Source organism: Cebidichthys violaceus, unplaced genomic scaffold (genome assembly GCF_023349555.1).
Source record: "Cebidichthys violaceus isolate CVI_PGR_0920_01 unplaced genomic scaffold, fCebVio1.0.p SCAF_21, whole genome shotgun sequence".
Lineage (NCBI taxonomy): Eukaryota > Metazoa > Chordata > Actinopteri > Perciformes > Stichaeidae > Cebidichthys > Cebidichthys violaceus.
In genome coordinates, this window is record NW_027176384.1 from 3951988 (window position 1) to 4018080 (window position 66093).

The 66093-nt window shown below is 41.3% G+C and overlaps 1 protein-coding gene across 3 annotated transcripts; it reads left to right on the forward strand.

Moving 5' to 3' along the window:
* The first annotated feature begins 25510 nt into the window (after positions 1 to 25510).
* On the forward strand, positions 25511 to 59424 carry slc38a4 (solute carrier family 38 member 4). Of its 3 annotated transcripts, none has more exons than XM_068716963.1 (16): positions 25511 to 25666; positions 41002 to 41258; positions 41843 to 41939; positions 42369 to 42484; positions 44257 to 44330; positions 45082 to 45174; positions 45275 to 45356; positions 45453 to 45535; positions 46229 to 46287; positions 47614 to 47862; positions 48763 to 48842; positions 48987 to 49087; positions 49198 to 49322; positions 54720 to 54864; positions 55448 to 55545; positions 55744 to 59424. In XM_068716963.1, the coding sequence occupies exons 2-16, from the start codon at positions 41134 to 41136 to the stop codon at positions 55846 to 55848; spliced, it is 1632 nt and encodes a 543-aa protein (XP_068573064.1). In that variant the 5' UTR covers positions 25511 to 25666; positions 41002 to 41133; the 3' UTR covers positions 55849 to 59424. The 3 variants fall into 3 exon arrangements, with proteins under 3 accessions (XP_068573064.1, XP_068573063.1, XP_068573062.1); XM_068716962.1 differs by lacking the exon at positions 25511 to 25666 and adding an exon at positions 37028 to 37369; XM_068716961.1 differs by lacking the exon at positions 25511 to 25666 and adding an exon at positions 37028 to 37365.
* The last annotated feature ends 6669 nt before the right edge of the window (positions 59425 to 66093 follow it).

Below are 66093 nucleotides of genomic sequence, written 5' to 3' on the forward strand. Positions count from 1 at the left end.
TAATTGATTCATGCTTTAAATTTTGTATTATACCAATCATTATGCCAATTATGATGCCAATCACTCTGCGGTTGCAGCATCTTTAATTAATGTGAAGACTTTTGAAGAGGTCACGTTTGGGCTCTGGAAAAATCTCCATGGGCATTTTTCTGACTATTCGATTAATCAAGAAAATAATTGGCAAATTAAAAACAACTGAATAACTAAAAGTCATAGACCACAAAAGAGAAGAATGTAGGAAAGTGGTTGTGTATGACAAATTAACTATTTTATATTACTGGCAGCCCACTCTGTCCTTTCCTGCTCTGAGTATTCCCACACAGAATCTGGCTCAGAAGGGACGATAACAACCAGGAATGGATGACTTCTGTGGCGACAAAACAAAAGGAATAAACCACGACCGACAGCTCACCTTTTGTGCCCATCCAAATCATCCTCTCGTCCGCCTTCATATATCCGCACGAGCTCTCCTGGACGCGATGCGGGACCGCGTTCCGTATGTGAATCCTTAAACCTACAGGCAACTTCGCTCCATCCGCAAACGATCCGCCCGGAGTGTGCGGAAGGACGCAGGGGAAACGGCTGAACTGTTCACCTGCAGGTCGGGTTGCATGCTGCTGCGGGAGGGGTCCCCGAGAGTAGCAGCACACCAGTACGAGAGAATGGGGGGGGGGGGTGAGAAGCTGCAGCATCAGCACCACTAACTTAAGCATTAGTGAGTCATGACATTTTGGTCATATAAAGGTGAAAGGTGTTTGTGGCACTTTGATATATATATATATATATATATATATATATATATATATATATATATATATATATATATATATATATATAGAGAGAGAGAGAGAGAGAGAGAGAGAGAGAGAGAGAGAGGAGAGAGAGAGAGAGAGAGAGAGAGAGAGAGAGATGTAAATTGCCTGCAAAATCAACCAGATAGCAAATTAAAGCTGCACAAATCAATAATGTTATATCAACATTGGCTCAAATGACTATACCTTAAGTAAAAGGGGACGTTTGTAGTAACAAGCCCATATAAAATGTTTACCCAACAAAACTAGTGACGACAGCTCAGAAAAAAGTAAACTCAGAAGAGTGACTCTGAACTCATAATAGACAATGTTTAATCCAGGTCTCTTTAAATCCTCTTTGTCTGGAGCAGTTTTCAAGCTCTTTAGTTTGGATATAGAAGTCCTCATTAGAGCTAAAGATCTGTCTGATTCTGGGGTATTGTTTGACCCATTTAAGTGGCCCTGGTGTGTATGCATACAGTCTATGTCAATTTAAAAAGGTGCAGATATTAATTTTGCAAGCTGAAGGCTCATAACCCCTGTGGAGATTGGCAAACTCGTCCAGTTCGCTACGGCATTCCACTGTTAATGGCAACTCGGAAAGGACAATTTGGCTTAATTAGAGATAACATCATTGTAATTCCACATCTGTGACCTTAAACATGTCTTTTTTGTTTCTCTGTAACAGAGTCTCCAGCGCTGCAGGGTTTGCACTGTGCTGTTAAAAGTTGAGACAAGACTAAATCTTCGAGCCAGAAACTAAATAAGTAAACAAACACACGGGAGTAAAAGAAGAGCATTTGTAGGATTTGCTTGTTGAGGCAGAATATTGCAGACGGCGTTCAGCTGTGCAAAGGGTTTACATAATCCCCCTCATTTTTCAACATAATGTTTACCCGCATAGTGTTGGAGTACGAGATTTAGCCTGCCGCCTTATTTAGTCACCTAATGTGGCCACATTTGGTCCTAAGTGTTCCCCATTGCTGTGACATGAAGCTTTATTTTACTAAAACGCTTTTTATCTGTGTTTTTCCGCTGTGCGTTTCCAGATGGTGTCTTTCATACCACATGAAAGTGTTCTTCCACCGAATCAGTTCGTCAAGGTTGCAAGCTGTGAGCTTAAAGCTCCGTAGGCAGGTTTTTTTTCCCTTTTTTATTTTTATTCAATCTCATTGATCCTCACACACACGGCCAATTTGATACCTGAGAAGAAGAAAGGTAAAGAAATCAATTGAATTCTCAGTTTTGGAAGATGAGTCAAGTCCATTAGCTGACAGAGGAGAGAATAAAAGACCTGTTGTCTTTTAATCCAGACTTCGGTGTAATCACAATGCACTCGTAATTATGAGCTTTCCACCAGTGGCCAACGTGGCAGACAAATTATCGAATGTTTCCATGACACCGACCATCGAAGGGGAAGTCCTCCTGGGATTTAGCCAGCGTGTCCGTCATGCTCCAGGATCTCACAGTCATGTCGTTGATTTGCAAGGGATGGGTGGACCATTACTTTTCTTCATTTCAGATTCTGTTCTTGATAACAGGAAGGTAGTACATTACACAACTTTTCTTTCCTTCAAGAAAACACGGTGCCTGTTAAAAATACACCAGTGAAAATTACTGAACCAAAGAAATAGATGAAAGAGTAGTTAAGTGGTGGGACAAAGACTTACAGGGTCCCCCCCCCCATGTTGGCGTAATGGACGCCTGTGCAGAATATGAAGCATGCTCTCTATAAATACACTTCAGTTCCTCACCTTTAATCAGATGGCTCGTAGATTTAACTTCTACAACTCAGCATATGCTGGCGCCTGCCGGTCTTACGTGGCAGTTAGGTGGAATTGCATCCTTTCCGCACCCCAGGTGTAAAATAGTCACTGATTACATGGTTAAAAGGAACGAATGCCAGCAGGGTCCTGAGTGCTGGCTGAGGACAAGGGTTGTAGAGGTACTGGTCTGGATGGCTTTTAGTTGAGTTCAACAACCCCCTCCTATCCGTACATCTGCTGGCTCCAACCACCTATTACTTTTCAGGTTGATGAGGACACCATCCTATCTTCCCAGCATGCATTGAGCAAAAGTCACGGCAACATCCTGAACTGTAGAGAGTAGCCTAGGTTTACAGTTTCAGAGGTTTTGGAAGTTATACGCAGTGTCATGAAAACTGAAATTACAATTCTCTTAAAGTAGTTTTTTTCCATTTCAAAAAACGTTTTTATCAAATAAAGTGTATTTTTGCAATTCAAAGGAATGTTCAATGCTTTGGGAAATGTAGTTATTTGATTTTGCAACAAGAGTTAAATGAGAAGAGCCATATGAAGCTGCAGCCAGAGGATGATTAGCTTCGCTAGCTTGGCTCTGTCCAAAAGTAATGGAATTGACTGTACCTACCAATAGCTCTTCACTGCACCCAGCCAATAAATAGTGAAGCCCATAACTCCCCATGAAACTGCAACTTCTTGTTTGTACACTTTGATTTTTGTACTGATTGAAAAGTAGGCTAGCTATTTGCCCACTTCCAGTCTTTATGCTAATGGACTAACTGGCCGTAGCTTCATTTTTACCATGCCAATATGAGAGTAAGATCAATCTTACTCTAAGGTAGGACTTTTTTTTAAATAATGCGTGTCTTTATGGTATTGCTATGTTTCAAGACACTGATACTTAGTAATTCAAGCTTGCAAGGTTCTGATTATTATTTTGCCTGTGCCTCGCACATCATTTCACACCAAATGGAATGCGGATTAGATCCATTCCATCTATAAACCTTGATTGTAAGGCTGATAGAAGCACCAATTTTGTTTTCTCTTTAACTAATTCAGCTCTTTCAGGTTTCCCGTCGCATATGATATAGTGTTCACTGCAGAGGTCAAGCTAAGCACTCGAAAAAGACAGCCAAATGAATGGTACAACTTTGTACAAACATTTTTTTCCATTCTTATCAACACAGGCAGTATTTGAGAACATGGAAGTATTGCATTTAGAGCAGTTGCTGTAAAAAAAAAAAGTCAAATCAAATCAAACTGTTGACTGCAACAGATCACAGCCATGAAGTGTGCATGACCATGCATTAACTGTCTCCATTTGCAGCACTTGAACTTGAACCGGGTATCCAAAACTGAACTGCGTTTTTTTAAACACCAGGTGAGAATGACGGAGAGGGAAATCCATCTATCCATCGTTTGAGTGCAAACACTAGCAAACCATTAAGTAGATTGTTTGTGTCATATCGCAACATTTTCCTTTGAAAGCAGACATTCATTTGTACAAGAGAGACATAATCCATGCCTTCAATAACTTGTATCAAAGGAATACTGCCTTTCTGTTTTGTCTCAGAATTTGAAAAGCAACAATCTTGGTCCCAATCGTGCAGCACAGACACAGATCATCATGGGAGAGGGAAAGAAGAAGAAGAAGAAAAAAAAGTTGCACTGCATACTCTGCTGTAAGTGGCGACCCCGTCCACTCAGTGCTTCATCTTAACGCTTCTCCATCCGGCAGCTGCAGTTAATGAAGACACTTCAAACACTGGAGGCTGTGACGAGGCTTAGGAGCACCAAGAGTGGTTTTAATGGAAGAAACTGAATCCCGCACTTCCTTTTGTGCAGTAGTACAGCGTTTTTCATTAAAAGCTCCATCCCGGTAAATGCCCATGTCTTTCGTATTTCGCGTAATGTACATTTCTAGTCTTGAAGTCCGAGCCGCATTTTGAATCATTTTCTTGAACAAGCGCCTGCAGAGCAAAATAACACATTACACAACTGTTTCAAACACACATGGATTCATGTGAAATCGAGTGGCAAGTCAGGTGATGCGCATCCTTTTCTTGTTGTTGGCTGAAGGCACTCAGTGCATGTTGTGGCCTTTGTAGTAGCTGTTGCAGCCTTGAGGCTTAGTGGTTATTTAAACCCTGAGAGCAAACAACAAAACCTGCCCTCCCTGTCCCTTATTCCTCATAAAGCTCCGGTTAAACACGCATCAAGAAGCAGCAATGTTGCACTGGCTGAAATGTTCCTTTAAAACTAATGCTGCTGGAAATACTCGTTAACGCATTAAAAATGTCTATTCATCCACAGCTGAAAATAGTCCCCAACAAATACACCATTTATGTCTGTTAAGTATGTCTGAGTAACATTTGATAAAAGCCACAGTGCCCACAGTGCCAAGTACATTATGGAGCTTTTTTTCTTTTTAAATTAAAGTTTATATTTGCAACCTGTTCTTAAAGATTTATATCTTCAATAGGAACCAATGGGTTTGGGTCTGAGTGCCACAAGCAGGCTGGAGAAGTTGGAAAATATTAAAAGATGGACAAACACACTTGGTTTTAGTCTTTTCATGGTATTTGTTGGCAATAACAAAAGAAAAAAATGAGTGGCCAACCTTATCCTATAACCAGGGCTGAAAACTTTATTCATCGATTTAGCATTGCACTCCTATAAACATTGTCGGACTCACAATGAACTGATAAAAAAATCCAGAAGGACCAGAGATATTCTCTTTTTTAGCCACACATTTTTCTTAATTCTTCCTCGGCTCCTATATTACCCGAAATGCAACTCGACCTCGGGCAGTGTGAGGATTCGTGTGTCTTATGCTAGCCGCGGCTAATGTAGCTTCAAGGAAACTCAGTTTGGTGAGCTCAATTCTACACTTGCAGATTTTTTATTTTTTTATTTTCCAACTAAGCATTAAAATAATCTTGTCTGCTGAACCGGTGAGGTCAGCCTCAGCAGATAGAAGGTCAAGCAGCTGAGTATTTGTTCGTTACTTGAGTTAGTGTTGGATTTAGAGGCAGCTTAAAGGTTAGGTCACAGTTAACGAATGGTGTCGCCTGTCATGGGCCCCGGTAGATTTACGACCGCACAGATCACCTAGTGGACAAAACATCATTAAACATAAATACTGGACTAATCATCACCCAACGTTTGGCTCATTTTACTGTGTATTGATAAAAGTATCAGAGAGGTGTAATGATTAAAAACAAATAAAATTAGGGTTTGAGTAAATGAACAGATGTGGATCTTAAGTAAATACATTAAATCAGTTTCTGGAGTGATGTTTTCATTCATCTTAAACCATTCTTCTTCCCAGATTCTCTTCAGAATTATTATTCATTTACACCAGTTAAAGGTGCCAGCCAGCCAACACATCGACCACCTTGTATGATGTAACACCCCTTGCATGTTTCAAACTCTTTGTTTGCTGCAGTGCCTATAGAGACCCTCTATGTTGTGTCTGTGTTTGGCGTTAGAAACACGGGTGCTATGACCTCCACACATTTCTCCCTGTTCAAAGAGCTGCCTGCCACCTCCTCTCCTCTGTGGATGTGTGGAAGACAATGTGTGGGTTTAAATAATGTAGCATGTAGCACCTTGCACGATCCTTGTGACATTAAAAACTACTTTGTAGTATCTGTAGTGTCCAAACCCATATTTTTACTGTGTAAAGAAACAATGTCACCGCAACACTGAGGTTCTTTTAGTAGGGATTATATGATTTAGTCATCCAATTTGATTGTGACATTAAACACACCACATTGCACTCCGCAAAATCCTGACAATCATTAATCGCAAAAACCACAGCGGCATGGCAACCACTAGCAAGTTGGTTTTTAATGGGACCTTTGGCCCCTTTTTAGGTTCAAGAGGATGCATCATCTGAGCGTAACCTAAAACCAGTGCGTTAAAAATTCAACCCAACACCCACCCGCGGTTACCTACTGACTGTTGACAGCAAACACAGACACGGGAAAGCACTGAGTCACATTCTGCTGAACATATCAATACATTCTCACCTTCATCTCTGGTTTCCTATGAGATCGCAGCTAGATTTCATACTCTAACGGAAAGCAATAGAAGACAGGTCATGATGTGTTGAATAGTAAGAACTCTCACCTGGATGATGTGTCGGCTGCTAAAAATACCAGATAGCAGCTTTAAGCAGCAGTAAAAATAACAATCATTAGGTGTCAGGTGTCAATCCCCATACTATGTCACAAACCGGGCCGAACGGCCATGACAAAAAAGGGAGATGCATTCAATGAAGCAGTTTAACAGTTATTTATTAGGTTTAAAGAAACATAAAAGACAAACAAACAGTGACATGTGAAGTCAGTAATTTCAGCAGTATAAGTGAGTGGGTGCGTGGAAAGTGTATATACAGTGTTGCATAGTGTCGAAACCAACCATAACCTGAACCAAAATCAAAATGGGTGTCTCGGGTAGGAGAGAGAGAGCCAACTGAGGACCCAGAGGGTTTTTATAAAGGGTGCACTGGCACACAGGTCCAGTGTCGTTAATGGCCTCAGGTGTCTCCACTCTGCCTGACGATCCTCTGCCACACCCACCTCCACACCTGCAAGGAAGGCAGCCAAACAGGCCGACAGGGTCGTCACAACTACAACATTTCAATCAGGAGAGACAAGTCAGATGAAGAAAAGATATTTGTGTATTATTCATGATATGTGATGATAAAGTCTTGACAGAGTCGTTGGCGGTTGGACTCTACAGGGAGATTTTTAATGGAAGGGCTTCTGCCCTGAGCAGCAGCAAGATAAATCCCTCTGTGGAGTCCAGACACTGGTGATGGTGGTGGCTGATGAGGCTGATAGAATGATGAGTTGATGAAGTTGATGAAGTTGATGAAGCTGATGAATCTGCGAAGACTGGGGAGGTGGAGGGGTGCGTAACTGCAGCAAGAACACACTGAAGGTAGAGAGACAATTGAGACAGCAGCAAGATGATAGGCTATCAATGTAATTGTTTCATTATTGGATAGAAGAGACCAGCTGATCTAAACAGCTGATATCGTGATTGACATCCCCGAACAATGACAGCAAGGAAACAATGAGTGAGCATGCGTGAGGAGTGAATGGCAGATCTATGAGAAATAAACTACGGGCTTAGGCATGCAAGAGTATAGTATCCACTGGCTCCCCGTCCCACAATGGATCGATTACAAAGTCCTTCTCCTCACTCACGAAGCCCTCCATAATCAGGCCCTCTCCTACCTCACCGACCTGCTTCACCACCACACTCCATCCCGTCGGCTCCGCTCCTCTGATGCCAACCTCCTGTCCCTTCCACTCAGGACCAAGCACCGGACATGGGGTGACAGAGCCTTCTCCATAGCTGCCCCCTCCCTCTGGAACTCTCTCCCTAAACACATCCGAAACTGCACTGACCTTTCCATATTCAAATCCCAAATCAAAACCCACCTTTTCAAAACTGCTTTTAATGTGTGACCATTATTGTATGTTTTTTAGTGTATAACTTTTATATATGATGATTTTAATGTAAAGTGCCTTTGAGTAAGCTCTTCATAAATAAAATGTATTATTATTATTATTATTATAGTCTTCCTGACTGAACTTACGCCAGAGCATTATATTCACTAGGGGCTTAATTGTGTTGACAGTGCACCCTGTTAGTGGTTTTCCACAATGTACTGTCACATGAAATGATGCGAGTCTGGCATTGCTGTCTCTTTAGCTAGTGTTTCAAATCATAAAATGTCTCGAATAGCAAGCGATGAGTTGTAACAACAGTATCTATCGACACCACGCTGAAAATCAAGGACTTTTTATTTCAACGAGGCTCTGACTTGTTTCCTCTAGTTTGGGTCAAGCTTTGAAAACACTGGATCCTGCACATCCCAAAATGCACAATGGCAATTTTTGTTTTAGCATGGCTCCGTGGGTGGCAGTGTCCGTCTGTCAGGAGGTCCACTACTTTGGTTCAAGTTGGAATATCTCAACACCCATTAGATGGATTGACTTGAAATTTGGTTCACTCAGAAAGAATTGTGGCTGGCTTTTCCTTTAGTGCCATCATCTGTTACTTTCTTTTAATGTGTTCAATTGCATTTTTCTTTTAATATGTATCTATTGATTTGTTTTAATTGTTTCATCTATTGTTCTTACAGTACAATAGATGAAACAATTAAAACAAGGCAATATAACAATTAAAACAAATCAATACAATTTCAGTTTCAGTTTTTTTTTACAGTTTCATCAGTTTGACATTTACCATGACATGACATTATCGTGGTTTGTCTGCGTCTTGTGTTTGTTGGGCCTCAGTTTTTGTGTGTCTAGCATGCAAGTAGTATATCATTTTGCATTTTTGTTTCATCGTGGGTTCCGCTTTGTTTGGGATAAGCAGAAGAGGAGCTGGGCAGATTCAAATAAGCATTGATACAACCACTGAACAAAGAGTTACTTCAGAAAGTGATCCTCAACTGAGCACCTGACAGCACCACCCACAATGTTTGATTTACAGGTGCTCTCTGGAATATTCAGTGCGGAAACAGCAAACGTGTTTTGTAAGGTCACAGTGACCTCAGAATCAGTTCAACCTTGAGTGCAAGTGGACGTTTGTTCCAAATTTGAATGAATTCCCTCCAGGCGGTCCCGAGATATCGCGTTCAGGAGAATGGATGGAGGGACGGACAACCCAAAAACATAATGTAGCATAACATGAATCCTGTAGATTATGTTTCACATTGTTGCTACTCAGCTTTATTTTCACCCAGAGTGATTTTCTGGTTCTAATATAAAATGTCCACATCATCAGAATACTGTAATGAAAATCATTTTTAAAAATCCTCTTATTATTGAAGCTAATGAAGTGTAAGAAAAGCAATTGTAAGAACACAATGAGTAAAAAAAGGCTTGTCTTTCCATTAGTGCTGCTCATGTCTTTGGATAAAAGTATCTCCCTGCTGCTGCTGCTGCTGCTGCTGCTGCTGCTGTACGTCAATACCTTTGACAGATTCAGGTCTTTGTGATGGCAGCTAACAATGTAGATTTTCCATTTGATTTGCAAATTATTTCCCAGGGAATAAAGTACAGCTCTGATCCTCCAGTCGGCCGCCAATTAGATAAGAAGACACACACATTTTTTTTTTTTTTTATCTTGAGCCATTTGTCTAATTTAAAACTTAGAACTATTTTTATTCAGGAGCTAAAAAAGGATTTGAAATCGTTTCCAATCACTCACTGGATGCATGTTTATTTCTAGATTTACACATCCTCTAATTAGAGTGAAACCATTAAAAGCCCCATAACATGCAACATACAACTCTTTAAACAGTGTGGATTATTTTACTCAAAATCAATATATTCTTCTTTTTTTGTCTTTAGAAGTTAAACCTCTACAGATTGTGGGACAAGTAAGAGGGCGATATCTACTCAACTAAACAACTACTCTTGCAATTGTAGAGAAACAGCACCCTCAGGTGGACACATGAGGTATTCCTACTCTCTCACTGCTCATTTCAGCATGTGTACAAACCGGGAAGACATCCTCATGTTTGGTGTCTTCCACTCAAGGACTGTACTTGAGTACTTCTTTAGTTGAGTGTTTCCATTTTATGCAGTTTTATACTTGTACTCCAATACACTTGTCTGACAGCTTTAGCTACTTTTCACACCACCATATTTCATACCCTTCTAGTGAAAACCATGGATAAACTGTATGACGTTTTCCTTTATGGGTTGAGAAACTTCTTAAGTTAAATAAACCATTTTAAAAAAGCTTCTTGGTTCAGATAGAAAAAATGCGTTGTCACAAGGTTAAAAAACACACAAAATCTTTTATCAATTAACTATTCTTTGGATAAGATAACAATATACAAATTCCAAATGACAACAGATGTTTGAAATCAGTTGAAGCACCATAAAACAGAAATGTTGTAATATTCACGCCACTTGTCCAAGTCTAACTGCTGTTATCAAAAGCAACGAGGCTCTGAGTTGTTTCCTCTAGTTTGGGTCAAGCTTTGAAAACACTGGATCCTACATATCCCAAAATGCAGCATGGCTCTGTGGGTGGCAGTGTCCGTCTGTCGGGAGGTCCACTACTTTTTTGTTTCAAGTTGAAATATCTCAACACCCATTAGATGGATTGAAATTTGGTTCACGCATTCATGTCTTACTCAGAAATAATTGTTTTCACGCAATATTCACACAGCTTGTTCATCAAGTGTAACTGCTGTTGTGGAAAAATGGGAGTCCCCAAATTGTGTTTTTTGACAGCGTGTCCTCTTAATCTTTTACTTTTTTTCAGCATCCCCAAGAACGTGTATGTGATCATCAACTGAATCAGTAGAGCTGTCTGACAGACAGACAGAAGCCATGAATATTTATCTGACCGCACAAAGGCTCAGTACAATGGTGCATTTTTATCACTGTGGTGTTTGTGGTCTCCGCTCTCATAACTTCAAATAAACTTAACAATGAAGTCTTGTGAGCTAGCAAGGTGGCAACCTCCGGGTCTGATGGGTGATTATACTTGCGTTTTTCTAATGGCCATCCAGGGGCGACTCCTCTGGTTACAAAAAGAATAAAGAAGATTGTATAGAAGTCTACGAGAAAATAACTCAACTTCTCTCTTGATTTATTACCTCAGTAAACATTGTAAATATGAGTTTATGGTTACATTAAGCAGAGTATGCTTTACGGCGGGGCTACCTAGGTCGCTACAGTGTTGTCGTGTTCCTGTTCACAGTGGACTTTTTGTTCATGACATTTGGTTTGTAAAAATGTCTTATTCAGCAGTCGGTTGTATTTCGCTTCACCATCTCGTGTCACTTCTGTGTCAAAAACCAAGATGGCTCGAGGCACTTGACCAATCCCTTGATGATATGATAAGAGGTAACCCACTTGTCATGCTAAATAGTATTTATTTTAACATAACTGACTTGTCTCAGAAGTTTATTTGAAGAGTAATTGACCATTCCATGTAAGACTGTGGACTGGGGTCAGCAGCTAACCGGAGAAATATACTTAAAAACAGCAGCATGACAAACCTGGACTTGTTATAATCATATTTCTACTCACAATCATATTACAGCAGCTCTACATCGCCCAGGAGGCAAACACCATTGTGTGTAAGTCAATTAGAAAAAAAACACAAAAGCACTTTTCAGGTTGTTGATCTGCTTATCAGTGCCTCCTTTGACTCTTTTAATTTAGTTTCAAAAATTTTATATTTTCAGAAAGAAAAAAAAAGTTTAAACCTACAGCTAAAATATGTTTTTCCTGCAAGACACACGTTCCCATTGTATTTGTGTAGCTGTATGTTCTGTATGTATAGGTGTGTATTTTGAGCCTGTTTATCAAGATGCGTGTGTGGTTGTGTGGTTGTGTGTGTGTGTGTGTGTGTGTGTGTGTGTGTGTGTGTGTGTGTGTGCATGCGTGCGTGCGTGTGTGGCCCTTCCCGTCGGGGAACATTTTCGTTTGCCGCCATGTTGACACACGTGCGCTTGCAGTGACAACTGTGGGAGGTGAAAGGGGCCATGCACGTCATACATCATGCTATCATCACTGTAAGAATGTAAAGACAACGCGCCTCAACACACGCACACACATGCAGCAGCCCCTGAGGAAAGGTGTAGCTTAGTGGAGGTTGGTGAGTTCACATTCCAGGTTGGGAACATGAGGTTCGTCCTTGAGACAATTTCAGTTGTTTCACCAGCCTTGAGTTGGCATTTTTTATGAACTTCTATTGACTTTTATTAACATTCTGCTGTCCAACCTGCAAAACTATTCCTTTTTTTAGAGCCGCTGATATATTTTTTTCATACCAATTTCTTGCTTAGTTACCCCAAACTTGTTGTCAGTTTATACGGTCAGAGGGTCAAATCTAAAAATATAATGTTGGCAGGAAGGTGGCGGGGCCCATGCAGGTGGCAGGCATTCAGACAAAGCGTTGGCCCCCCAGCTCAGCAGTCCGTCCCTCGTGCGCAAAGAAGAGTGTCATCTGAGGCTCCAGAAACAATGACATTCTCTAAAGAGGGACTTCTTTTGCCCCCCCCCCCCCCTTCAACCGCCCCAGACAGAAGCCCAGGGAGAAGGGGGGGGGGGGGGGGGGGGGGCGTCCTTGAAACTTCCAGGGGCTCTTTAGATTTGCTCAGCAGCCTGATGGAAAAGTACAGGGCTTTGGCCTGTCAACCACCCACTCGCTTATATGGTAGCATCTCATCGTCCTGAGCTGTAGCTATGTTTGCAGAATTAGCGCAACTCAATTTGTGAAAACAACTGGCGCATGACGTTCCGTCGGACAAATCCCTGTTTGTGCAAACGGTCTCACGAGGGACAACTTCTCGTCATGAGTGGTGAGACAGCAGAAAGACGAGGGAGGAAACTGAGATATCACAGCAAAAAAGGTAGCCCTAACTACCTTCTTTCCTCAAGCACCTTTTTACTGTTAGCGAAGGGATGACACACAACTTCCTGCCAAAGATAGAACAGTTTGGGATATTTCACAGAGATTTCTGTATTTGTGTTTTTGCGGTCTTCTTATTGATTTAAAATTAAACAAAAAAAAAGATTTTGACGTACTTATTATTTTTACATTTTTTATTTTATACACTATATTCATCCCAGAAGGGGAAATTTTTCTCTGCGGTGAAACTCTTACAAAAAAATTGTTTTTCTTTCACTGGACTTTCATTGTTGCCTATTCAATCATACATATTTAATGTTAAAGAGAAGAACTTGGGATTTAAAACCAAGTTTCAGGGGCTTTAAAAGACAACACAAAACTACACTCAGGGGCAAATTCACTAAAAGACAAATAAGACAAAAAGAAATTCTCAAAGCACCCGCAAAGAGTGAAATGCACCCTTAACTACACTACAGAGCAAATAGTGTCTCGGTGCTCCTGTGCTATTTGCATGTATTTGAATGAGGTAATGTGCACACATTGTCTCCTTTCTATGCAGATGAGCCTCAGTGCAAAAATAGTAGACGTTCCGGTGTGTCCGGGATTGTCCCGGTTTCAAGCTGGGTGTCCCGAGTCCCGACAAATATCTGTAAATATCAGTTCACAACGATCACCGCTAATAGCTACACGTAGCTACAATATAATAATTAGCGTTTTCAAAGAGTTGATGGTCACTGAAGCACATTTAAAAGGTTGTGTCCGCTCAAACTTATTTATTTTGGGATGCAGTGACTGAATTAATATAGGTTATTATATAAAGAATACAAAATAATTTTCTCTCTCTCTGCAAAAAAAGGGCAATTTGCGCTCAGCTGCAAAATGTTATGCCACTGTTTTATCATTCAGCTATACCTTTTGAGAATCGGACTTTGAAACGGAGCGGATAGCCGTGCAAGTGATGCGCAATTCATGGTGCCATCAGCGGCCGCAATCCATTTTTTGTAAATTCAACTGTAAGTGTACTAGCATTATTTTTTCTTCGTCTGTGTGCTCTTTTAACCAGCATTTGAGGCACAAATGGTCTAATTATCATACATACTCAAATAACAAGCACTGTTGTAAAGCTGCTGTAACATATATATATATAAATATATATATAATAATATATATATATATATATAATTATATATATATTATTATATAAGCTAGTCAAGGCACTCTCAGATCAGGCTAACAGCTGTGTTTGCTTTGGAGGTTTTTGAAATGTCATTGAGCAAGACATTATTCCCCTACAGGAGAACAGGAGACACTAAAAGGGACAAATATGATTAGCTCATGTAACCAGTGAAGGTAACTAACCTTGTCGGTCACGTGGGGACAAAGATAGCTGATGGCTATTTTGGGGTTTGAAAGAGAGAGGTCTGCTTGTTGGGTCTTGTAACAGGCTTATTGCAAGGGCTAAGTGCACAGATAGTATTTATTGAGATATAAGAATGGTTATGTTTAGATGTTATATAACAGACAGGCCCCTTGCAGATGGCTATTCTTAGGCTAAATGTTGGAAACTAAGGGTTGAGTGTTAGTATTGAGAAAGTGGAAAACTCTGCTGTTAAATTTCCCATTTAAAGTTTTGGTAAATTAGTTCTGAGGCTCTCCCCCAGCTGCACTGACCTCTAAAGGAAAGGAGAAAACAATAAAAACACACATTAGGCAGCATATTATCTCCTGGAAAAAGAGGCCCAACTGACCCAAGGATCAGGATTAGGAAAAAATATACACACCTTAACCACATTAGCTTATTTGTTTTGTTTTTATGGCTCACAAATGTAGCCACCAAAATAAGTTAACTTATAGAGTAGTGTTAGCTTGTGAAGACGGTTACATCTGGCTAATGTAAAGACTCATGTTAGTTGGTTAGCTAGACCTTAGCTAATGTTAGTTTGCATTAACGGTAAGCAGACGTTCCGGTGTGTCCGGGATTGTCCCGGTTTCAAGCTGGGTGTCCAGAGTCCCGACAAATATCTGTAAATATCAATTTTCACCATAATTAAATTTGAAATAATCATAGTATACTTCTTTTCAGCGCTTACGTTGACGTTACTCATGTTCTGTCCCATTCATTATGACCTAACCCAAAATGAAATACATAAACATGTACCGTGAATCCAAATTTAACACTGATTTGTCTGTATATATTGTCAAGGCTGTTGCAATGACTCTTGCGACTCTTTCCAACATCACTTGTCAGTACAGTTAGATGTCATACCGGAGAGAAAGTCCCACTGCGTTCCAAATTGCATACTTTTTACTTTCAGTACTTTAGCTGCCCTTACAAAGTATATACTGCACACAATCCGGACATACTACCTCGTCATAACATCGCGCCTTGAACTTTGACCCTGTTGCTCATATATCCGTTGCGCAGAGAGATTGTCAATCAGCGATCACAAAAGCATGCTGGCTCATATACTGCTAAACACAACTGGATGCAATAGGATATCTTGGGTTTTTGGCATACAGCATTTGACATTCTATGTATTAGGACATACTAAATCTTTTTCTGGGATATATAATTATATGGTAGTATTTGTATTGTCAGGTATCTGACAATCAATCATTATATTACACCTACGCAATCCTTGTGTGTTGTGTTTGCAAGTGGTATTATACCGTTTTCGAATAAACTCCCATATTTTGACAAATTTTGGAAGACAAAACATAATTTTCCGTCTACTGAGGTGCTGTCCAAGGTGTTGAAAGGTGTGCTCGGTAGGTGTGCTAAGACCTTAAATAATTGCCCCCCGTCCTGAGGAAAAAGCCTATTGTGTGTGCATAAGTGCATACATGTACTGCATGAACATGCAGTACACTTACGGGTCCTGGTTTGGGGGTTTGCAAATGTAGTGACCCTAAGCTACAAGTTAATGCTAGCTGAAGATCTAGCTAAAGACCCAGATATTTGCAGACCAAAAGTAGAAAGAATATTCAATGTAGTCAGGTGGGTAGAAACAAGACTCAAGATTTTCCATGTTGCTCCATTTCGTTTGATGTATAAATATGACGTACAAATATATATTTTGCTAACAGCTTTGTCGGGTTCCACTAGCTGCACTGCCCCAATTTGCCAAACAAAAATAAACAATGCAAGTTAAAAATGACTGTCACATGTATCTTTCTATTTAGATTCTGTTCATCCAGCAGAAATGTTGTGTTTCCACAGATTATGATGACAGTGGTCGAGAACTTTTATTCCAACTAATGAATTAAAGTGAATTAAAGGACTTCCATTTTACTTTTGGATCTTTTGGAGCAGATGTTTATTTGTTTTAACAGTTGCCTTCATCTTAAAACAACAGATACCTCAGTCCAAAACAGCCCAGATCAGAAATATGTCACACCAGATGGCCTGTAAACCGTTCTTTTCTCTGCTGTGTTTAAAAAACCTCACAACAAAGCAGAACATATTGACGATCAGGATGACCCAAGCTGTGCAGTAATTGACAAACTGCACGTGCGCCCTGTTTTCCCCAAACCTTTTGGGACACGTGTGCGTGGCGCCGGTGGTCCCTCCAACCCAGCATACTGTTGGCCTGTCTGGGCTCGCTGGGGCTGGACTCGGACAGCAGGGGGGGAGCAGGGGGGCTCCTTTCATGAATGTGCATGAGAATGTCAACAGCAGCCTCAGCCACCAACAACCTGCCCCCAGACCCATTAGCGGGCAGGGGGCAGAAAAATAGACGTCGGAAAAACACATTGTGTAAGACCTTATGTAACACGCCTCACAAATTAATAGCTGAAGCAGAGGAGCGGAAGAATCGGGAAATTATGCCGAGGCCTTGAACTATTGTGTTGTCGTCCTGGCGTGAGGGGTACACGACAGGGCTCAGAGGACTCCCGAACACGAACCCTGACTGCTTTTAACTGCACTTTAAAAGAAAAAAATTATGTTTTGTAGATAAAGGGATCTAGATAACACTTTAAACATCAACATTCCTTTCACATCAGCAATCATTTTGTCAGTTCTAGGTTCTGTTGGCCAAAAGACTTTGCTCAATTTACAGAAAATAGTTTTCAGCATTTGATTTAATCCAGCGTGAGTGACAGAATGGTGGACTTTCACATGTTGGGACAGTTCAGAAAACAAAGAACTGAATTGTTTCCTGTTAAACTACACCTATCTAGAGGTGTATCTGGGGCGACATTTGCATAACTCTGTGTATTGGATACCTAAAATGAGATTAGACGGATCCTGTCAGTCTCCCCCTTTTGGTTTTCACAGCACGAAAGGGTGATGGCATTTCTCACACACAAAGGAAGTGATCATTCCTGATAATAAAGCTGCAGGTTTATTTGCCTGTCGTGCAGCACGTGCTTTTTTCTCTCCTTATTTCATCTCCTGGAAGTATGGATGCTGCCTTAGCAAGCAAAAAAATTTAAATAAGTGGGGAATAGTCAATGTCAACACAATGATTTCAATTAAAAACCTATTTATTTCCTTTATCTGAAAGTCACATTTGAAAGATTGGACTGCCAGACCACCAAAGAAGTTGAGCAACTCATGAATTTCAGCTTTGTAAGTTTGGTAGAGCATGACTTGCAAGAGCACTGTTGTATACATTTTCAGTCAGAATAAGATTGAAACATTTCGAAACATGAAATAGACACAAGAAGCAACTCTTTAACAAGCGTGTCATGAAGAAGATCATGCTCTCGGTGACCCACCTGGCGTTAACCAATTGCTGTGCCTAATGTGTTGTCAGGGAACATTTTGCCTAAACGCTCTCTGCAGAAAACTGCAATTCTTGAGAGTTTTTAATTTAACTCACTTTTTGGTGGCTGGAATCATTAGCCAGAAATGTGGCTGTACTGAGAAACGGGAAAGAAAGGAGAAAGGGAGTTTACTGTGCCTTGCAATTGTACATTTCAAAATAAATCTGCCCCATCACTTTTCAACATAACTGAAATGACCAACATGCACATTTGATAGTCTCATTATTAAAGTATGATATTCATGCACAGCAAGGTCTCCTCTTATGGAGTCAGAGAAGCTAGCTGGGAGATCTTTGACTCTTTTGACTCCCCATCCTCTCTTATAAATTGACTTTGAATTTTGTTGTGGTGACATGTTGTTTTTCCTAAGCTTTCTCATTGAGAGGCTTCAACTTTTTAAGTTCAGTTAAAATGTAATGCTGCATTTCCACTGCATGGCACGGTTCTACTCTACTAGCTCTTTTTTGGTTTGCTATTAGCAAAGGTTGTGGACGGTACTTGGCATTGTCTTTGGTACCACCTCGGCCAAGTTTCCAAGCCAGCTGAGCTGACACTAGAAGGTGGAGTTAAAACACTGCAGACCATTCATTTGTCAGAAAGAATGACTGCACAGTGCTCATACAGCTGAATACACTTGCACACTCATATTCTACTATCATTCCAAATAAGACAATATTACAAATTGATATGGTTTATGAAAACTTCATATTCGGTTTTGATATGTTGAAATAGATATGCTCCAAATGGAGCATTTTACAATTAAGAAGGGTAGGATATGTCGATATTATTCAGGTTTTAGAAGCATTCTTTGGACATGTATACAGCGCATTCAACGCAAGAAGGTGGTTGAAGGAATAAAAGAGGGAGGTGGGACACTTTGAAAAAACATATTATAAGGCAAAGAAGCAAAATGGAACAAGCGGCTCTTGCCGTTCCACTCTTTCATATTTTGACGTGATAAACGTCATGTTAGGGCATTGACCCCTTGTGGAATAACCGGAATATTTGGTGCGTTCATGTAGTCATTGTTCTCCCTGTTGCGGGACGGTGTTGTCGCAGAAGCGCAACACCCAACCGTTGGTTCAACCCAGGTGAAAACGATTCGCTCTGTTAGCATTGTTGCAGCTGGTAGCACTGTTCCCACTCTTGACACCATTTTTTTCAAGATCTGGACCAGGCCGCAACCTTCGGTTCTGCCGAGTGAAGCCGATGCGGAAGTGTCATTAAAACTTGCATTATCTCTTCTGACCATCAGGGGGCAACTCCTCCATTTGCAAAAAGTCAGATTGTATAGAAGTCTATGAGAAAAAGGCCCTACTTGTCACTCGAATTATTACCTCAGTAAACATTGTAAACATGAGTTTATGGTCTCATAAGTTTAAGTTTAAGTCTTCTTCAATACAACATGATGTTCTTATCTCATCTCATCTTCAACCACTTATCCGGGATCGTGTCGCGGGAGCAACAGCTCCAGCAGGGGACCCCAAACTTCCCTTTCCCGAGCCACATCAGCATGTTCATTTAGTAAATTAAAGTAAAATAGACCACAAAGCGGAGTATGCTTTAGGGCGGACTTACTGTGATTAACAGGTCGTCGCCGCTACCAGAGCCGCATTCCACATATGGTCCCTTTATCGGTTGCAAAAAAGCCAAGATGGCCGTACTCCGAGATGGGGATGGCCAAATTGCCGATCTCGAGGCTTTAAAACGGCGGTCCACAAACCAATGGGTGACGTCACGATGACTACATCCACTTTTTGTATACAGTCTATGATATCGTTTGACTGGAGACGGTTTGACACTACTTGGTACTGCATTATTTCGGTCAAACGCCACTTCCCAGCCCTAACTCTCATGGTCAAAATAACAACCATCTGGATAAACATCCACTTGTAAGAGGTGAAGGGTCTTCGTCAGGGCCCTTGCGCTTTCCCTCCAACAGATGAAAGCTTCTTTTTACTCTGAATCAGGCAGACAGATGTTGGAATTCAACAAAAACACACAGGTTTGAGCATTCACCCTCCTGTGCCGTTTGTCCGTCAGACTTTCAACCACAGCAAAAACACAGATGTGGGTATTATCTGGTAAACAGCCAGTGATTGCGCCACGCATTTCTCTGTGACTGTGAGCAAGACACTGCCAGGGTGAGAGGTTAAATTTTTCCAACTCAGTAAATTCAAGTTCTCCCAGTGATAACTCAAACGAGGGTAGATGTTTGTTCAGTGCGTTTGTGTCATTTGTAAGCCAGTTACATAACTTTTGCTTTTGTTTGACGGGTTTGCCCAATGGGTGTTTGCCGGCAGTAACAGGTGTGTTCCGGTCTGAAGGTTATGTAAGCTCTGTTTGTCAGAATCCAGTTCAAGCCACCAAGTTCGACAGTGTTTGACCAGGGTGGGCAGGACGGCAGTCGTGGGTTTAGTCGCGAGGTGTTTATCAAATTTAACTCTCAACTGGGGCCACACCGTTTGCTGCTGGGAAGGGTTACAGTCGTCACGAACTTGTGTAGAAAGTTCATAGCACAAAGGTTCACTATCAACATGGCTGGAAGCTCCCCCATTGCTTCTTTCATCATGTAGGTCAAATGCAATTTCAGTAAAGGGCTAATGTGAGTTCACTGATTCTATTATCTTTGTTGAGGGTAACGGGGCTAAAGAAGCTCACGTTCATGCATGTGAGGACTTCCCAGGTTACTACCGTACTGCCTTTAGGTCATTCCAGTGTTTGAAGGCAAACAGTAAAATACACTCAGTACAGAACAAATACAGATGTAAAATGTAAGCATGGCCCCATTCCACTATGGTCACGTCAGTTCCAGATTGTGTACTGTATTTTACATGCAGGCTCTATGTAATGGATTACACCAAATGATTGTTGATGATGATCAGCCTCTAACTTTGTTATTCAGCGTACAATCAATTTAATAGAGCTGCTTTGGGAAAAGAGGTTGATAAGAGTCATGAGCATGAACTATAAAGTACATTTGTTGCCTGTAAAATTGTGGTAAAAATAGGCTAAAAAGCTCTGTAAGTTCAATGTTGCAAGTTGTTTAAGTTACACATTTGATTGTTAATTATAAAAGGATTGATTAGCAGAGCTTTGAAGTCGCCATGTCACGGTCATTCAAAATGTCCTGTATTTCCATACACACAAATGGTCACAGAATATCTGGGTGGCCATCTTTGACGTGAGATCATCCAAACATTTATGGCCAAACTTTATTTCAACTCATTTGCTTCAATTTTTCTATTACACTTATTCGCAAATGATCAGGAACCGCTTTACTCTGTTGATACAGTATACCGTATCTGACAATCAAAGATCAGTGAAGACGAACAACACGTGATGGTGTTTTACCATCACCATCGCCAAGTAGTTTTTAGTGATAGATCCTCCTTCTGGTGAACTTAGATGCTCTCAGGTCCTTCTTGCAACAGTGTTGGGGGGTATTTAATTTAATGATTATCAGATGAAGGACTCTCATGTGAGATGCTTTACTGAGTTTTTGTGTTGTGATTCAGAACATGAGACAACTCATGAGACGTAGTGCCAAAGAAGCAGCGCAGTGAGAATCCCTCCAGCATCCGACATGGGTATTTGTATACTGGAGACTCATCAAAAGGGTGATAATGGGGCTGCAACTCAGTGGCAGCTTTGATAGGTTCAGGCATATCTTTTCTTCTGCTTCTGTTGTCAGCGTTAGGAACCCTGGCTCCAGGGAAGCAACTTAAAGGAAGAAATGAAGATGGATAAACCAGTTTATAAGGTTATTAAGTAAATAAAAGAGAACAAAGAGGAGACAAAGTGGTGTTGAGGGACTATTCAGCTCCTGCAGACTGGGACAGGGGGGTGGAGTAGGGGCCTTTTGTAGGTGGATCAGGTGCCACTGATTGGACAAGTGGAGTTGGTTAATCAAGAGCTTCCTGGAACAAAGAATAACAGCCAGGTACACAGACCACTAAATTGGTCATAACCATCGGGAAATATCATCTTTAGAATGATCTTCAGAATGATCACGCTTAATGTGCAGTGAAACGAACTGATCTGAAGACACAGTTTATCGTTGGTTCTTTCCCAGCTGGTCAAGCTGAAACCAAAAACAGAAACAAAACTCTGTCCTCATGTATCGCCGAGGTCGCAAAACACAGAAACCAGCTGTGTGTGTAGGAGAACATGTGCCATACAGTACACAGCTGGCTCCTTCTCTACTGCATGTGTGCGAGCAGGGACTTAGACGCTTCATTGATATTATTGATATTATATTGTGGTTTGGCTCAGCAGGAGAAAAGTTCCCTCTGAGTCTCCAGCTGCTGCTATAAAACACACCTGGTTTGCGACTCACATTTGTGTGGCCTACTTAGATTAAAATTCTGACACTGAATCTCAGATAACTCCATCAGATCTAAATCATAAGTTTTCATTTTTGAAATGCAGACTTTTAATTTCTTGGTCAGTGAATTGGGTGGATGCATTTTGCAAATTAAAGTATTCCCATATCTGATTATGCTATGTGGGAGATGCCCCCCAGTCAGTTTTGTAACACAAATTAATTTGAATTTCAATCTATATAAACATTTGCAGCCAGGAAAAAAACGTGTCTGCTCCGTCAAACATCACATTGAAATTCAACATACAGAAAGCAAAAAAAAATCTTTAAAAATGGAGCTGACTTCAAATAGTTGGACATTTTCAAAATTATACAGGTTCGCCTATCTGCAATCTGCCTCCAGGCCATGTCTTGTGACTCAGTGTTGTGTTATTGATTTGATTCTGACAGTCAGACACATTAGGCGATAACATCATCTGATCCAACCCAATCATTTTCGTACTGTCCATTAGGAAAGTGAATGGATAGGAACGGTTTAAATTGAACCACACACACAAAAACAGTCTCACAGTAGTGAGGTTTAGTGAACATGAATGTGGTTGTAAAATGTGGTTGTATGTCCATAGAGCACACATGTTTATGTAGGCCAACCCTTCTTGACGAAAAGCCAATGGGATTTTTCTATTGGATTTTGAATTATTGCAGAAAATAATATCTGTGGCAAAAACACGTTGAACGATACTTGCACGTTTTGCTCAGCAAGATAATCTTCACAAATGAACACCACTTTTATGATTTTTGAAGTGTGAACGCAATCGGCAAAAGTAAAAAGCAAACGGTGGGCTATGAAGGAACTACACCGCCACTAAAATAAAGGTGGACTGTTGTTCGGCGTCGTGACATTTTGTAGTTTCATTTAGCCATTTGTTAAAATCCACCTTAAGAAATTACGTAAAAGCTTCAAAATACACTGGAGGCGTATTTACTGACGTATTTTATGGCGTAGAACAAAATGTTAAAATCTCTTGAGCTTGCATTAAACACAGACCTTATGCCGGACACCTAACCAAAAACTCATTGACTTCGAGAGGAGGGATCAGATGCAAAAATGCTGACTCATTTCTGGGTTTTAGGTCTAAACCCTGCAGCAGTTTATATTCCTTGTGATAGACTGGTGTCCTCTCCAGGGTGTAGCTCTTGCCCAGTGCATGCTGGGATAGGCTTCAAAGGATAATTGGGTTTAAATAATGTATGACTAGTTAGAAATTAGGCTAAGTGTGTTGAGGGTCCAGCGAGCTGCATTTAAATCCAAGAATATGTAGGTAGGGAAGGAAGGAGAGAGCTGCCAATCATCTGATTGTACATCCTGCAGGAAGTGATGTCTGTCACAGTAACACGCCTGTTGGCATTGAAGGAGGTGAAGACTGCGGGCGGATGTTGCCAAGCAGACATCAGCTTCCTCTTTCCACCCTGTGTATAGAGGAGGAGGAAGTATCAGAGAACATTACATAGTCAAAGATCCAGGCAGGAAGAAGAAAGGTGTGCCATCAATGTTCCGTCTCAAGGATCTAGAAAAGGATTTACATTTTGTTTCCTATTTTTTGCTAGAAAACACCCAAGACTTTTCTTTTCATTACATGAAAGGAAAACTGATTTTTTTTAAATTGAAGATGCACAGAGACTGGGACTTGTATCATCTGCTTTCTTTCTTCATCTGTGACATGTACTTTTTATATATAAAATTACTCATATTACTTAAAGGGGATACATTATTGGGTCTTTTTTGTTTTGTAGTAAGGTATATATATATACATACATTTTAGATTTGATGTTTGATATACAGTGTTTCTAAAACCATGTGAAAGGGGCCAAATGTTTGGCATGACGCAGAAATAAAAACTAACTCTATAAATACCTGTTTTCCACATGAAGTCTGGTTGTTCTGTCTTTGGAAAAAGAAAATCCTCTAGCACAGAAAAAGTGACGTGTTTTATACTTGCCCTTTTTCTGGAGTAAACAGAAGGAAACTGGGTTTCAAAGAAATTAAAGAAAAATTCACAGGAACACACACTGCCTGATCCACAGATGAACTCTGGTCCAGGGGGGAAAAGGGCACAAAGGAGACAAAAAGAAACATTGTTTCGATATCTGGCAGATTAAGAGTTATGGTGCTGATAATCACCTGTTTTTGATTCAGGAATTTAAACAACAAACCTATTATCATCAAGTACTCAGATAAGTAGTAAGAGTATTTCTACTTGTAAACTTGTACTCAAGTAAAAGATCTGAGTAGTACTTCACTGCACTGCAAAAACGCAAAGTCTTAGTATATTTGTCTAAGTACTAGTCAAAATATTTTATAACAATTTGTATCAGACAGAATCACCATACAAGTACCATTTCAGGGAGGTATAGGGATTTGTTTTTAGACAGCGTGTCTTGAATATCTTGTTAAGTGAAAAAAAATACTTCTTTTGAGCATTACAGGCTTATTACGACACACTTTCTTATACTAGTAGAATATAGCTCTTTTTATACTGTGCAACATAAATAATCTGTGCAATATTAACCATTCAGTCCGATTATATCAAATATATTTTTTGTTGTTTTTTGCGTGTTTCACTTATTTATTATACTTACTGTGTGATTACTTCTTTATTATACTTGTTTTGATCTTGTTCTACTACTTATGTCGCTTGTTTGTTTGTTTAAATTCCCCCGCTGTGGGACTAATAAAGTATTATCAATTATTTTATCTCATAAAGCCTAAATATAACATCTTATTTCAAGACGTACGAGCGAATTTTCACTTGTTCCATAAGCACCACTAATATATATAATATAATATATTTGAAGCGGTATTATTCCAGCAGGAGAAGTAGGTCCACCACGAAACGGAAATAAAGCACACGCTCCTCAAAAGTGAACTTTAGTACGACACTTGAGCTTTTGTCCACAACGCACGCGGTTTATAAAACAAATCCCACCTCTTGCATCCGTCCAGTGTTTTTTCCCCCCTCACTATACTTCCCCTTTAACAGCACGTTAGAGCGGTTTGAGTCGGGAGTGCACGGCGGACAACGTGGCCGGGCGGAATGTAAACAAAGGATTCCCAGTCAGTAGACGGGCACACTCCATAAGCAACCCACTCTTTTTTCTTTTTTTCATCTGGAACGTCATGTACTCCCCCCCCCCCCTCAATTAAGGCCTCTGTGCACGTGCGCGACGACTATTATATCTCAAGATATGTGTGTGAGATTAACCCGGATGAATCCATTCAAACATCGACATTTTGAAGTCAATAAGACGTTTTCCCCGACATAAGTAAGTGTATTGTATTGCCAAATGGGTACTACCTGGGGAGGGAGGGGAGGTACATGAGAGAATAAGGACCCCCCCCACACACACACACACACACACACACACACACACACCCGTCAGTGTTTGGCGGTGTAACACGACGCTTCAGGAGTTGCCATCATCACATGGCAGATGGAAATTTCCACTCAGTCTCTTCGCTTGTTAAATGGGAAGGGTCTCCAACTCTTGTCTCCACTAGTCCGCCGCCTCCTCTCCTCCGCCCGCTACAGCTGTCCGCCGCACCGAGACGTTAGGTAAGCCCCCTCATCCTTCCCCCCCCCCCCCCCACCCCCCCCCCCCCCCCCCCAGCATTTAAACAGCTAATCCTTTACTTTTTATTTATTTACATCCTAACCCTGCAGATCTGCTGGTTCATTGTGACCAACACCAAGCTCGCTGGCTGGTGGTTTAGTTCTGATGATTGATCTGACGGGGTTAGAGCACTAGAAAAATGACAGATTTGTTTTTGAAGTCTCATGTGTAATGCTTTTGTTTGAAATACTCTTTTTCATGTTTTGCTTATTGTTTGCATGTTTAGAGAGACAGCAGCGCCGTGTGGGGCGCTTCTTGCAGGGTGTTGCCTGAAGTCTCTATAAAGCTGCGCTTGCTCGCTAAACACGCGTCTTCGTTTACGGTGCGTGATATCGCGCGGTGGCCATTTAGTGTCCGATTACGCTGAAAAGCACGCTCTCCCCGATTGGGTCCACCGGTTGAATCGTGCATTTGCGGGGTGAAACTCCGCTGTGCGTGCTGTGTTGTGCACGCTTGCTGCGCTGCTGTCCGCCTTTTTTTCTGACAGAAATCACACAAAGGCGGACTGTGATCGTTGCCACTTTGTATCATTTCTGCCGCTGCTTTGTGCTTCCGGCGTGTTTGCAACTCACAAATTTCACAGATACGAAGTTCCCCCACCCCGAAGGGATCAACACGGGACAGGGGGTTGGGGGGTGGGGGGTATGAATAACGGTAGCTTATGATATAGGTCGTGGCTTTATGTAACGGCAGTATAGTGTGGCCTGCAGCGCTCACTGAAGGCTAATACATGTGTCATGACTCCAAACAGCCTCAAACTGCTGCAGTATCCGGTTGGAAATATTGTTTTAAGTTGATTTCATCTCCAAAAAAAACACATCCCATGAGCTGTTTAGCTTTCTTTTATGTTATAACTTATCTCACTCGTCATTTCTTCTGCTGCTTGGTAATAACTCGGAGGAAGAATTGGGTTAGACAGGCATTTAGGTCTTTTAAGGAGGATTTGTTGTTGTTGTCACATTCTCTGCTGTGATACTTTATGTTCATTCTCCTAAGCATTTTGAACCAACTCGCCACAATCCCAGCTACAAGCAGCAGAGCGGCTGCTCGTGGCTACAAACAAAGACTAGATTGAGCCGGGGAGAATGTCTCGGTGAAGGCATGTTTTTAAGTGGTGAGTTCAGATTCTGTCGTTGGCCTTCTGACTGCTAAAAATACCCGGTTGCCACACAGTGGCGGTCCACTTTCACCGCTCTGTTCTCGATTTGCACCGTACTTCCACGACAGGAAGAACTGATCTGGTAATGTCTTCTCTTAATGAAGCTCCACTTACATCTTTGTCACATAGCTTTTAAAAGTATCTCCAGTAGTAATAATTCCCCAGTGGGTGTGTTTTATTGCTACCTTTGAGGAACCGCTGTAGTAAAGGCTGCATGCATGCACGCACAGAAAAGTTTTCCTGAAAGAAAAGTATGATTAGGGCTGAAAAAACAGAAAACAAGAAAGATCTCAGATGTCATTTACAGAAGAAACCATATAGACACTTTGCGAGACTGCAACCAAAATGGAGCACAGAGTAAATAAAGTGTAATTAAAGTTTAAATGGTAATCTGTAACATTACATTATTAATCCCTCTAGTTTGAAAGCCATTTAGTATTGCACATCCACAAAGATGGGGGCCATGCAAGAGACAAATTAAAAAGAGAATGGTCAAAATTGAATTAACAAAAGCTGAGAAATACTGAGTTTAAGTCCGTAGTATGGATCCTACCTTTCCCTTAATGCACCTGGATGGTTTTCTCACGTTAGACCCTCCCTGACACCTACATCTTTAAAACTCCAACTGCCACGTTTGTCACGCCGGCTTTCTGATAAAAAAAAGAGCTCTAAAAGTCTCAAGACGAAGCTGAGGTAACCCTGATGACATCACTATGACATCATTAAGGTTATTTTCTCAAATTTAAAGTCACAGGCTGAGTAGAAGTCCTTCTGACGAATAAACCAAACTTCATGTGTAAAAACGGTGGTGAGCCCCTTTAATGTTACACTCTAAAACATTAGAGTTCAGTGACTCTACAAAGCTGCAGGTGAGGGAAAATGTCAGCACAGGTTTGAACACCTGGCAGCAGTGCAGAGCTTGGGTGGGGATTCTCGCTCCTCATTGGCTGTTTTGGGAGACCTGAATGACACTTGCGAGGCTGGGCCCGGTTGAACCGCTGCTGGTGCTGGCTGATGTAACTTACAGCGCGGATGAACAAATGAGCCAGGGAGCCAGATTCCGAGTCAGTTATCAAAAGTTGCGGATATCATTCAAACAAAGACGCAGCGAGGCAGTGCCACGAAGGACAGGAACATTTGGCAGTTTTCCAAAACACTTTCCACACATGAAATTGAAATCTGAGAAGGTGGTACACGATGTAGAGCTGCCTATTTTTTACCTGCTTGATTGCGTAAGTCAATGGAATGGAGTGTGCATTGAGCACACTTGTAACGTTCACAAAGCAACAGGATGCATCAAAGCTTTTCTTTTCTTTTTTTATGTGAAACGTTGCAAGGAAAGTCCCTTTTTTTCTCAACCTCCACGTGGTGGTCAAGGGGTCAGAGGTCAGCTATGGGGGTTCAGTGTTTTGCTGAAGATCTCATAAACATGAAGGGGCGTTCGCACAAACAGCTGCTTCAGTTTACAGCTATCATATTGTGTGTCTAGTAAAGGTAATAACCTGTTGCAAACAGCCAACATTCAACTTGTGCACATTTATACACTTTATCTACATTTTAACTAAAGAGAATCTGAGAAAATTTGTAGAATTGCAATTGATAAAGTCGTACCCAATCCTAGGGAGGGATCAAGAAGTGGGAGGTGATGTCATTACTTTCTTTCAACATGGTGTCAGCAGTAACGTCCAACACCACGAGGCCTCTGAATGATCAGAGCATGGTCCACCAGGTTCATGGTCACTGATGCAACAGAACAAATGCATTTTTGACACAGTGAAGATCCCCACACTGTCCTGTAAACGGACACACAGAGGAGGATGAAATCTGTCAGAGAACTGTGTTTTCTTATTGTGCATTTTGGATGATCAAATTGAAGCTTCTCTAAGCCCTGGCCCTTTGCAACATGTCAAGCTGTCAGAGCTACAATGGAGCCCACACTGTCACTAACTGCACACCCTGAAGCAATATTATCTAATATTTGGGAAAATGGAAAAGCGATTTCAGAGACAAGCAGACCGAAGGATCTACAATATGCGTTTGAAGGATATATCCAGGATGTCAAACTGATTCAGAAAACAGGTTGAAGATGAAAGATAGAAGCTAAAGCTACAAAGCACAGTGTTAAAGTGAACCACCACATCACCTGGAGATCAAGACATAAAACAAATAAATGAAGGGACAACACTGTTCCTGTAAAACCGGGTAGGTCTTTATTCACTGTTACAATCATTCAAAAGCTGAAGCAGCATGTGTTTACACTCAGTATACCTTCAGTGGCTAACGGAGCATAGAAATGCTAACGCTAATGATGTGCTAACGTCCTCTGCGAATGTTAGGTCCACAGGTTTTTTACGTAGAAACGTCACATTTTAGAAACGTATATATCTTCTTTCAACCTTTCAGGGTAACGAGTATCACTTTTACCCAGCATTTGACCATGACTTGCTCCAAAACCACAAAACCAGTTGACCTAAATGATGTATTCATATTTGCATAATGTTAAAGAACATGCCATTCAGCTTCTGCTACACTTCATTTGACCTGCTAGTAGAGATTGTAGAAATGGTCGTGTCAGTTGAATTAATGAGACGAATTCTGAATTTTGTAACCCACAAAATGTCAATATTTGTCTTTTTTATAGGCAGACACTTAGTACAATATGTTGGATATAGAAACGACAACTAGGGTGGGGACAGGTCACGACGACAGTCTTATATATCATATTTTAGTTATTGTGGATTTCTTTTTTACTTAGTTAATATTCCTGACTGTTTTATTACTTATTGACTTATTTAGAATATTTGTTTTGATATTTTATTGTGTCTCTTGTTTGCACTATACTACTATATGCTGCTGTAATCCTGTAAATGTCCCCGTTGTGGGACTAATAAAGGATTATCTTATCTTTAAATAAGCAGTCACATTAGTTATGTGTATTACCCCATCTGCACTTTACTTCTAAACTTGTAAATGTACAATGTTCTGTGCCAAGTGTTTGTCATGCTCTGTTTAATTTGGCCAGCGTTCATCGTGGTGCAAACGATTCTGTGACTGTGGTGTCCCGCTGAATGAGAAATCTGTCCCAGGTGCTCGGTGGCCAGTGACGTCTCGGTGCAGGTGACTCAGATGTTTAGACAAAAGCAGCGGCTGTGTGCTCTCGAATTACACTGACAGTGGTGTTTTGCTAGTGGACACATGCTGGAAAAGCACGGACAGAACTTTCTTTTAGTCAAACAGAAACTAAGGTCATCTAAACAGGTGCTTTTTAAATATCGGACAAAATGACCGTAGGGACATTTCAGTGTCCACCTCCTTAAGGGCTGCACACTCATCACAATAGGGCCTACCACAATTTTTTCGGAATTATTCAGCCCCACTCCTCCGACTGAAGTCGAGGTCGAAACCTTGAGTTTGAAAAGTATTGAAGTATTGAAAAAATATTGTCACAAAGCAGGATGCCGACGTCATCGAGAGCGGGCAGATCAATTCTGACTGATAAGACGAACGGAGCGAGTTGACAAACGAGGTCAGGACACCAGGCTCGTGTACAAAAGGCCGATATAGTGTTTACCAAGGGCCTGCTGTTTACTGAAGTCAGGAGTTCTTGACAGTATGTTTGGTTTGTCTTTGGCTCAGACCGCTGTGGGATTTGTTTCACCAGATTCTGCATAGAAACCCTTGATTCAGTCAAACGCTAATGTCCTTCGCTCGTGATTCTTTTTGCCCGCTTTCCAAGAATTTCTTCTTTCTGCTTTCAACAGATTTCAAACATACAAAAACCTATTAGTTGAAGTTTTCCTCGTTGGATCAGTCGGTGATAAGAAACTCTGTTAACTTTTGTGCTGTACCTTATTGGATTTCAGTGAACCTGCACTGCAGCTCCCGTGGATTTATGGCCCTTTGTTGTAGATATGTCAAGAATGACAGTTGTTAATGCTTGGGACAGTTAGATGTCCATTCTCATTCCAGGCTGGATAAAATACCCAGGTCCTGAGATAGAAGTGACCGGCATCCACCGCACATCTTCAAATGCTGCGTTTGTTCGAGCTTCCCGTGAAGATGTCGTCAAGAAGACAGAAAAGTGGTCCTACCAGCTCAGCGATTCCTCGAGGAAGTACTGCAGTCTTATTACTTCTGCTCATGTATCGTACATCCATAACTTAGAGCTGTCAAAGCTCAGCAGAAAGGCATGTGCTACAACGCTTAGCTCCTATTGTGTGAAGAGGATAAAACACTTGACATTGGCTCATCTTTTGGGACATGGTCGCACACTTGAGGGTTTTTAGCCATGCTAGCGGCACGGCTCTTTAGTCCAGACTGAAATATCACAGCAACTGTTGGATGGATTGAAATTTTTAATTTGGCGTAGCTTTGTGCCAATTTGTGCGGGCTTAGGAGTGTTGAGTTGGAGAGTCAGAAATATGCCGCTGAACATAAGCCAGTGGCTCAGAGTTCTCGGAGTACTTTCTGACTATTGGCATCTCCTTGAAATATCAGAGGGCTCCTGATATATCAGATTTAATAAATTCCTGCATGGGAGGATTTCTAGGTTAAATGTAGAGTAAAACAAAACATAATGATTTAAAATGGAAATCTATAAAATATGTTATTGTTTTCCTACTTAAAACCTGAATAAAGAAAAAAAAATGACCACTTGATTTCTTGGAACCAGATGTTAATGGTGAACAATGGCATGGTCCACATGCGTCCACCAGGGGAGACGTGTGAAAAGGCTACAGAAAGGACGAGGGAGTTGTCTCAGCGTGCCACAGATGACACAGTGGAAGCACTGACTGGATCTTGTAGTTCAACACAGATGTATGTGGTTCTCCCTTCTAGTTTGATGTGGTTGTGTTTCTGCTGCCTCACCGTTTGTTGCCCCCAGGACTCAAGTGTTACATAATATGACAAAGCACAGCAGCCTCCCAAATTGCTTCACTTAACATAACCAACAACTGTTAATCTGTCCTGCTGTACATGAGATGCTTCAGCAGTAGCTATGGTTGCTTGGGTGGGGTTAAACCATATTGGCCGATACAGATCGCTTTTGTTGTTTTGCTTTGCTATAGTATATAGCAGGGGTCGGCAACCTTTGGCACGGGTGGCACGCCGCGGCATAAACACTGGCACGCTGGCACCTCAGTGTTATTACGATCCTCACTTTATCTGTCCCGTTTTCAAAATAAAAGTATCTGCCTCTGTGTCTATGAGCGTTTGACTGCCTGTATGTGTGACTGTGTCCTGCATCTTTACTGGTCGGCACTAGGACCCGGAGGACACCACTGCGTGCATTTGATGTTGGAGTGTGGCCATTGGTCAGTTAGGTTGCAGGCGCGCGAATTTCAGATCAAAGTGAATGACCAAGCGCGCTGTCCACTGTCTTTGTGCTAACATATGAATGAATGACAGAGCATGATATTGTGAACAATGGCAACGCCGGCTGCTGAAAAGGCTAAAACTAGGGCATTCCAGTCCTGCTGGACACAAGAGTTTGGTTTTATATTTTTGAAGGACCGTGCTGTGTGCACTTTATGCTGTGAGAATGTTGTGTGCCGAACGTCAAGTGTTAATTGTCATTTTGAGACGAAGCACGAGAAGACCTTCAAAGACCAAGCAGACAAAGCAGAGTCAATTAAACGTGCTGTGTCCAGGTATGAAAAACAAGCTAGCTCCTTCAAGGTTTTTACCACTGCTAAAAATCACGGGACAGAAGCAAGCTATCGCATTGCATTGTAAAGCATGGGAAGCCGTTTACGGATGGCGAATTTATTAAGGAGGCTTTTCTCAGTTAGTCAGATGCTCTTTTTGAAAGCTTGCCAAATAAAGAAACGATCAAGTCACGAATAAAGGACATTCCCACGTCAGCTAGAAGTCAGCAGGTGTTCTCACACATGAAACATGTGCTCAGCCCCACCCGCAGTCGGTTAACAACGGAGCACTCTGAGGCATGTTTGCATCTCAAAGTAACTAACTACAAGCCCCAGATCACAGAGCTCAGTCAAGCAAAGCAGGGCCAGGGATCACACTGACTGTCTGGTAGGCATCTGATCATTTGATGTTGCCTCAGCCTACACTTAGTTTTAGTTTAAATGTGTAGCTGTTTGTTCATGTCTTTGAAATGTTGATGTGGCTATTTTGTTAAGAATACAGATATACTGTTATTGTTTTGAGATGTGCTCTATGGATAGAATAAAATTCCAGGTATATTGGAAATGTTTTTGTATTTTGTGTCATAATTTAATCTTGCGTTATTGTTGATAATGGCACACTAGATGAGAAGAAAATTTCAAACTGGCACTCCATGTCACAAAGGTTGCCGACCCCTGGTATATAGTATATCTATTTTTCTATTTGTTTCCTCTCTTAGAAAGGGATGCAGGGATTTAAGGTTCAAGACATCAAAGAGAAAGTGTGATTTTGAGCAACTCATCCCATTGACTTATGGATCCGTCTGTCCTCCCCGGACACAGCACCATGATGTTGGGGATTTTTTACTGAGTTTAGTTTGCTAGTGGTGCTCATGCAATGTGAGTCAATTCAGCAATTAATTAAGTTGTGTATTTTTTTTAATGTCAGTTTTCTTTTTTAATTGTTTTTATAAATGAGTTTAGCAGTTAAAAAGCAGGCTGGTTGTGTCAAGAATGAATCACCAGACCTCCTTTCCTCTTTAACAGATACACCTCCAAACTGCTTCATTACATTTGCATTGCGGCCTCCAGTGAAGGACTGTGGTTACGATGTGCAGATCCCGTGAGGTGTGGGAATATGTGCAATTTATTAGTTACCGACCTAGTTTGAAAAAATAATTTGTTTTTTTAAATGACTGTCCTGAGGCTGTCCGGAGGAAAAAATAAGCGTTCAACACATTTCTACAAATAATCATGACTAAATGTCATATGATGTATGTTACATCATATGGCAGACGCCTACTTGCAAACATTTGCATAGTGCTGATAGATTCTACAAGCAGGGGACAAAAATACCTGTTGCCTTAAACCTGTGAAATTCCGCCTTTGTCCATAAAACGTAAAACTAAGATTTAAATATTATAATTGAATAAACGCACGTTTTTACCTTTCACCACTTCTTACCCTTTTTAGATATTCCAAGGTAAGTTTGTGTTTTGGTTGTCATCTGGCCAATGACTCACCAGCACACTGTGTGTTGTATTTGCAGCCAGTCACATGGGCCATAAGCTTATTTTAGATTTTAGCTCATAATGATCACTAAGAGAGTCATTGGGGTGGTCGGCTGCACAACAAAGATACAGGCTGATGTGCTTTCAGATGTAAGTGTGAGTGGGGGACATATTCATCCATTCAAACAAGCAGAGGGTACAAGTTCTAGTCCAAGGTGTCACGTCAGAGATGTTTTGGTCCCAAAAGTGGAGGTTAATAACCCCTGGATCCATGACGGAAACATCCCCGTTGGCCTTATGTTGACCAGCTGATGTCAACACTTCTTGTTATGGTCCTGCTACAGAAATTACCTGCCCAAAACCTATAAGTACTGTTCTTTGGAAAGTTAACTGAGCAATAAGTGAACTGCGTGGGCACTTTCGGCAAGATGACAAAGGAGGTTGGGTGAAAATGTATCAACATTCGCTGGAAAGCAAAAGAGGAGGAGACCTTGCAAAGACGTCAAAGTTGGACCAGACTGTTCAGATCGGTCAGTAAATAAGGGACGTTTTCAGGGTGTGTTCTGTTGAATACAACATACATATTTATCTGGAAGACACAGCTGCATTAAGGTTGACAATTCATCATGTCCCAATTTAACCAAACTAAACCTATTAATTTCAAAGAGTCAAAAGCCAACCTAGCTAATAAAATACTCAGTGATGATCATTCTTGCATAAGATATTCCTGTCATAAATAGTATTATCTAGGGAAATACAATTTTGCAATGTATACACACAAAATATAGTAATTTGCACCCAAACAGGCAATTGAGTGTCTCTGTCTGGTAAATGCCCCCACTTTGTATCACAGACAAGTTTGAAGTCTCAATCCCAAACACAATATAATAGTGACATATCGTCGGACTTTGCTAAGTTTCCAACACGGTGACAAAAGACTTTGATCAACAGTTCTCCCCTCTATGATTGTTTTCATGATATGTTTGACCTCAAGCACTGAGCTCAGTCACTTCTATAGCCGGCTCTGCTCGGAAGTCTGTGACCTACCCAACCCCCCAAGCTAACCTCGTCCCTGTTTGGTATGTTGTGGGATTGGCTCAGTGACAGCTTTGTATTCATAGGTGATTGGCTGTGTGTGTGTGTGTGTGTGTGTGTGTGTGTGTGTGTGTGTGTGTGTGTGTGTGTGTGTGTGTGTATGTGTGTGTGTATGAAGCCCCACACACACTTTAAGAACTGTGATGCCATTTAAGGAATGTCCCTGCAGCTGCAGTGAGGATCGCAGTGGCAAGTTCACTATTTTGTGGGAATTTGACTTTCACTGCCGTTCACTTAGCTGTGTTGTTTTCTATAGTGATAACTGTATATAGAAAGTGTCACTTTTCTTATGCCTTCACTTTTTTTCCTGATATACCAATACCCACATTACTAGACTGCTTGCTGCATTTCTTTTTTTTTGAGTGGATTTAAAGTCAGTGAAAGTCAGAAACTTAAACAGACTCCTTTAAGTTTTGTTTTAAGCATGCTCTACTAAGTTATTCTGTGGTTGGTTTGATTATTTGTTTAGGACTTTGAAACTTAAATAGCTCTTACAAATGAAAAGTTGAACTCATGAACAAGAAAAGACACCTTTTCTCAGTTCAGTACACTCTTGAGTTTTACAGCTACAGCCTTACTTGAGCCCCTTTCCCACTGGACAAGAAACCTACTAACACCCACTAACATCTGGCTTTTGTCTTTAGTGGGAAAGGCTACAATCGTCATTCATTCCAGGGACATATATAACTCTGCAGTAGTCTCAGGTATTTATCGGCTCCAGCTCTGATCAGCAGCGATGGAAACATGACACCGGGGTGGACATGCTTTTTGCCCCTCCTCCGGTGGGATGCAATGTGACGTGAGTTGAAGTGATTATATAATGGGACTTGGACAATTATTACAATTTATTATAAAACATAAAATGAATATGCTCTCGTAATTTTACCTCGCTGGTCGTTGTGAAACACACTTCATTTAAATTTGACAGAAACAAAATAAAATTCAACAAACAGTCTTTGTTAGTCTTTTCACTGCTTCACAGTACAGTCATATATCAAATATTGTCTTAAATTAAGGTGAGAAGCCGTCAGACAATAGTGTTACTATTCTCCTTCTTTGTTTTGTGGCTGTTGTTGACAGGAAGTCTCACTTTTACAGGCACAATTGAAGATTTGGATGTTTTTAATTCAACCACATGGATTGGGGTTTTCATGTTTTATACACAGTTAAGAGACTTTGTTTTCACTCAATCAATATAGAAGTTTCTAAGCTGCTGCAGAACAAACTGCAATTCCTCCTGTTGAAGGGCATTACAAAGTGGACAGAGATAAAACATCATCCCTGACATGAACATGACCTTGGGCATGGCGACATCCCCAAAGCTGTCCCGCGATTGGTCGGCCGGCGGCACAGCCTACCCAGTCTGTGCAGCTGCGTGTTCAAACAGTTGTGTGTGTCGGGTTTTTTTGTGGGGAGGGTACAGATGAGACGGTACAGTGGCGACAAAATCAGTTGTTTCAAGTGGTGGGGTGTGTGTGTGTGTGTGTGTGTGTGTGTGTGTGTGTGTGTGTGTGTGTGTGTGTGTGTGTGTGAGATCAGTTCACCAGTTCACCTATGGTCAGCCAGCAGCTCTCTGTGACCATGGCCTTGTCACTCCAATAGTCTGGGACTACCCAGTATAAACTGGGTAGTCATGTGGCATGTCATGTGATCACGTCTTGAAACAACCATGGGTATTTAACAGCGTTGATGCACTCTGTCTCGCTGTCTGTTTGTCAGTCCATCTATCAATAAGTGTAAAAGCTCATTTTGGTTAGGGCAGACAAACGTGTGTGTGTACTTGTACAGATATCTTCATGAGGACCACTTAAAGTTTTTGGAAAGTGAGGACATTTTTGGAAAGTGAGGACATTTTGTCCAGTCCTCCCTGGAACTCACCTCTAAAGGCCAGTTTAAGGGTTCATACTTTGATTTAAGGTTCAGGGTAAATTTAGGTTGGGGTAAGGGGTTAGGGAATGTATTATGTCAGTAACTGTCCTCACAAAGATAGAAGTACACGGTTGTGTGTTTGTGTGTGTATGGTGGAGTTATGAGGGTGCACGAAGGAGGGGCCTGGGTGAACTCTGTTTGTCCTCATTGGTCGACACAGGCCCTCCCTCCTCCATTTTAAAAGCCTGCTTTCTCACCTGAGATACAAAAAAGCTGCAGCTCCTCACCCTTTCACTTTTCTATCAACTATCTCGAGAATAAATCAATTAAAAAAAGAAAATAAAAGAAACAATCCAGGAACCTCTTTACGGAATTTTTAAGTAAGTGAGTATGCCTGCTCTGCTTGAAAAATGTGAGTTATACTGTGCATGAAATTAAGGTTACCAACCATACAAAAATAGCAATACGCTTGTTGTTAAGGAAAATAAATCTTCTCCAAGCTATTATTTTGGAGCAAAAGCCTTTTCTTGACTTCTCTAGCTGCAGCAGGGTGTGTTTGAGTAGCACACATTGGCTCAGACTGTTACAAGTGAAGTAGACCGAAGTTACTGCAGTGTGCTACGCTGGAAGGAATTTTTCTCTCAGGTGGTGGCTGATGCAAGAGTTTGTTTGGATGGAGGATGTGTAAGATAGGAGTGTTGTCAGAGGAAAGTCATGAGGCTTAGAAAACTCTTTGTTGGAGGAAGTGATCTAATATTTCTTCTTATTTTATTTTGAAATGATGGACAAGTTTGGAAATTTAGAGCAAATCAGTGTTGTTGTTTTTTCTGTTTTCACTGACTGTTTGGTCCTATCACGGGTCCTGATCTTCTTTTCTAAACATGTTGACTCGTTCAGTTGTTTCCTGCTGTCGTTTTATTTTTAAGGTCACTTGGTGAAGCTGCTTACAACAGGAAGTGCGGTTACTGGTGGTTTTGGTTTGGGTTTCTAATTTCACAAGTCACCAGGCGTGTACTTCAGTGACAGCAGTTTGACCAACTGAAAATACAGATCATAATATCGAAGGCAGTTGTACTGCGAGGCAATTGAAGAAATATATTCTGCAATTGTGAAATAGATGCAGAATCTAAGTTGTGTGTTTTGGCCAGTGTTTTGCAGCTGTAAACACAAGTGTGGAGGCAAACCACGACACTCTGAGGACCCAGTTGGGTCCGAGTGCTCAGGCCACTTTCAGAGGTAGTCAGACACGTGTGCTTCTGGATACAGTATTAGCATAATTATCTCTCTTCTCTGCAGTCTCATTTGGATTTGTGTCCAGTATGCAAATAGCCAAAGCAGTCTTATTTTACAGCTGTGTGGCAGATGTGCGCTGTCTGTTTTGGGAGAATTCAATTCAATGTAAATGTGCCCACTCCAGATGTATTTTACACACTACTTGTAGGTGTGAACTGCAGTCAGTTTCAGCTCCATAGATCGGGGGTTGGGGCCTCCGCAGCACGCTGCCAAACGTGTGCTTTTGTAATGTTATGGTTGTAACAACGGTGGCATTAAACTCCAGAACGCATGACGTTTACCAAGTTGGACAGGTTAATCCTCCTTGGCAATGGAAAGTGAGAACTATTCCCCGCATCTCTCTTGCCACGCAGCAGAGAGCGACAGTGAGAGATTAGGTGTACTGACCTGTGTGATGTGGTTGTTAACGGTAATGTAACCGCTTGATCTCTGTCGGCTTAAAGCGGCCGAATTCTGTGGGTCTAGCTGCACCAGCCAGGTGGAGAGTTCTAACACCTCCGACATAGTTTGCAGCTGATCACCTTGTTGTACAATGGAAAGCTCTCTGTGGATACATAATGGCATGTTGACTGAAAACACATTGTGATGGAAAGATACTGCTGCTAAACCACTTCCTGCGGTAGAGGCTGTTGCTTAACAAGCATTCATGGTAGTTTTTAAAGTAGTGACCTAGGGAAAACACAAACCATAGACACAAGAACACAACCTCTTGTGCACAGTTTAGAGGTACTTGTACTTTTTGTATTTGCCATTTATACTACTTTATAGTAACACGTCACTACATCTCTGAGGGGAATATTGAACTTTTGATTTACAGTTACTTTGAGATGTTACAGACAAAACCAATGATAGTTTTACAAAATATGATGAAGCTTATCATATTCATATCTAAAAGATGAAGATTAAACAACCCGACTGTCTAAAAAGTTGTCCCACCACGACCAGCTACATTCTGCTTACATGTAAAAAAATAACAATTTATTAGTATAGGAAAATATGCACTTTTTATGTATCTTTCACCTCTTTGCTTTGGATTTCCTTTCAATAACTGTCCTGTTTCGGTTCACTTTCACCACTTTTATGGTGTTGTTTTCGTGGCTGTTTTTTCTCTGAGAAAACCGACTGGTCACTACTTTTTAAGCACCAAACGGCAGACAGACAAAGTTAGCGATTAGCTGGTGAACACAGAGACACATTTAGACCATTAACTGTATAAAATAAATAAGTGGACGTAGTCACCGGGACAGTTTTGTAGGCCTCAGTTTAGCATTTTGGTCACCACCAGCACGTTTGTTTTTGTCTGTCGCCATCTTGGCTTCAAGTAGAACCAAATGCTGAATAAGACATGTTTAGACTTTAATGAACTGAAAACACCCTGTGAAAGGGTTGTAAACAAAAGCACGGACAACTCCTAGAACGGACACCGTTGTGGTGACCTGTCAACAATGAGGTAGCCACGCCCTAAAGCTTACCCTGTTTTTACTCTAAAAGGGACCATAATTTATTAAATACACATCATGTTGAAACTATGATTGAGACCATAAACTCATGTTTACAATGTTTACTAAAGTTACAAATCGCGTGAGAAGTAGGGTCATTTTCTCATAGACTTCTATACAATCAGACTTCCTCTGCTGCCTGGTTTAGCTGCTCAAGAGCCAGATATTTTCACTAAAACTTGAAACTGCGCTCATTCCAGTGGCATTCCACTGGGATCGACACCACACAATTGCTGCCGTAAATACTTCTAAACAAAGGAGAATTTCGGAGCGACACTTTTCTCGCGTGACACCTCCGTTGTTGTGGTTGTGTTCTTGTTGCTATGGTTTGTGCTTTCCCTGGGTTGCATGTCGTTGAGTAGCACTTGGGATCTTTCCCTCTACCCAATCAAAGAGCTCTTTGTGTGAGTGACGAACAGCACTGTAAATAATTTGGCTTGTTAGTAGCATGAACAAATCATACAGGCTTTGTTGTCTGTCTTTTTTCTGTCCTTACATAACTCAATGAATGCTACTGATGGAAAATGTGTGTTCTTCTGTGCGGTGCTATTTTCTTTAATGGTAGTGGGTGAGGCTGAGTAGACCAGCATGTACGTACATGAACACCCTTTCTGTTGATGGTGGCGGCCAGGCGGCCTCTTGAACTTATTGCATCCATGACCTTGTTTTAGGGTTTGTTGACTCCAGTCGGTAATCTCTACGTACGTCAACATTGTAATATCTTCCTAAAGACAGAAGATATTTGTATTTTATTACTTGTATTTTACAAACAGTCATTGTAAACAAAATATATGCCCCAAATCAAGCTGGTGTAAAATGGAAAGAGCAATAAACCTGGCAGGACTTCAGCCCTGCCTCGTGTTAGTGAAGCTGCATGAGGCACCAAGCTTGCATCATGTCCCAGCTTTCCTCTCCAAGCTAACGTAACAAACCTCAGTTCCAGGAAACGAGATAGACTGATTTGCAAGGTAGCGGGCCCCATTTCACTCAAAAGTGTTCTTCATTCAAGGCCAAAAGGCCCCCGTTTAGAATGATGAAGCCAGACAACACATACATCCGCATGCCCATTATCAGCTGAAAGTGGCCACTCCTGCGGTGAACTTAAGTGCCAGTGATTGTTCAAGACTTGGGCCAGTAGCCACTGTTGTTTAAGATGTGAACAGAAACCTTCAAAACCATCATAGTCACTATCCTCTAATGTTTCCTGTTGTTTTGTTTTTCTAGGTCTTTTTCTAGTCTAGCAGAGGTCTAGCAAAGGTTGAGGAAGAAGCACATCACTGCTTTGTGAACTGTAAAACCTGAAATCCCAAAAAGAAAACCGCTGTTCTTTGCCTCTCGCCATCGCTGCGCACCACTATGCCGGGAGCAGTGGATCGCATGGAGCTGAGGAAAGTCTCCACCGAGGGTGATGACGACAGCACCGACAGCCTGACCGACCGCTACACGGACCCCATCGACTCTGAGAAGGCCACCACCGACAGGTCAGCAACCATGATGTCCAAAGAGCAGTGATTTGACTATGCAGCTCTGTTACTGACTTTGTTAAACAACTCCAGGCATATTTCTATCAATTTATTTACAATTTGGGTGTGACATTTATTCTTAAACATTGTGTAAACTAGAAACTCTTCTTCTGTGGCTGACATAAGGGGTTGAGAGAAACCCAATGAAACCAGGATGGCATTTCTCTGATTTAGGGTTGTTTTTTGCTAGTTGCTTTAATGTTACCTACCCAAGCTGTAATTAAGTTATTAGAGCGGCGTTTACGGCAGCTGCTCAGAGTGACCTAACAGTGTTGATTGACAAGGTGTGAGGTGGCAAGTTTTTATACTCTCAAAGTAAATTAAGCATTAACACACCAAGCTTTAAAACCAGCTCTGACAGAGGTCAACTGATCTAAACAGTTCTTCTGTTCGCTCTTGAACACAACACAAAGGCTACAGGATTTTGACATGTTGTGTCATCAAAAGTGACATAAAAGCTGACATAATAAAAAAGGGAGCTCTCTACTGTGTATGCACATGTTCATTTCTTTCCTTCTTCTTTTTTTTATTGGTCCGTGCAGTCAGTTTATGGACGAAAATGAGGACGGAGAAAGCCAGAAGTTCCTGTCAAATGGGCTGATGAAGAAGAAGAAATACGAAGAGTACCATGAAGAATATGTAAGTAGTTCATTGAAAGGCAGCCACATGATGGAGCTTGTTAGTCACTGTGCGAACAGCCATGAAGGTCACTAGAAGCTGGTATGGCAGTATGTTAGCAAACCACAAATATGTGCTCTGCAGTCAATAAAACGTAATAACTCGCACTGAGGAACTGGTAGCAACAGTGTAGAAGAACGAGAGGGTGTGTTTTTCGTCGTGGGTTAAAAGGTATTTACTAGTTGCATTAAAGTCTTGTGTGGTTTGCTCCCCGTTGCCAAACTGTCTCTCTTTCTGCAACGTTTACAAATGTGTTTCCAGTTTTAAATGCGCCATCCATTATCTGAGAGACATTTTATTTTCAAAGGTAGACTTTTCTCCGCTGTTAATTGTGTTTTCCTCACACACATATCTCTCTCTTTTTTCCCTCTTTCTCTTCTCTCCGAGCAGCATCCCGGCCACACCTCCTTCGGGATGTCCGTGTTCAACTTGAGCAACGCCATCATGGGCAGTGGCATCCTAGGCCTGTCCTACGCCATGGCAAACACCGGCATCGTGCTCTTTTCGTGAGTACTGCGTTCCGACGCTTTCCCGCGTTCCCGTTTTTGACAAATTGTTGACACCGTCTTCTTAAAATCCGGAATGAAAGCCCTGAAGCAATCTACAGGCGTAGTTAATTAACACTGGTTTCAGTTGCACAGCCATCTATAATTATCTTTTAATTATAAAGCAATTTTACCTTACAGGGAAATCTGTATTGCCAAGTACATGGCATTCTACATACCTGTCCTGCAGACAGAATATGTGGTTGTCTTGGTTAAGAGGAATTGTACTCATCAGGGCATGTGTGCAGTGTGATGAATGGAAACCACCTCTTTCTATTTTCTTGCCCTAATGATTTATTAGCGCTATGACACCATTGAGCTCCAGGTAAAAATCGTGCGATTACAACTTTCTTCTGTCATTGATATGGTATATTAGATGTGACTGACCGAAGGTTTCTTGTAATCCTCCACACTAGGCATTTAAAACATATAAATGATGACCACTTCAAAATGAGTTTTAATGGTTTTATTCAAACTTTACCCGTCTGTGGTGTTCCCGGGGCAAAGATGGCCGGCCATAGGAAGTGAATGTGTGAAACTTTATAACCAGAATCAGAAGAAGGAAAACTTCGAGAGGGGCTGTAGTTCAAGCGCACAAACCCACCAGCAAAGCTTCAGATGTAATACTGACCCAGACTCGGCCTCTTCCTCATTCTTGAGAACACACTTTCCCACCTCATCATGCCCTGGGAACTAGAGGCCTGCAAGCCTGACGGGATCAGACGTGCTGAGTCAATTCCTTTTCTTTTTTTTATAGACCGGGCTCAGATTGAACTTTTCTCATTCAACTTCTCTCCTTTCATTGTGCCCATTTATACACAAAGGCCATTGTTATATTGATTAAATTATGAATCTACATGCACATTTAATTAACATGCATTTTAGCTTAAACTGATTGGTATCGGGCTCGGGCTGAGAAATTGCAGACTTTGTCGGGCTAGGGCATAGCAAGCCAGGGCCAGGACTGGAGTTTTTGGTCAATGTAGGGCTCTACTAGGAACCATACTTTTGACCAAGGGTCACTTCTGAAATAAATTAACTTGACTGTAAAGATGTGTTATGCCGCTGTCAGCTGTAATGACTAAATTAAATATTTGGCTTACCCTCACCTATCACTGCCTGTCATTGAATGAATCTGAATTGAATGTGTTTAAATTTAAGGGTCATAATTTACTCAACACACACTTTGGAGCTTTTACTGGCGCAGGGTCTGGAGCTAGCTGAAGCAAAACACATGTAAATTAAAATCACATCAACACCTAAAATACAGAGGAGCCCTGCAAACGTTTGAACTCCTGCACCCTGTGCCTTCCGTTACTCTGCCAGCTCCGTCTGCCCCGTGCACATGCATTATTAGCACCCATGGTTGCCCTCCAACATCCGACACCCCGCTGTCATTCTACACCCCTCATCCAACCCATGCAGCCCCCCTCTGTTCGTTATCCATGCCCCCTCTGCGTGGCCGCCTCATGAGCTGAAGCTCAGTGTCAATGCCGTGGAGAAATATTGCAGCTGCTGAAAAATGATAGCAAAAAAGGGAATTATAATGAACTCCTGCCATCTTCTGTCAGTAGAGGTAACTCATACATTTCCCGCACCACCAGCATAAAGACCGTCTTCACCCTGTTGACTTTTCTCTTCCTTCAAGATACCAAAGCTGACTTCATGCACGGGTTGTTTAAATGTTTACATTTTGCACTAATCGCGGACATTTGCTTTCCCTGTCTGTGCAGAATCCTCCTCGTCGGAGTGGCCATCCTCTCCTTATATTCTGTGCATCTGCTCCTTATGACAGCTAAAGAAGGAGGTGGGTACTTTAAGTCCGCTTCAGATTGATCACCAAATCCTTCTGTACAAAATCATGTTTATTCTTCAGACTTTTCTCTAATCTTTGCTGCTTTTTTTTGTAAATTACTGTTAATGTCCAATGCTTTTACCTCTACGGGCCTCTAAAAGTTATTCAAATGGAACAATGTCTTTGACTGAACTGCTCACAATTTATAGACACGGTGTCACAAGGAGATATTGTCTCGTATTAAGGGGTCACAAGCCCCCAAAAAAAGGTTGAAAACAGGTTGCAACCTCCAGGTCTAAAGAGTGAAGCCGATGCGGAAGTGCTTTAAACTTTCATTCCCTCTAATAGCCATCAGGGGGTGGCTCCTCTGGTTGCAAAAATAAGTCTGATTGTATAGAAGTCTATGAGCAAATTACTCTACTTCTCTCTAGATTTATTACCTCAGTAAACATTGTAAACATGAGTTGATGGTCTCAATCTCTAGTTTCAAGTCTTCTTTAATACAGCATTTAGTAAATTATGGTCCATTTAGAGTCAAATATTTTTTATTGGCAAAACTATATTTCTGTATTCATGCACTTCTCCCTTTTGGCCATCAGAAGCAGTATTAGATTTGGTGATTTTAAAGGAATAAAGTAAGAACAGCAGAAGTGACAGTGTAAAATACACCTGATCTGTATTTCCTGTTACTCTCATTGTCTCTGCTTTTGTTGTGATGCCTGAAGTGTTCTCCATGACTAATTCAACTTCTCCGTCATGGCAGGATCCCTCATCTACGAGAAGCTGGGAGAGAGAGCATTCGGTTGGCCTGGGAAAATCGCAGCGTTCGGATCCATAATCATGCAGAATATTGGAGGTAGGCAGTGAATTTTGCCTGTGTGTCTCAGCTTGATTTGCGAAAGCTATGTGTGAGTGTACTGTTTGAAATCCTAAGCGCTCTGCGTCATGTCCTACAGCCATGTCCAGCTACCTCTTCATTGTGAAGTACGAGCTGCCCGAAGTGATACGTGCCTTTCTGGGTTTGGAGGAAATCTCTGGGTGAGTGTGTGTGTGTGTGCTTTTGGAGGTTCAATGTGTGCAGTGTGTACAGTCGAGGCCCTGAGCTCCTTTTAACCTCATGTGCTGTGCTTGCAGTGAGTGGTACCTGAATGGGAACTACCTGGTGGTGTTCGTGTCAATAGGAATCATCCTACCTTTGTCTCTGCTCAAAAATCTGGGTAAGGACTCACTTTGCACCATTGAATTGTATATTGTTCAACTATTTTGCCACATGCTCTGTAATTCCAATACTTCTAATACTGCCGTTGACTTCTAAAAGGCAGGATCTACGTTTCTGCAGCTGTCTGTAACCACCTAGTAATGCAACATTAGTGGAGCCCTTAGTCAGCACTCGCAGTTGGGAGTTACAGTAACGCAACACTGCCATTAAGCTTGCAGTCAGCTCCGCCACCCAGATGTGATTTATGAACACAAGAGTCAGATCCGCCTCAACTGGCTCAGCTCCAGGATTCTGCACACTGAGCCCAATGCACAGATTATGTAATTAAAACAGTTAGACATAAAGACGCAAAAAGCATCAACGCCATGTGTCGAAAGTTTAATGAACAAATGGCAAGAGAAATTAGGATTCAGGGGTGCTCATTCGTTAGATTTGTATTCCTGGGTATTAGGGTTTGGACACCTTTTCGTCCGAACCCTAAAGGCTTCACTCACGCCTGCAGCTCTAATCTGAACTGTATCAGATCGATGTTATTTGAGGATGTGGGTCACATCTCATTCTAAATTGTGACCCACATCCTCAAATAACATCGATCTGATGAGCTGAGGTGGCAGCGTAAGAATAGCAAACTGTTGCACAGCATTAGATGAGTAACTGGTGCCTCGTCTCACCGATGCTGTCTGCTATACAGGCTACCTGGGCTACACCAGCGGCTTCTCCCTCTCCTGCATGGTCTTTTTCCTGTGTGTGGTAAGTTCACCTCCCTAAAAGATTTCCAAAAACCATAAGCACTGTTTGGGATTCAGGCATCCCATTTGTACCCAATGACTACATTTAGTATGATAAGGAAGAATGCCACAACATAGTTCTGATTGGTCTAAAGTCTGTAAAACCTGGTACGTCATCTTACCGTACAACTTTGACTTTTTTAGATCACATGAAAATTCACACTTTTATCGCTAGTCAAAGTCAGGACTTTTTTGGTTTGTTTTTTACACTGCATATGTGTGCATATCTTTCACATTCTTGTTATGAGTCCATGGATACCAAATACTTGATTGTGCTCCTTGTAGTTTATGAGATACAACTATTGCCATACTCTATTTAGACTTGGGGGACTACCGTTTTTGTCCTACAATATAATAAAATATATTTATAAAACAGTCCTTCCATGTGCCCGAAGTTGAGCTTTGATTGTCTGCCCTAACACAATTGGGTCGGGTTCATGACAATTTCCCAGTGGGTTTTTTTGTTTTATAAGCAGACCTAATAATCTGGGCAGATGTCGGAATATCCGTTACTGCACTAGAATTACTTTAGTTGTCTTTAGCTTGTAACACAGTTTTTATATGCAGTATATTTAGTTTTTACAGTGGAAATCCAGGTTTTTTTAGCTGGCTTGGGCCCAAAACTGCTGCCGTGGTCCAGGCTCGGGTCAGGCTTGCACAGAACTATGTGGCTTTGTGTAAGGTCAGGTCTATGTTTTGGGCTCTGTCATAGCTGTAGCCCAATGACTAAATATAGTATGATAAGAAAACTCACTTCTCAGCCAAACTTTTTGACCGGTTTTGAAAAATGTCATCAGATTTGGCCGTAGGCCTAGAAATCACTTCCACCAAAAGGAATTTAAAATTGAATTTGCGGGCTCAAATGGGTTAGCTACTCTTAAAGGCACACCAGGCATTTGTCTACAGCACATCTGCTAATAAGATGTATTAAAGCTGCTCTTTTTTGATTTTAAGAATGGATGCAATGACTACGTGTATGTGAAAGGGGTCGCTGTTGTGTTCACAGTTTGTTTCTATTGCCCCAAAAAAGAAAATCAGTAAATGCAGTTTCAATGACAAAGCAGAAGAAGATTGTTAACTTGCTAACTAGCTGTCATTTGACCCAGTCCAATATGGCCACCACAGGGTGTGGTACACTGTCTCAGTGCCCCGTTTAGAAACCTGTGACTGTAAATGTAGATCTAGCAAATACACTACCGCCACAATGCTAACTCTTGTGAAGTGTATTGAAGTGAATTTTATTTTATTTTTAGTGCACCAGTCGTGACTTCATGTTGTTCTTTCCCAGATGATCTACAAGAAGACCCAGCTGCCCTGCCCTCTTCCCTTCTTTTACCACCACTCGGCCAACCTCAGCATGAACGCCTCGGACATGCCGGGGCTGAACCACACGGCGCACATGGATTTCTCCCGGTCAGACGTCTCCCCGGCGGTACTCGGCAGCCACGACGCTCACTACTCCACCGGCGTTCACGTGGAGCCCCACCCCGACGACGAGGAGATGTGCACGCCCAAATACTTTGTCTTCAACTCACAGGTGAGGCCAGCAGTAGCACACGGCAGTAGCACACGGCAGTAGCGCTAGCACAGAAACCTTTGTCCAACTTGCAGTGTTGTATATACGTGAGCTCTTTTTAAGTCTCAATGGCAGAAGGTTAAAAGGGTGCGACTCTTGAATTGCAGCCGGCGACTCTTGAAGTGCAGCCGTGTTTTGTGAAGGTGTGTCAATTTACGCAATGGCTCCTTCGTTGGTTAAGTTTACCATTTTAATCATTGAATGTAATGGCAGGATTAAGTCTCCTTTTCTAAGGTGAACTGTTAAATGGGGAGTGAGTGGAGACATTGTTCATCGACGTGAATACTCCACGTTTGTCGGAAACTATTTGAGACATTTGGGCTTATACACATCTTACAACCAAATCCAACAGAAGCAGAATACCAGGAATAAGCCAAGACATGTTTGGCAAAGGTGGGGTTATTTCAGGGTGTGTTTTGTCATTTTTGTGTGTGTGTGTGTGTGTGTGTGTGTGTGTGTGTGTGTGTGTGGGTTTAGGGATTTGTATCTGTGCCCAATTGATCATAAATCAGCATAGGAATATGACATGTAGCATTATGTTCTCATGGGGTTAGCTGTGCTAACGTGATTCACAGAGGTTTTGATTTTCAGATTGTTTAGCAGGGGAAGTGGTAATTTTACAGTCTTTGATGAGATGACTACCAAAGTAGGTACTCATCTTGTTTTGTGCTATGTTTGGGGCGTTTAATCACATGCCAGTTGTAGTTTTAGGAGTTCAGGCACAGGATAAAGGTTTTTTAAGGGTTTTAAAGCGACAGTGTCCTCTGTGCTTCAGTCCTTTTTCCTTAGCTGTGAAAACACAGCACTATCCATTGTTAGGTGTTTCAATCCAACATTTTCTGTGCATTTTTTTCTCCCCAGACGGCATACACGGTGCCCATCCTGGCCTTCGCCTTTGTCTGCCACCCTGAGGTCCTGCCCATCTACAGTGAGCTTAAAGAGTAAGTGAGAGCAGTCTTTTATTTTTAAGTTGAGAAGAAGCTCAATCTGCATGTAATTTTCCACGATTCTCTGTACTGCCAGTCTCGACCCTATAGCTTTTAGAAGCGATGTGACCTCTCTGAATGCCTGTGTTGTTTCCACAGTCGCAGCCGGAAAAAGATGCAGAACGTCTCCAACCTGTCCATCATGACTATGCTCATCATGTACATGCTGTCGGCATTGTTTGGCTACCTCACCTTTTACAGTAAGGGCAACCAAACACAAAAGCCGCAGTGTACTTTGCTTTTCCAATTGCTTCTGTCTCCTTTTGCTCATCAAGTGTTACATTTTTCCTTTGTCTCTCCTCCAACACAGAAAACGTGGAGGCAGAGTTGCTCCACACCTTCACCAAGGTGTATAAGTTTGACACCATGTTGCTGCTGGTGCGTTTGGCTGTTCTCACCGCCGTCACTCTGACTGTTCCCATCGTGTTGTTCCCTGTGAGTAACATCTCACACAAACACACACACAAACACACTCATGTTGTCTCTTAAAAAGCCTTATAAGTTTGTGTTGCCGGTTTTCTCAGAGGAGATAGGGGGGGGGAGCAAAACAATCTCCCTCACAGCGTCTTTTTTGTCTTTCAACTCTCATTGTTCAATTGAAACCGCTGTTATATTTTGATTCACGTCAGAGCGCAAGAACATGCTGTGCCGACACACACAAACATACACCGCCCTAGTAATTAGGTTTCTGGCCGCCACGTTCCACCCGACGCCAACCAGCTTCTTGTTAAACCATTTATTCAGGAACACGTTACTGCCACTTTGGGTCATTCTGCTCACAGACTGTGTTTTGTGTTTGCTGCAGTCAGTCTTTTTTGCAGTTGTTTTCTGGTACGCAGTTGGGGTTTTTTCCTGGCAGTTTGGTAAGAAAAGAAAAAAAGAACACACTGTTCGGTTTGGCACTCGACCTGTGTCGTCATCTCAGATCCCAGAGCACGCAGGCTGAGGTCAAAAACGGCCACGCCTCTCAATTACACCGAGGAGGCACACTTAGAGACCTCAACAGTAGAGCCTCTCTTACCTTTTTTTTTTTTTGTCTGTTTCCCCATTTTCTCTCAAGCTGGGGTCAAAGGTTACCGACTTGTACTCCCAGTCACATTCATTTACACATACGTATGCACACTCCTCTTCTTTCCCGCCCCATATATGTGCACGGGCTAATTTTAGCTTGGTCCTTGACTGACATGACGAGAACAAAAATGGCCGCTGGCCAGAGGAAGTCTGCATGCCCTGTTTTAGCTTCCATTCACACACACGCACACACACACACACACAAACTGATTTATGTAAAGACATAACAAACATCTGCTAATTTGTCAATCATTTCTGAAGTGGCCGCAGGCACAGCAGGCAGCCACCGGGGGGCAGCAGAGACGTTGACATTCAGTCACAAGAAAGTGCTGACAGAGAATGATGCAGCAATGACTGCATGTTATGGCTGGACACAGCACACACGCACACATTGATACATAGTTACAGATTATAAATATGCACACTTATCTGAGCGCCTTTGTATTCATTGTCTTGTATCTAAAACACACATCCTGTTCATTTTAGCCATATAGCTGATGAGTTCCTCCAATATCCCCCCAACTAACACATAGGTACACTCGCAGAAGATACTGCTGTATTTTCAGTATTGGGGGGGGGGGGGGGGGGGGATCGTCCTCTCGCTGCAGTGGAAGTTTACAGGCTCAGAGTGGACAGTGGAAAAACCCTCACTCTTCAGGGAGATAGAGAGGCGGAGCCAGTGAGACAGGGGGTGAGCTCGCATCGCGGGGGGCTACACAAGCCTCTAAATACAAACAGAACTGATAGAAATCTGCATGTGGTATGAAAGTTAAAAACAATAACTCTTTCAAAACAGGACTAATATTTGGGCTTTTTTATATTCTCCCAGTTGATACTTTCTCAGAAAAAAACAAAAAGGCAAACCCATAGTTTGTCTGGTTAACTGCAAACATGCAATTACATGCATGTGTCTGTCTGTTCCTTTTTCTGGCACCAACGTATTCGTGGCCGCTAGAAAGCGGAACCTTGATGCCCAGCTATTTTTATTTGACTCCAAATCTCTTGATTGCGACTGGCGCTCACAATGAATACATTTCAAATGTATTTGAAATGCAGAAGGGGGAGTGAGGGAGATAACAGAGGAGATAAACATTCGATAAGGACGGACAAACACAAGACTGAAATGGGATGCGGCAAAGCAGCTGTGGTGCATGCCGATTAGTGAAAGAGAAAGGCAGAAAAACGCAGCCAGGGTTAGGGGTCCTGTCCCCCTGCAGCCACTTACAACAGGAACAACAGAAGAAGAAAATGTCATGCAAATATGTTGCAAACTGGTTTTGGCTTGTTTTTACCTGCATGGATTCCTCTTTAAAAAAAGGTGTCAGTACTGAGAGACAGTAATGTGAAATGGCTGACCTTAGCTAATGCTGTTGAAGAGTGAAGTGCAATAAAGTTGATTTTGTGCACGGATTTCTGATTAGAAAAAAGAGTTGGGAATGTTCAATTTACCAACTGTCGCTATCCCTGCAGTGAATTAAACGCCGTTGCTGTAACGTGGTCGAAAGATTGGCGACCTTGGAGGTGCGCGAGGCCTCGGATCAAAAGAACTACTTGGTCGCATCATCGCCCTCTGCCAACTTTCCGTTTGACATTTTAGAATCTCGCCTTGAATCCTCCTGACCTTCATTTCGCAATGGAAATGCTGCCTACCTTCAGCTAGAGAGATTAACATTCGCTTTGTCTGCTGTCCTTGGCTCCAGTGGGGAAGTTTTCTGTGAGAGAGGGGAGACTTAGTGTGTGTGTGTGTGTGTGTGTGTGTGTGTGTGTGTGTGTGTGTGTGTGGGGGAGTGTAAGTTTGGAGATATATATTGAGGTGTGTGTGTGTGTGTGTGTGTGTGTGTGTGTGTGTGTGTGTGTGTGAGTGTGTGAGTGTGTGTGTGTGCAGTCACGTGAAGGATAGATGCTAACAGAGGCCAGATCGCACAGGGCTTTGCCAGGATCCAGTACATAATGAAAGGGCTTCATGTGGAGTCAAACATGCCCCAGTTCTCAGGCTCCAGCTGGAGATTGAAACCATGGGTGACGGCTGCAAACGAGCCGATTAACAGCACCACCGTCACCTTTGTGTCCCACCATCACGTAGTAAGATTTCAGTCTCAGTCCAGGCCTTGAGTAGCGCTACATTGAGCGCTTGTCTCTGAAGTTAGCTGGTTTCTCCCTCCTTACTTTTTACTTTTTAGTCTTGAATATTTGCGGTTAGCTAATCTTGCTAAACGTTTTCTGTCTGGTTGGTGGATATTTTTTATTTTACTTTAATTTAATTTAATTTTAATTTTATTTCTTCTTAAATTTTAAAAAAGTGGAACCATCTTCGGTTTTCACGCACACAACAATAACGCAGTAAAGACATCACCATTTCAAACACTGCGATAAAAGTATAGCTTGTTAATTAGCTAGTAACAACTAGCTTGCGTGCTATTAGCAGCATTATTCAACCCACCGTTTACTGTGTTTATCTCTGCGTTAGCTTAGATTTGTGACTGACATTTAGACAAAAGAACTGTTTGCCTTCCAAGGACATTGTTAAAAGCTTCTTTTGACATTTCGGTCCCTCTTTAAAGTAATGCACCCTTTATAAAGGGTTTGTAGAGTGTAACTAGACTTTATTAACCTTTAATTATAATACTAATGCTTTGCAGATCAGTTATAATAATTAGCCATAACTGCTGGTGTCTGCAGGATTATAAACATTGATTATGACACATTTTGGGTTGCCAGGTTTTTACTGTTGTTTCTCCTCCTCGTCAATAAAGATGGATTGGTCTAACTTTAATCATCATCAATTGAAGTTATTGAATTAATGTTAATAGTGTTATTAATAAACAGTCTTGAGTTTTCTCACTTTCTAAGTCTACTGGTCCACATGCACTGCAGCTCTTTTCCTCAAAGTCAGAGGCAATTAGAGCTCTAGAATGTGTTTTGGTGCAGATTTTGAAACAAGCCTTATTTTTTTTCTTTCTTGTTTGGCTGTCTAGTTTCAAGTAACTCCAGTGTCAATGTGGTCGAAAAGATCTTGATGTGGCGTTTCTTGTTTGCGATATTACTTAAAAGGGGACTCTTTCACTTCTGCATGTAGTTTAATTTCACGCCCAGCATGAAATATGTTATATTTAACCGCTGTCACACAGTGTCTGCTTTTGCTTTGAAAATACTAGAGCACTTCCATACGTGCACGAATCTTGACTTAACATAACCCTTGTTTGCAGGAAATGGTTTGTTTTTATCCGCGTCTTTTCGCAGAACAAGCTTACATAGCGATGATCTAAGTCCCAGGTTTGTTGCTAACTGGCTGAACCCAGTTGTGGCTGGCTAAATCTGGCTGCCTACAACTAGTCCATCCACATACTGTGTGTGCAGGCCTCTGACAGGTAAAGAGTCAGGAGCTAGAAAAGTGTGCAAACACAGTAAACTCCAAAGGCTTTGCACCAGGTAACAGTTGGGTGCTGAATAGTTTGGGGCCTTGGAGAGAAATGCCGCGTCCAGGCTCTACTTTTCCAAGCCGATCCTGATTATGCAACAGCTGGTGGGAAGACGGGGCACATTTGTAGAATATGAGGAGGGATGCAGTTAAATTATTGTCTATATCTCCCATACAAAATTAATTTTGGCTCGAAGTGGAGACATTTTATTTTGGGGAGCGAACAGTGAAGCGCAGAGGCCATCCCGATGCCTCCTCACAGTCATGATGGAGGTCACCTGGTTCAATCTGACAGCGCAGAAAATCCAGTTAATGTGATTTATTTTTTTCCACTGTGCCATGCTAACTGGATGTAAATCTTGAGCTTAAGTCAGACTTGAAAGGTTACAAAGACGGCATGTGGTGTTCCACCAGCAGCGGCTCTGGAATGCACATGCTTCTTCCTGTTCAGGTTAACTCAATGCAAAAGTTAATTTCACTTAAACTCCATTTGCATCTCTTATTTCATTCTTCACATACAAAGTGTCGGCCAGAGCTGTAATTAAATGTGTTGTCGTGGTGACTGGTGGGCCCTCATCTCCCTTAATGCGGGAGTAGTAAGTAAAAGAGGAAGCAAGATAGTAAAAGAAAAAAAGTGAACTGCAAGTGACAATAGCTGCTTCGTGTGAAGACACACCTCCCTCCTGCAGGCGAGCCCGCCCTCCTCTCACTGCCGGCTGATGCAATCCCATGCTACCATTACGCCGTGGGAGATAATCCCCCGAGGCTTTTTCAATGGGCGCTGTAAGCACCGCCCCTTGTAACCATCCCCCTCGGTGGCCTGCGAGCTGACAGAGCCTCAGGTTTCACCTGATAACCACGACCTTTCACCCACTGGAGGCTTGAACAAAGCTGCCTGTGGCTCAGCAGCGCCAGGCGTCTTAGCTGGGATCTTCTGGTTCTCTCCGTTACACACACACACACACACACACACACACACACACACACACACACACACACACACGATCACACACACTTGCCTCGTAGCACTTGACACACTTCAGTCAGTGGCCAAGTTTGGGAATCAGCCTCGACCACAGGCCAGCAGACGTGCAGACTGTTGTTTGTGGGTTTAGTGTTGGACTTTTAATATTTTTTGTTATCATGATTTAATCATTATTTTCATTTTGCAAACCAAACTGATACTTTTGAAGTCACAAAAGTTACACGTTCCCCTGATCTCAGTCAGTTGTTGGTGAACTTAATACAACCTTGTTATGATATAAATGAACCGCTTTGTCTGAATCCATATGATGAAGCCAGGGACTTCAATATCAATACTATGTTGTTTCTCTCCCCCCCAGATCCGCTCCTCCATCACCACGCTGCTGTTCAGTGGGCGAGAGTTCAGCTGGATTCGCCACATGCTGATCGCCGCCGCCATCCTGGCATTCAACAACTTGTTGGTCATCTTCGTCCCCACCATCAGGGACATCTTCGGCTTCATCGGTGAGTCTTTGACGCACACGAAAGGATCTGTGTAACAGTTGTTTTTTGTTTTTTTTTATAAAACGAAAAAATGTCATAATATGATGAGGAGGATTTGGTTTACAGACAATAAAACCATGACTGATATATATATATATATATATATATATATATATATATATATGAGGAATGATAACATTGAGTTAGGCCGTTCCGGTCGTTTTATTAAGTAAAGATGTTGGAAGTACAGAAGCTTAAAGAGTCGGGTCAAGTCAGTTATGCAGTCACTTGAGTCCTTTGTGACTACTGGATCTAAACACTCACATTCTCGCTGCCAACACATGGAAACACAGGAACTTACAAATATGTAGACACCTCTCCCTGACGTTAAGCGGCAGCGTTTACGCACATCGTCTCATAGCTAAAAATACCAGTTCTCCATCGTGTATAACTATTTATTTAGAATTACTTATGGCGGGGATTTACATGTATTGTTTTCCTGTACACTCAAAAAAAAAACATAAACTTTACCTCAATATCTAATATTTCAAATAGCAATTGTCTGAAAACTACAATTCGCTAAATCACTCTTTTTTTTATGCAGGTTCCTCTGCAGCCACTATGCTCATCTTCATCCTACCTGCTGCCTTTTACATCCGCCTGGTAAAATCAGTGCCGTTCCGCTCCCCGCAGAAGATCGGAGTAAGTGTGATGACACACACACACACACACATACATACACATTCTCAACGTCTTTCTCAATGTATCATTTTTCTCACTCTTTCTCTCGAGGGGCGAATAACACTTTCAAAACGTGACTCGTCACAAATTTCAACAGCCCCCTCCGCTGTGCGTGATCACACAATTAACCTGGCTCTCTTAATGTCTCTCTCCCCTCAGGCGACCATCTTCCTCATCGTGGGAATCATCTTCATGATTGGCAGCCTGTCACTCATCGTCCTCGACTGGGTCCACAACCCCCCAGGCTCAAGCGGCGGTCACTAAGCCCCCTCTTCCCTCCTCAGATTCACATTTAACAGTGCACCCCGTTCCCCACCCAGCCTCAGCTGGTCCAACATCTGGGAACGGGGTTCATCAGTGGTTCCCTTCCCTTCTCCAAATCACAAACGTCAATTATAAACAAATGGACATAATGTGCTGCACCGGGTTAAGACATCTACAGTTTACTCACCCAGAGAATATAACTTTTTGCTCAGTTTCAGTTCTTTTAGTGGTTTTGTTTTTTTATTGTTGTTGCTGTAAAGTTCTGAATTAGACAGCACAAACCCGAGAATCAAAATCCAGAGAGGGGGGGGGGGATACAGGACTCTGTTTTAACGTGCCACCAACAGTGTGAAATCATTGTCCTCTTCCATAATATTTCCAGCTATGAAGAGAAGGAACAAACACATACTGTACAGCCCTCACCGGAAGCAGATCTATGAACTGCGTTTTTTGCAGGGCTGGAAAGACAATGCGAGTCCCTCAGTCCTCTGTGTACTTGAAGAAGACAATCGGAGGTGGAGTGTGTCGTCCTCCATGAAACACGGAGCACTTCTAGCATTATGTTTCACTTTGTGTGTGGAGCTAGCACACTGCACACACACGCACACATATAGGCTTGGTGAAAACACATCTGCACCCGTATTTTCGGCTCATCTCAAAATGGTAAAAAGGTAAATTATGAAATGCAATTAAACCGTGTACAACTTTTATTCAGGAAAGTTGTTTTGCTGCTCTGCCACACGTTAACAATCAGAAGCTTTGCCAAAGTCTACATGCACATACTAAAGTCGATCTAGTTCATACACACTCAGTATTACTGTCGCCGAGGGATATGAACTTTCAAGATGTACATCATTTAGTTTGTCTACTTAAAAAGGGTTGTACAAAATATCATACTTTGCTTTATACGGCTCTTTTCCATTTTTCCAGGTTTTATGAAGCTAAGTGATCAATTCCAACATTTATTTGGCCTTTCATCTAGGGCCATAAGTTATTTTAAAATATACAGATTACATAATTGCAATTGGACAATTCAATAGTGAATTAAATTCAACCAAAAGAGCCAAACTTGAAAGAGCCAACTCAAAATTTTGCTAAGATTGTAGTGAAATATTTTGAACTCATGCCATACTATCCTCATGCCTTCTGAAAGAAAACCCTTATTCTCTCCAAATGTAATGTAAGGAGACACCTTATTTTTTTGTGATATTTTGCTGTGAGTTAGATGAGAAAGATTAATACCGCTCTCATGTCTGTACGCTAATTATGAAGCTAACGTTACAGCTAGCAGGCAATTAGCTTGGCATGAAGACCGCTTGCTAACTCCCCGTAGAACGATATCGTGACGTTTTTATATTATGGTTTTCATACAAATTCAACTAATGAGACATAACGATTGTATTACAAAGCATTAGAGGTGCTGCTTAGTGGATTTTCACTTTGGGCAAAGCCCTCCAGGCTAGCTGTTTTCCCACACTTTCAGGCTTTATGCAAGGCTTAGCTAACGGTCTTCAGGTGACAGGTACATCTTTAGCATACTGACTTGAGAGTAGTGCCAATCTCTGCAGCAATTGGATAAGCTTTCTTTTCTTTTTTAAATGTCAATGTCATGAACAATATCACACACATCATGACACTCATGATGCAACAGGGCTAGCTTAAGTATTGATAAAAGCAGAGGATGTGAGTCATTTTAAAGACTGTAAAACCTGCTTGTAACCAGCAAATGTATCAAATTGCTTTACTAAAATCCTAACATGAACTTTAAAGATGATTTCAAAAACATTTTGATGGATAACGTTTAGTTTAGTTCTTCAAGACAATTCAGATAGTGTGTTTTTTAGCTAAAAATTCACTTATTGATCTTAGTGGACCGATTATCACGTAGTAACATTTCAGTTTTCACTCCGTTGTTGTACACATAATCAATAATCAGATCAAACTTGTAACAATGATTGATTATTCTTTTAAATTGTGCCTTTGCATTGTTCTCAAATTAACTTCTAATACTGGTGCCATTAGTAAAAAATCATTCACAACAACACCGAAACCTCATATCACCTCGTTTTCCGAAGCTGTTACTGTCACCAACACATCCAGCCAAAGTGGATAACAATTATAGATCCTTTGCAGATCTATGAACATGAAACAAATTGATATTTCAAATGAAATAGTGTATTATGTGCATGTTTTTGGATTACAAACATGGTCTTTTTGGACAATTGTAAATGCTCTGTAAATAATCTTTATTTTATGGTACACTGACACTCATTGTGAGTGGGTTGTTGGGGGATTCTGCCTTACACGTCTTCTGCAATCCAGTTTGTTTTAGTATATAAATATATATATAACGTGTATTAGAATATTTTTTTCTCTTGCTGTATGACAGTAGTTTTGTTTTCTTTATTTGAAGCTTGTATATTTGTAGAAAATCTGGTCTCTATATATCCATTTTCATGTTTTAATGTTAACTTCTCATATCAGGATAAATGAATCAGTTGCCTACTTCATGACATGCTTTTCCCAGAAGTCTCAAATACAAGTCAATGTGTGTCTGTAGCTGATTGATTCCTGCTAACCAACACTGGGTTGAAATTACAGTTGAGCAGTATTGCTGTTTTTTGAAAAACAGTGCATTAACACTTAAAAGAAGCAAGACGAGATTATCCAAATTATTTCGTGACCACAGTACAGGAAGGTTCTTGAAAGAGCTCATGGCTCTTCTGCTATTCATTCTGTTTTTACAGCTCTAGAGCTTGATACATAGTGGCTTATCATAGTGTGGCTCATGGTGTATATCTCTGTTATCATATAAAAACTTTTTCAACCCCATTTTTGCTGCGGTTTTATGTCCGTGACGTTACTTGAACTGGAGCTTTCCACGGCCTTAAAGTCAGCAAGCTTCATGACCGAAAGGGTCCACGCGGCCCCTTCGGGACCCACTATGAATGTTCAATAATGGATTGTTCCCAGTTTGAAAATCTGGTTCACTCGCTTTTATTTTCTTCGTGAATGTTTAGCTGTCACTTCATTAGCCTCCTGCCGTCAGTCAACAGCTTCGTCTCTTCCTCAGGTTGGGTTTTGTCTTTTTTAAAGTGCTCATTTTAGAAAAGACGAGAGGCGGCAAGTTTGTTAATAGAACAATCCCAGCACCACACCTCTACACACCCCCCCCCCCCCTTTAGTATCTCAGGTATTCGGTCTGGATGAATATTTCTTCTCACTTTTGGACAAATCTTTTCACCTCTTTTGCATAATTGAGCCAAGCTGTACAATGTTGCCATATTTTGTGCTGGCATAGATGAGAAGTCATCTTGTGGGTCTATTAAAGCAGACAAGTCCCCAGCTAATTTTGACAGTGTTCAGAAAAGAGTTGTACAGCACCACCTGCCCTATTTTTAAATGGACCTCTATCCGTGGAGAAGCACTGGCTTGATGTTTCTGCTGTTCACAGTGTCTCTGCTTCCTGTGGATCTGGCCGAACAGAGTTGTAATTTTACCCAAACAAAAGGGGATGTTTTTTGTATCAGTGATGCTGTATCATTATGATGAACAATAAAAATGTGAAATTAAAAAGTTTGTGTTTTTCAAAAAAATGTTGCCTTTACTTTGGAAGAGATTGTACCTAGGATTGATTGTAAGCAAGATAAGAAATTGTTGAAATGCACTGATGGTATTTAACATTATAAAAGTCTCATTTTGAATGTGTGTATAACTTTCTATATTAAAATACTGGGAAAAAAGGTTTTTTTTACACCAGAGCTTACATAACAAGTCTCTGTACAGATTGGCGTCTCGGGATTTAACAACCAAAGCCATATTTCTGGCATACTGATCTTATGATGTTAGGCCTCTAGAAATAAAATGGATTATCCTGTTTCTGTCTAGGTAGCATCTACTGCTGATATGCAACACCAGCTTGTAATGTTCCCAGAGGATCAAAACAAGAGGTCGGGGAAATGAGTTAGGTAACCGTTTTCTTTGCAGACACATAGCCTTGACTATATGGAGGACCCAGAGAGCCTTGAAAATGTTTTTTTCAACTAATGGATTTTTTTAATACTGTTCATGAATCAATAATCAAAGTAACCAACTGTGACTGTCGGTAGGAGACAAGATACATAAGTTTGCAGGTGTGTTATTATCCTGTTTTTGTATAGATTTTAGGCAATAATTTACATGAAAAAAATATTTTTATACCATTCCGCTAGCAAGATGTGGTCACTGGATCTTTTTATTGTCTGTTTTACTTCTATTCTATTTATATGGGTCCAGTACTGTATTCAAGATTTTAAGCACATGTATTAGTATTTTACTTCAGTATTTCTTCATGTGTGAAGAAACACTTTAATGTGTTTTTAAGAACCAAATTCAGCATTTTACTACATGCATAGATACTACATGACTGCAGTCACTAGGTGTTGTTTTTAAAGACTGAGATATAATTAACACCTTTTTTTATTTCTGTTCACAAATGAAAGACACGAGGTGTGCAAACTGCTGAGGTCATGGCCATCTAGGTCACTAACCGTAAAGTTCAACGTGTTTTGAGGACGTTCGGACATGCTGCTCATCTGGGTCTCATGTTCTGGACACCAGCAATCTGAGTTTTCATTAAGATAGATGAGAAATTGCGTTGTGTAACAACGGTTATGATATGGCTGAGGCTGCAGGTGTGAGCGTGTGTGTGTGTGTGTGTGTGTGTGTGTGTGTGTGTGTGAGAGACTTTGCAGCATCACCAAATCAGGATGCAGGTCACATTCCACCACACGGATTTTGTTGTGGATGTGGTTACGCAACACCCGTGGGCTTTGACCTCTGGATGATAACCTGCTGTATCCTCTCTTAACCCTTTCTGCGCTGGTAGCGCTCTCCTCCATGCTCAGAACATCGTTCATCACCGTAACACTCAACCTTCCTTCTACCCTCACATAGAACTGTACAATTAGTCTGTGGTTCCTATTCATATTTAAATAAGACTTCCAGTATGCATGACTGTAGTCAGTGTGTTGTGACATTAAATTAAATGCTTTCACTTCCCAACGCGATTACATGCGAAGGCGTCTAAATAGCACAACATTACAGCGTGTCATTGTTGCGAACTCTCGGCTTTTCACGTGTCATTTTTACGCCACGCTGTTACCGTTTTACTGTCACCGGTTTCGTTTAGGCAACAAAACTACAGTGGCGGCCGCAGTTAGGTTCAGGTAACAAAATCACGTAGTTAGGTTTAGGAAAGTCATCCCCTGACTTTATTAGTATTATTATTGTTGTTATTGATATAGTGTTATTAGTAGTCTATTAAAACAATTATATGACTTATGGTATTTGTTCTTTTATGTACTTTCATCTTTTATGTTCTCATAGCTCAGACACATAAACATAATTCTGTTTTCCCATCCACTGACTTTATGTTAACTGGCCTGTATTCACTGTTGTTGTTGTTGTTGTCCTTTTGTTGACCTGTTTATGTATTGTCTTTTGTATATAGTAAAACATACAATAATGAAAAAAAAATCTGCAACAACAAAACAGGAAAACACTTAAAAAACCTCACCAACTTAAAAAAAAAAGTAGTACTTTGGGACACCTAACTTTAAAAAAAAACAACCACCTGTATCGACACCAGTCTCCTGATTGCAAGTCCTGTGTTTGTTTGACTTGTTGGATCTGAAAAGTACGTTCGTCTGCCACATAGAGTGTGAAAGCACACCATAACAGGATGAAGAGATGTGTTTAAACCCAACTAACTGTTTAATCTGATGGTTGCGAGTGCAGTTATTTGAAGTTAATCCGTGTCGCTTAAGACGTTCAGATATGCAGAATGAAACTCAATAATTTAATGAACTAACCTTCCCATGAAAATGATCCAAACCAACCTCCTTGTTGTTTGTGAGTTTGGTAGAATGAAAACACCCACCGTTATTCCCGCACTCATCTTCTTCCAGTGTTTCAATTTTTCATGATGCCCTCTTTCTTCTCTGCTCGTCTCTCTTTCTCGCTTCACTAGATTCCTTCCTCTCTCTCCCTCCTCTTCGCTTCTTTACCTCTGCAACTGTGCAACACACCCTCACCTTTCCCCAACCCCCTTCTCTCCCTGTGTTTTTCCCCGCTCTTCATTTTCCTTTTATGAGGATTAGTGTACAGTGGGGGTAAATTCCAGGAATACGGCTACCGTTAATAACCTACTATCTGTGTGGGAAAAAGCCTCGGCAGCAGCAGTCTGCAGGGATTTTGAGCCAAAGCAGCCAGCCGTGGGTCGCATAGTATTCACTGGAAAACTGCAGAGAGAACCAAAACAGACTAGTTAGCAATTTAGCAAAAAAATGGAAAGCCCATTATAAAAAGTTCCCAATGCATCCGGCCAACAAATAGACCGGCACCCTGTAGAACAACAATGAGACATTACACTAATGAGACAACGCGTCCATCAGCTGGTGCTGGTAGTCCAATTTTTATTACCTCCAGACAGAACCAGGTTAGCCGTTTCCCCTCGTCTTTTTTGCTAAGCTAAGCTAACCAGCTGCTGGCTGTAGCTTCATATTTACCATGATACATGGGATCTTCTCATCTAACTCCCGTATTCCACAAAATTTCAAGCTATTCCTTTAACAGGAAAACAACAAATAGCCTTCTGTATTCTATCATCTAAAATAATGGCCACTCTGACCTTTTCCATCCTTCAAAAAAAAACACAAATCTGGCAAAGATAGATTTGCCCTTTAGATTTTTTCTTTCCTTTTTTTTCATACAGACAGATAGAAATTTGATGTAATCTGCACCCAAAATAATGCTCAAAGCTAAAAATGCCATTGCAGTGAATACTGTGCGCGTGAAAATCATAACAGTGTAGGTGATAAACCCGTCACAGTTTGAAGAAGATGAAGGACTCTGGTTAACATACTGTTATGTAACACAGAATGAATTTCCATAACAGCTCAGTGGAGCTCTCTCTGAATGAGAGCATCAGCTGAATGACCATAAATGTCACCACAGCTGAACAACTTTGCTAAATAATTAACACCAGGAAATGGTTTTGAGCGTGTGTGTGTGTGTGTGTGTGTGTGTGTGTGTGTGTGTGTGTGTGTGTGTGTGTGTGTGTGTGTTTGTTGTTGGACTGGTGTAATGTCTGAGGGATGTCTGGTTTGACATTATTCTGCTCAGTCTGCTGGTTAGAGCTGATGGCCTCATCCTGCATCTGTCAAAGGGTCACACATGGAAGATCACCCAAACACAACAACACACACACATAGACATTCAGCAAAACACAGACTCACAAAACACGTATTGTTCTAACAGCAAACACAGGTTTCAATGTGCCAATAAGCACAGGGTGTTTCTGATGTTCTAGTCATGGGATTTTCCAGGATCCTATCAGCTTTCAGTGTACAACACACACCCACACAGCCACACACACACACACACACAGCTGTTTAACGTCACACCCCAGGCTTCAAGGAAGGAGGATGTAAACAATGGGGGAAAAAACACAGCGGTGACGGTTATAACCAGTCACTGACAATAAGTGATTTTAAAGCTGTTTAAATTAAAAAATGTCACATTTTAAAGATTATTGGGGTCCTTGCCAACCTCCGATCTCACAAATAAATGATGTCCTTCATTTCCAGAACCCGCAGCGTTTCTGGGAAAAGGGCTTTTTAAGTTTTCGAACATTCATCTTTGTGTGAGCTGCAGAGACATTTTAAACAACATTATTTCATAAGCATGCAAGATTTTAAAAACAGAATGAAAGGATCATTTGAGGAATGAATGACATGCCCAGGATAAAGTAAAGGTTGTATGAAATAAATAAAGTTAAGCCTCAGAACAAGTGTGTAAGTTGAACTTTAGCTGAGGTTGTTTTGTCAACAACTGTCTGCAACTTAGAGAACAAACTCAAGCTTTTTTTTATTTATATGAATGATAAAAGTATGTTAAGAAGATACATTCTTTTAAAGTGTATAAAGTCTATTTTTCTGTTATTACAGTGTAAACAGTCTCTCTATATACTTTCACAAACATTTCTGTTTTTCTTTGTTATACTACACATTCGGTATGGGATAGGATTCAGGTCACCTCCTCTCGGGTACATGGCAGCTCCTCTGGCTCTCAAGAGTGTCAGAGATCAGAGTCGGCTGTTTGATTTGGTGTGTCTTACTGGAAGGCGCTGTGTGGCAAGGTGGCAAAGATGGCAACACGGTGATAAAAACCACGTTCTGGTGTGAGAGGGCATCTGTCCCAGCCAAAGCCACACAACCCAACACAGAGGGGTGTTCTTGATTCTGACCTCTCAGGACAGTTTAGGACACCTTGGTAGATAACGATAAGACTGTAACAGTGCAGCAGGTCATGGGTGTGCCAAAACAGTTAAAATACAAATCTCCAACCTTCCTCAATGGTATACGTCTATCTCAGTAAAAAAAAAAGCTCTGACCAACCAGGACCTTCTCTGCTTTCATCAGCTCTGTGCTCGTCTCCCATTGTGTTGGAAAATAAAACTCTCTCATTGGCACAAAGGGGGAAAAGATACCCGAGAAGCAGCTTTTGTGACCACCATGTACTTTTTTTAGTGTGTGGTATTTTAGTAGGTATTAGACTGAATGGTCACAGACTATTTCTCACCAGCGGGCAAAGTTGTTTAAACCAAATTTTTATAAACCATTGCCTCTCATCTAATCGCTCCAGTTGTTTAGTTTCCCCCTCTGAGCATATCACACCCTTTTCCAAGAATATGCAGCACGTTTGCTGTGTTTGCAAACACTGAGCTCCAACCCTGCAGTTTCATATTTCCGTGTGAAACAAACTGATATTATGTACAGTATGGTCCTGATCCTGAGCACATCCCATTCCTCTGTGTGTTCACGGAGTGGCATTCATCATTTACCCTCGATTGTCTTGAAGATAAAACGTATTGAATTGGCTAATCTGTGTAAGACTTTACCTTTAATAGAGAGGTGAAGTTCTCTTTCTGTGGACCACCATGGGACCTTCATTCGGAGTTTAAAAATGTACCACAGTCAATGGCAAGAGACTTGACTTGGATAATTTTCCAAGTCAAGAAAGTTGTGTTTTGTCGAGAAACTGATGTAAAATACAAGGCCTTTGGATGTCAATATGTTATTTCCACCTGTTTTTGTCATGAATACTTTCACACCACAAATGTTACGCAGAAAACATTTTCACACTGTGAATAAATACGTCAACTAATCATGTCGTGCAGAATGGGTAACAACATGGAAGCTCCATAGTCCGAATCAAGACGACAAAAGCCGACAAAGGCCGTGCATACCAGAGCCACTCCTTTTGTTCTTACCTTTCACAATAAAAAGCCTTTCTTTTATTTTGCATTTATGTGTCATTTAGTCGTCATGCCTCCAGTGTTTAGCGGCCTTAAATCTGTGAAAATATGTAATTAGATGAAGATAATGTTATTTTTAAATAAATTGACACACCAGAAAGGGGAGGGACTTTGCCTCTCGATAAAATAATTACTCTGTGGAGCTTGATAGCTTAATTTTTTCACCAAGAAGACTTAGGTGCGGTGTACCTCAAGGGTCAATACTGGGCCTTCTTTTCTCCATTTCTTATTAGTAGATTGTGATGTGATGTTAGCATGCTGACATGAGCATGTAGCTCAAAGCACCTTTAGGCTACTTAGCCAATATGTACTATTACTTTTATTTAATTATTTCATACAATTCTGTTAATTGTTTTTATCTCATCTACTTTGTGACTATGTTAAGAAAAGTGCTCTACCAATTAAGTGTAATATTGCTGTATTATTTGGTCTTCGGTCAGTTCTTGTAATAAGGATATTGTACAGCAAATAGGCCAGTACTGCAATAACCCCTTGATGTTTGAACAAACTCTTCTGCCCAGCACTGTTTTATCTTTATTGGTTTATTCTAATCACCACTTTATGGAACTCACTTCGAGCATTTTACAACATTGACTGTTATCTTAATGTCAACAGTTAAAGTGATGACATCCCTGTGATCACTTCCTGAAGATAAGATAAGATCCCAGAGAGTCAAAACTTGTTTTTAGTCATCGAGTTTTTTTTCATAGACCATTTAAATCCCAGTGACATGCCAAACCATTGAGACATCTTGTGCTGGAAATGATCCCTGTTTTTTGAACAGATTGATCAGTGCAAAGGTCCCTGCTGGAGGAATTAGGAAATACCATGATTCCCAGCATGAATGTGCAAAAATATAACCTGATTAAATATTGTGTTGTAAGTCC

Excerpts from the sequence above, each read along its gene's own strand:
- slc38a4 (XM_068716963.1), top strand. The coding sequence starts at position 41,134 with ATGCCGGGAGCAGTGGATCGCATGGAGCTGAGGAAAGTCTCCACCGAG. Across the intron at positions 45,536-46,228 it reads GTCTCTGCTCAAAAATCTGG|GCTACCTGGGCTACACCAGC; the intron begins GTAAGGACTCAC and ends TCTGCTATACAG. Across the intron at positions 55,546-55,743 it reads GCTCCCCGCAGAAGATCGGA|GCGACCATCTTCCTCATCGT; the intron begins GTAAGTGTGATG and ends CTCTCCCCTCAG.